This window comes from Hyaena hyaena, unplaced genomic scaffold, assembly GCF_003009895.1.
Source record: "Hyaena hyaena isolate Hyena2069 unplaced genomic scaffold, ASM300989v1 scaffold_192, whole genome shotgun sequence".
NCBI classification, from domain to species: Eukaryota; Metazoa; Chordata; class Mammalia; order Carnivora; family Hyaenidae; genus Hyaena; species Hyaena hyaena.
In genome coordinates, this window is record NW_024080825.1 from 2,414,214 (window position 1) to 2,484,433 (window position 70,220).

General features: G+C 49.9%; 2 protein-coding genes across 3 annotated transcripts in view; both read left to right on the plus strand.

The window, feature by feature from the left end:
* Positions 1–23,261: 23,261 nt before the first annotated feature.
* ACVR1B (activin A receptor type 1B) lies at positions 23,262–55,560 on the plus strand. Of its 2 annotated transcripts, none has more exons than XM_039241467.1 (9): positions 23,262–23,386; positions 39,402–39,682; positions 40,547–40,667; positions 43,822–44,052; positions 46,750–46,917; positions 47,946–48,102; positions 49,290–49,414; positions 52,650–52,780; positions 54,276–55,560. In XM_039241467.1, exons 1-9 carry the CDS (start codon positions 23,296–23,298, stop codon positions 54,399–54,401), a joined length of 1,431 nt encoding a protein of 476 aa, XP_039097398.1. In that variant the 5' UTR covers positions 23,262–23,295; the 3' UTR covers positions 54,402–55,560. The 2 variants fall into 2 exon arrangements, with proteins under 2 accessions (XP_039097398.1, XP_039097397.1); XM_039241466.1 differs by having other exon boundaries at positions 39,402–39,641; positions 40,419–40,667.
* Positions 55,561–65,794: 10,234 nt separating this feature from the next.
* Positions 65,795–70,220, plus strand: part of TAMALIN (trafficking regulator and scaffold protein tamalin) — a 6,946-nt gene continuing 2,520 nt past the window's right edge. Inside the window, exons 1-4 of the mRNA XM_039241404.1 lie at positions 65,795–66,119; positions 68,247–68,296; positions 69,863–69,917; positions 70,023–70,125. Coding sequence (XP_039097335.1) covers positions 65,868–66,119; positions 68,247–68,296; positions 69,863–69,917; positions 70,023–70,125 — 460 coding nt within the window. The 5' untranslated portion in view covers positions 65,795–65,867. The remainder of the gene's footprint in view (positions 66,120–68,246; positions 68,297–69,862; positions 69,918–70,022; positions 70,126–70,220) is intronic.

Consider the following 70,220-nt stretch of genomic DNA (forward strand, 5'->3'; position numbering starts at 1 on the left):
ACTCTTGCTGTCTCTGTCTCTCTCTAAATAAATAAAGTTTAAAAAAGAAAAAAAAAAACGGTGACTCAGTCGGTTAAGTACCCAATTCTTGATCTCAGCCCAGGTCATGATCTCATGGTTTGTGAGTTCAAGTCCCGTGTCAGACTCTGCACTATCGCTCGGAGTCTGCTTGGGACTCTCTCTCTCCCTCTCTCTCTCTGCCCTTCCCCTGGTCACACTCTCTCTGTCTCTGTCTCTCTCAAAATAAATAAATAAACTTAAAAATTAAAAAAAAGAAAACAGTAGCTACACCAACGGAATATTATTCACCCATTAATTAATGTTAATATTAACATTTAAAAAGGAGGGAATCCACGGGGTGCCTGGGTGGCTTAGTCAGTTAAGCGGCCAACTTCAGCTCAGGTCATGATCTCACAGTTCATGGGTTCAAGCCCCATGTTGGGCTCTGTGCTGATAGCTCGAGGCCTGGAGCCTGCTTCAGATTCTGTGTCTCCCTCTCTCTCTGCCCCTCCCCTGCTCATGCTCTGTCTCTCTCTCTCAAAAATGAATAAATGTTTTTTTTAAAAAAAGGAGGGAATCCTAGGAATCCTACCATCTGCAACAACATAGATGGATCTGGAGGACATTATGCTAAGTGAAATAAACCAGATATGGAAGGACAAATACTACAAGGTATCAATTCTTGAGACATCTAAAACAGTCAAACTCACAGAAGCAGAGTAGAATGGTGGTTATCAGGGCTGGGGGGAGGTGGAAATAGGCTGTGAGCAGTCAAAGGTACAGAGTTTCATTTCTACAAGATGAAGAAGTTCTAGAGCTCTGCACAGTATACAGCCTATTGTTAACAATACTGTGTTGTATACTTAAAAATATGCTGAGAGGGTAGACCTTATGTCAAGTGTTTCTATCCCCCCACACAATAATAATAGAAGGCATGCATATTCAAAGCAACGCTACATCCTTCACAAGGATGGGCATGTATTTAAGGACACGAGCAAGTTCACCAGAATGACTGTGGGGTGAAGTGAGTAGGTGGATGGAGACTGGAAAGGGGATTGGAGAAAGAGATAGGAAATAAAATCCGAGAGGTGCCTTGTGGCCTTGCCCAGGCCAGAGATGGTATCATGTGACTTCGTGACCAACCTGAAGCCCATTGTTGGGGTGGGGGGGCTGCGGGGGTGGTAAGAACAGAAAACCCACAACCACGGAGTTTTGGGGTCCTCACAGCCATTCACACGCCGGCGAGCCCGGACACAGATCAGCACAGAATACTCAGCTTCCCCGTCTTGAACTGGGAATAATACATAAGGTGGTTGTGAGCAGGACGGGCCAAGGGCCGGGACAAAATTGTTGTTTACCCAATAATACTACCGATATCGACAATAGTACACTCTCCTCCCGGATAGTGTTTACGGCTTCCGTTCCATGGAGCTACAGGCTGGCTTGGTGTCAATTCTACTAGCTTTGTTCCTCTCTCAAGTGAGAGGAGAGAAAGGCAGTCCCTTTCCCAGCCCCTGATGCTCTAATCTCCCCGGCTTCCTTTTCTGGGCAGCAGCTAAACAGGAAAGATTTGCAGGACAAGGTGAAAGCTCTACGATTGCATATGTACATATAGATGCTACGTCTGTAGGTGTGTTGATTGCAATTAGAAACAGGCTCCTTATCCTGTACTCCTCTGGCTGACCTCTTTGGATCAATACTTTCGTTAGGTCTTTTGTAAAATGAAATTTATACTCGCACTCCACTGTTCCCTTAGTAACAATCTCCGGCAATCAGATCTGCTCTCTGGTGGAAATGGCCTTTGGAAAGCGCCTGTGTGGTACACACTCGCACAATCTTACCTTTGCCAGAAACAGTTTTCTGATGTAGCCGGTATCTTTTCCAGAAAAAAAAAAATTAACTACATTTAAGCAGACTTAACAAGGTCTTAAAATAGATATAAAGTGGTTTCACCCCACAAGGGGAATTCTTAAAATACTAAAGTACTGTTTTTAAGCAGAGTCAAGTACTTCAGAAAAACTAATTTACATTCCAAACAATTTCTATGCTAATTACAAATGATTCTTTCCCAATCACTAGGTAATATTTTGTGTTACTGTAAGTACCTGAAATGAATAAAATGACCTCTTCCTTCTTTCTTTTTTCATTTTTTTAATGTTTTATTTATTTCTGAGAAGGAGAGAGAGAGACAGCTCGAGCAGCAGAGGGTCAGAGAGAGAGAGATACAGACTCTGAAACAGGCTCCAGGCTCTGAGCTAGCTTCCAGCACAGAGCCCGACGCGGGGCTCGAACCCACGAACCGCGAGATCATGACCCGAGCCAAAGTTGGATGCTTAACCGACTGAGCCACCCAGGTGCCCCTTCCTTCCTTTTTAAAAAAAAAAAAAAACCCCAATATTCACTCATTAAAACTGGCCTTTCTACAGTTCTTCCAGATTTGCATTTTTATTGTATTTCAGGTGTGAATTTGAGAATTCGATCGCATAGTACTGAGGTAAAACCACAAAAACAGATGTATCACAGTTGTGTAAATGAGATGGTTGTGAATCTCAGATTTCCCTGATTTTGCCTTTTCATAGAAAACGAAAGCTCAGGAGGTTCTCACTGCTGACACCAAACCTATAAACTCAGCTGCATCCATAGCCGGTCCCCCCCTTTCAGTTTCCTCTCTCTCTCTTATGTTTGAATAAAACTTTATTTATAAGAACAGGCAGCTGGCTTGGGGTCTCAGTTTCCTCTCTCTCAATGACCCTTCAGTCTTCGGGGTGAATCGTCAGTTTGCCCTTCTCTGGGAGTCCTTTCCACCAAGGTGGAAGCTTGCTGCAAACAAAACACTCTCACCCTCACCTTCCAACCACCCCAGTGTCTCTCAGCCACCCTTCCCCTTCGTGGTCACATTTATTGGAAACGTCTCATGCTTCCTCACTTCCCACTCGCGGCCCACTACTTTCCAGCTCTGCCATGGAAACTGATCTCTGGTGGAGACCATGGAAACCACTGGCCTCCTTGTTTCGAAACCCCGTGGCCCCTTATCAGTCCTTCCTTATTTAACTCGTCCTCTGGGCAACATTTGACTGCTAACTACTCCCACTTCTTGGCTTTCCTGCCTCATATCGGTCTCCCTCTTGCCAGACGTGGGAGTGGGGGTTCCTTCTCAGACTTCTCTGTGGATTTCTCCTTTGCCTCGCCCATAAATGCTGGTGTCTCTAGCGTTCTGTCCGAGCCTCTCCTCCAACTACATACGCCTCCTGGGGGAGCTCATCACACCTTGGTTTAACTGTTCACTGATGGCATTCAAATCCGTGTCTCCCGGCCACACCTCCCTCCTGAGCTTTAGACCCCGAGACCCAACCGCTTCTAGATGGCTTCTTACAGGTCCCCTAGGCTTCTCAAATTCATCATGTCCCAAACGGAACTCGTTATGTGTCACCCCAAAACTATTCTGTCCCTAAGGGTCAGAGAATGGTATTACTCCGCATGAGATTTGTTCATGACCTCCTTCTACCTATCATTCCCACCTTCGGTCGAGAAATCAAGCCCAAACCCTTGTCCATTCCACCTCCCGATTCTCTCTCCAATTCCACCTGGCTTTCTTCATCCCCGCCTTGGTCGCAGCCACCGACATCTCTTCCCTAGGCTAGCAGAAACTCCTCTTTCTGTCCTGCACCCATCTAGTCCATCCGGTTCATCCTTTATACTGAAGCTGGAGAAGTTCCTCTAAAATGCAAACGGATATTCCACAATGTTCCCACAATGTTCAACGTCACTGCCCTCAGGTTGAAGTCCAAACTCCTTATCTAAAGGCCCTTATTGCTTGATCTGAACCAGCCTGCAACTTTGGCCACATCTCTTTCGTCAGCCCTCTTCTCTCTTCATGATCCAGTCATGATGGACTTCTTCTCTTCAGCTCCTTAGGCCCGCGGTTTCTTTTTTTGCCTCCGGGCCTTTGCACATCCTGTCTCCTCCGTCTAGGACACTCTTAGGTCTGACTGACTTACTATCAATAAATGTGTGTGGTGATGTGAGGCAGTGGACTTCTGAGAGAGGCAGACCCGGGTCTGAATTCCAGCTCCATAGGTATGGCCTTAAGCCTGTCCACTAACCTCTCTGAGCCTCGGGGTCCTCGTCTGTAGAAAGAGAAAGAATAATGTTTGCTATGTCTGGCATACACTGGCTTTTCTTTTCATCTACCCGACCCTCCTCTACCTAGCCGCTCTCAACTACTTTTTCTAGGAATTCCTCCCTCTTTCCTATTTGTGTAGGAACGGTGGTGGTTCCTGGCAGCCATGTTCATATAACATGGCCCACAGATGATGGGGCCTGAAGCTGGCACCTGACCCAAGCTGGACCATCAGTCCCTACCTCCTGAAGGAGGAGTTGAGACCCAGAGTCATGCTGGAGACTTTTCCGTGCAGCTGGACTAAGCATAGACCCAAAGGCTATGAGGAGCCATGTGTTCCTACGTGGACAGGAAGCAGCGAAAGCTGGTCTGCACCAAAGAAACTGCGACCAGGTGCGCAGAAGCAAAGGCCCAGAGAAGAAGAAAGGGTGAAGAGGAAGACTCTTGTGTATGTGACGTCCTCCTTCCAGTGTCTGACTGAGATGCACTGCACCGAGCCTGGGAGAAACTCCTGCATCCCTAAACTGAAAAAGAAAAAAGAAAGTTTTTTTCTTAAGTAACCAGACTGGATTTCTATTACCAACAAAATCCTAAGTAATTTACCGATCTTACAGAGTTAATTGTGGAAGGCGGAAATGAGGTAAGTATATGTGTGGTAGGTAATCAATGAATTATGACAGTAATATTAATATGAATGAGGGGAGGATGGAAGAAGAGATGTCAGAACTCTTTGTACCTGTTTCTCTAGAGTAGTTTTATTTATTTATTTAAAAAAAAATTTTTTTATTTATTTCTAGGAGAGAGAGAGAGAGAGACAGCGTGAGCAGGGGAGGGTCAGAGAGAGAGGGAGTCACAGACTGAAACAGGCTCCAGGCTCTGAGCTGGCAGTCAGCACAGAGCCCGACGCGGGGCCCGAACCCACGAACCGCGAGATCATGACCTAAGCGAAAGTCGGACGCCCAACCGACTAAGCCACCCAGGCACCCCATACAGTAGTTTTAGAAATAGGGCCTGGTGCTTAGCGCTGTATCATCCCATGAGTAATTTTTTAAAATTAAAATTAATTAATTTCATTTAATTAATTACCAAAATTATCATAGTTTGGTAATTTTGAAAGAAAGAGAAAAATTACACATAATCTGTCACCCAGCAAATTGAGACAAATATTTCCATCGCATACATACATTACATTCTTTTTTTTTTTTTTTTTAAATGTTTTATTTATTTCTAGGAGAGGGAGAGAGACAGCGTGAGCAGGGGAGGGTCAGAGAGAGAGGGAGTCACAGACTGAAACAGGCTCCAGGCTCTGAGCTGGCAGTCAGCACAGAGCCCGACGCGGGGCTCGAACCCACGAACCGTGAGATCATGACCTGAGCGAAAGTCGGACGCTTAACCGACTAAGCCACCCAGGCGCCCCATATACATTACATTCTTATAATCATGGTGCACATTCAGTTTGTGTCTGGTATTTTTCACTTAGTATATGATTTTTCACTTAGTATATCAGTAACATTTTCATATATCTACACAGGCTTTATAATACTTTAATGATTACATAATATTTAATATGGTGTATTAGATCATTTAATAAGCCATCCTTTCTCTTTCTCTACATATATATTGTATATATATATGCTATTCCATACATATATATATTTGTTTTGTTTTTGCTTTTTTCTACCTTAAATCATGCTTCAATGTATATTTTTGTGGATGGGCTATTTTAAATTAGCTTACATTGATTCTTTTAGCTACAAAAGTAATATATAGTCATCTTTGAAAATTTTGATGGTAAAATCAAGAGGGAAATATTTATAATTTCACCACCCAGAGAGGACTCTCATAAACATTTTGCTAAATCTTTTTCCAGCTCTTTTTTATGCATAATTTAAAAATAAATATTAGGGGAACCTGGGTGGCTTAGTCGGTTAAGCGTCCGGCTTTCGCTTGGGTCATGATCTCGCGGTTCGTGGGTTCGAGCCCCGCGTCGGGCTCTGTGCTGACTGCCAGCTCAGAGCCTGGAGCCTGTTTCAGTCTGTGACTCCCTCTCTCTCTGATCCTCCCCTGCTCGCGCTGTCTCTCTCTCTCTCCTAGAAATAAAGAAAACATTAAAGAAAACATTATAAAAATAAATATTAGATTATACTGTACATAATTTATAACCTGCTTTTCCCCACTTTAACTGTATATCAGCAACATCTTTTTGTGTCATTAGACACTTTTCTACAACCTTTTGTACCTCACATGAACAATTCTCTATTTTTGAATACGCATTTGTACCAATATTTTACTATTTCGGCTGAAACCGTGATGGCATTCCCCAGTCAAGTCTTTAGGCAGGTGTCTGATTCCAGTATTTCTTTAGGGGAAACTCCCACAACTGGAATTGTGGGGTCAGGAAATATGGATATGCCTGGGATAATTTCTAGGAGTGAAATTATGAGGTTCAAGTTTAGAAGTTCTTTAAGGCTCTTGACGTGTTGCTATTTTGCTCTTAAAAAAAAGCTTGCCTTAATTTTCAAACGTGGAATTTTAGTTGGGGAGGAGGGAAGAGTGCTTGTTGATCCTCCCAGAATCACTGGGTTATGGGGACCAGCCCTTGTCCATCCTCCCTTCCTCCTCTGCTCCCAGGCATTTCAGGATAATGGCAAAGATCAAAAGACTTGGATTCCAGCGGCTGTTTCCACGTTACTAAGTGACTCGGGCAAGTCACTTAGAGGTTTCTGAGGCCTCAGTTTCCCCATCTGTTAAGTGAGGTTAATTAGACCTACTCCGGCGTGTAGCATAGTTTTCTCAAAGGTGAAGAGGGATAGTAAATCAACTATGAGTCCCTGTTCTAAGCCGTGCATCTGTTCAGCCTCACAAGGAAACAATGGCGTTCAGTGCCCGGGTGATGGAGATATGGTGGCAGATCGTTATGAATCATTGGACGTCACCTCCCCGGCCATCACCAGCGGCAGGACGGGCAGGACTGCGCTCCCACTCCCTCTGGCCCCCACTGCCTGCCCCTCTAGGGCAAGGATGGTGGCCGGCCTACTGCTGTAGTAGCTCCAACAGCAGTGGTGGGATTCTTTAATCCACAACCCCTTCCTCCTGCAAACTCAGGCAGCCCCTGTGGGTTCCCATGACAACAGCACGCCTGGGAAAGACCAGCTTGGGGGGGTAGAAAACCCAGATTTTACTGTAAGAAAAAGTAGCCAGAAGCCACAGGCAGGGCAAGCTGAGACAGGGCTAGTGGCGCTGGGTCCTGAGGACACAGACCGCGCGGGTGTGAGCGCAGTCTCCGTGTAGGGCTATAGCTGACACGTTTGGCGCCCTTGCCATGGCCAGACCCCATCAAATGTGCTGTGTGTGTATACTGACTTGTTTGATCCTCCCGACTAACCTGTGAGGGGGGACCATTATTGTCCCTGTTTTACAGGTGACAAGGGCAGTAAAGTGAGGTTAAAAGCCGCCAGTGTGAACTGAGCGATTGTATGACGGACATCTAGGAAGTCATAACTCTCCTGTCTACAGCCTCTGGCGATCGTTAAAGGACAGCTTCCCTCTCTCCTCACAAAAGGGTTGCACGATAAAAATTATTATTCCTGTATCACCGACGAGGAACCCAAAGGTCAGGGAGGTTGAGGGCTGGGTCCCAAATCACACAGCTAGTAAGTAACAGAGCTGGGATTTGAACTCAGATCTGTCCGAACACAAAACCCATGGTGTTTCTTCTACAAAGGTGCCTAGAAGTAAATCTGCAACTTCCTATCTGCACATAGGTATTTGCCTGTGAGCCTGAAGAGGCAAGTCGTGGCTGTTTAATGTAGCGTTAGGGGTGTGTGGGGGGAGTGTTTCTGTGCCTTTAGCACTGTGCCAACGCTTTCCCAAGACACACACACACACGCACACACACACACGCACACGCACGCACACACACATGCATGTGCACACAAGCCCTGGCAGCCTGACGCCATCTTCCTCCCAGGCAGGAATGGGCCCGCCTACTCACAACGCACTTCCCAGGCAGGTGAGCCTGCCCACACCTGCTTGCCTCACCTGGGGGAGGCTGCCAGAAGGCACATCTCCCCACCCCAGCTCACTCTGTGTAACCAGGCCGGGGCTTCCCAAGGGAGGGAGAAACTTCCGGAGGTCTGGGAGGCCACTGGGACTTTGGGGGATGCTTCTTTCTAAATAGAACGAACGGGGAGCCTAAACTTCAGTGCTTGGAGCTTCAGTTGCTCCAAAGTTAGGGTAGGGAAGGTTCTGTCGTTCCAAAAGGAAGACTGTCCCTATTCTTCCAGTGTCCATTTTTTGCTTGATATATTCAACTACCTGTGCCCTGATTTAACTCTTTACTGGATGTGGCCTTTGATTTTTAAAACCTTTTAAATGTGTATTTATTTTTGACAGAGAAAGAGAGAGAGAGTTGAGGGAGGGGGGAAAGAGAGAGGGAGACACAGAATCCTAAGCAGGCTCCGGGGTCTGAGCTGTCAGCACAGAGCCTGACGCAGGGCTCAAACTCATGAACTGTGAGATCATGACCTGAATCCATGTTGGACACTTAACTGAGCCACCCAGGCGCCCCTGGCGCCTTTGTTTTTTTTTTTAATTTTTAAAGTTTATTTATTTATTTTCAGAGAGAATGGAAGCCTGGGAGGGTCAGAGAGAGAAAGTGAGGGAGTGTGGAGCCCAATGTGGGGCTCGAACCCATGAACCGTGAGATCATGACCTAAGGTGAAATCAAGAGTCAGATGCTTAACTGACTGAGGCACCCAGGTGCCCCTGATTTTTAAAAGTCCTGCAACAATCTCTGTGGTAAGTGCAGTGGCCTTCTTTCTGTCATTATATATCTTTAAGTTTTTTTTTTTTTTTTTAAGTTTATTTTGAGAGAGCGAGAGAGCATACGCAAGTGGAAGGGACAGAGAGAGATGGAGAGAGAGAGAGGGAGAATTCCAAGCAGGCTCCGCACTGCCAGTACAGAGCCCAACGCAGGGCTCAAACTCACAAACCATGAGACCATGACCTGAGCTGGTCAGCCGCTTAACACTCTAAGTCACCCAAGTGCTTCTATATTTCTAAGTTTTAAAAATTTAATTCCAGTATAATTAACCTACAGTGTTATTATCAATTTCAGGTGTACAATATAGTGATCCAGTGATTCTATACATTACTCAGTGCTCATCATGATAAGTGCACTTTTAATCCCCTTCATCTGGTTCACCTATCCCCCCACCTACCTCCCCTCTGGGAACTATCGGTTTATTTTCTATAGTTAAGAGCCTGGTTCTTGGTTTGTCTTTCTCTTTCTCTCTTTCTTTGTTTGTTTTGTTTCTTAACTTCCACATATGAATGAAATCATATGGTATTTGTCTCTCTCTGACTTATTTTGCTTAGCATTATACTCACTAGCTCCCTCCATGTTGTTGCAAATGGCAAGATTTCATTCTTTTTTTTAATCATGTCTTTTTTTTTTTTTTTAATTCTCAAGTTAGCTAACATACAGTGTAATCTTGGCTTCAGAAGTAGAATCTAGTGATTCATCACTTACATATAACACCCAGTGCTCATCCCTGCAAGTGCCCTCCTTAATGCCCATCACCCATTTTCCCCACCCTCCCCCCAGGATTTCACTCTTTTTTATGGCTTTTTAAATATTCCTTTATCCATTCATCTATCGATGAACACTTAGGTTGCTTCCATAATTTGGCAATTGCAAACAAGGCTGCAATAAGCATAGGGGTGCATGTATCCCTTTCAATTAGTATTTTTGTATTCTTTGGGTAAATACATAGTAATATAATTACTGGAACATGGGGTAGTTCTATTTTAAATTTTTTTGAGAAACCACCATACTATCTTTCACCGCGGCTGTACCAGCTTACATTCTCACCATCAGTGCACAAGGATTCCTTTTTCTCTGAATCCTCACCAACACTTGTTGTGTCTTATGTTTTATTTTTTTAAGGTTTATTTGTTTTGAGCGAGATAGAGAGCACGAGTGGTGGAGGGGAAGAGAGAGAGGGAGAGAGATCGAATCCCAAGCAGGATGTGCACTTCAGCGCGGAGCCCGCTGAGAGGCTCAAACACGTGAATCGTGAGATCGTGACCCGAGCTGAAGTTAAGAGTTGGATGCTTAACCGACTGAGCCACTCACGCACTCCTATATCCTGTGTTTTTGGTTTTAGCCTTTTTGACAGGTGTGAGGTGATATCTCATTGTGGTTTTGATTTGCACTTCCCTGATGATGGGAGATGTTGAGCATCTTTTCATGTATCTGCTAGCCATCTATATGTCTTCTTTGGAAAAAATGTCTGTTCCTGTTTTTTGCCCATTTTTAATTGGATCATTATTGGTTTTTGGGTGTTGAGTTGTAGAAGTTCTTTACATATTTTGGATACTAAACCTTTAAACCTTTGGATACTAAACCTTTAAAATATTTTTATGCTTATTTATTTTTTTAATGTTTATTTTTGAGAGAGCAAGCACATGCAGAAAAGGGGCAGGGAGAGAGGGAGAGAGAGAGAATCCCAAGTAGATTCTGCACTATCGGCTCACAGCCTGACTTGGGGCTCAATCCCATGAACACATAAGATCATGACATGAGCCTAAATCAAAAGTCTGACGCTCAGTGGACTGACTCACCCAGGTGCCCTTATTTGGGATATTAACCCTTTATCAGATATGCCATTTACAAATATCTCCTCCCATCCCATATGTTGTCTTTTAGTTTTGTTGATTGTTTCCTTCTCTGTGCAAAAGCTTTTTATTTTGATGAACTCCCAATAGTTTGATTTACTTTTGCTTTTATTTCCCTTGCCTCTGGAGACATGTCTAGAAAAATGTTGCTAAGGCCAATGTCAGAGATTACTGCCTATGCTCTCTTCTAGGACTTTTATGGTTTCAGGTTTCACATTGAGGTCTTTATTTTTTTTTTTAATGTTTTATTTATTTCTGAGAGAGAGGGAAAGGCAGCATGAGCAGGGGAGGGTCAGAGAGAGAGGGAGACAAAGAATTTGAAGCAGGCTCCAGGCTCTGAACTAGCTGTCAGCACAGAGCCTGATGTGGGGCTTGAACCCCACGACTGTGAGAGCATGACCCGAGCCGAAGTTGGACACTTAACCAACTGGGCCACCCAGGTGCCCCTCACACTGGGGTCTTTAATTCTATCATCCTATCTTATCTCTGAAAGACAATTCCATATTTTCATCTGGGACCTTACCTCAAAGTTCTTGAAGTAAAATTACTACATTTGCATAAGATTATTCATTGCACAGATATTGATCCTATGCCTTCCCCTTGAAAGACAGGGTATATATATGGGAAACAAAAGACATTTAGTTTCACCCCTTCCCCCCCTCTACAGAATCAAGGGAGGCAACAGAAGCCTGTTCTGCCAAGTGTACTTTTAGATAGCAGGCTAGATAAGGGGCAGAGATCTGAAGGCTTGTTTTATAGCAAGAAGTGTCTACATACTTTTCCACTGGAAGCAGAGTTAAGGTTCTTTCCCTACCTCCATCAGCCTGACCATTTGCCTCTATGCAGTTCCCCTCTAAAGCACCCACAGGACAATATTGGGGACGACCTGGAAACCAGCCTAAGTGGCTTTAAAAATTTTTTTTAATGTTTAATTTATTTTTGAGAGAGAGAGAGAGAAAGAGACAGAGCACGAGTGGGAGAGGGATGGGGGGCACAGAATACACGAAACAGGCTCCAGGCTCTGAGAAGTCAGCACAGAACCTGATGCGGGACTCGAACTTGTGAACCAGCAGATCATGACCTGAGCTGAAGTGGGACCCTTAAGGGACTGAGCCACCCAGGCGCCCCCTAAGTGCTTTCCTGCACAGAGGGCAGACGCTGCCCTGCTTAGGCATGAACCCCATTTCTGTTCCATGCCAAACTGCCAAGGGTGGGAATAGAAGATTTAGCACACTACAGCCAGCTCCCAGTATCTTGCTTGTGTAGAAACTAGCCGTGAAGCCTTTTTTAGAGGACCTCCACATCCATTCACAGGACAGCATGGACTCCAAGGTGTAGTGGGCAAGGGGGAGAGAGCGGGGGACTATGGCCGAATTATGTCAGTATCGTGTGTGCTGTTTTCCTCTGGTGGAGTGGGGGGGGGGGGAGACAGTCTGTGCTGAGTACTGCGTGCCTGAGCATACCTCCTGCCTAACCACAGCCCCCTGCAGGCTGGCCCAGGCATGCGGTGGGCATTTAGTAAGTGCACACTAGAGCTGCTGGCGATGCTGATGGAATGGCGGCACAGCACTCAGTCTGCAAAGTCCAGACTTCTGTCTCTCCCGCCCCCTGGGAATTTCATAAATAAATCCCTGGACCTGTTCCAAGAAGAATTTCAAGGCTTCTGTGTGTGTGTGTGTTTCCAGAAACACAACAATTTTACATGCTGCATGGTGTGCAAACTCCTAAGCAATTCCTGGGGACGGATGGGGGCCCGGCTCGGCAACAAGGACGTGGAGCTGGAGTGGGGCCGGGTCAGCAGGTCCGCCCGGACGTCAGCAGTTCCCCAGCAGGCAGACGGGAGCGGAGTCTCTGCAGCTGGCTCCTCTAACCTGGCTCGCAGACGCCCGGTCGGCCCCAGGTTCAGGTTGCCCAGCCCCCTCCCCCACTCTTTGGCTTTGGCAGTATTCTCCACCAGGTTTTTGCAAAGTGCTGGGGTCTTAAAATAGCATAAAGACACACACACACACACACACACACACACACACACACACTCTAGACTATAGTGTCAATTCCCATACCACAGAATGAGTAGAAAGGAGACAGAGTGGAGGGTAGAGAACTCCAGGGCAGCTTCCTGAGCAGAGAGCAGTGTTAGTTGAGGTCAGGCAGGAGACGGGGTGGTCGTCTAGTGTGAGGAGTGGGCCGAAGGAACAGGGAGGAGAAGATAAGACAGAGCCCATGTCTCTGTCGGGGGGCCGGGGGGGAGCGGTGTGTGTGCAAGCGCCTCTGTGTGTGGTGGGGGGCGGTGTGTGTGTGCGTGCGCAAGCAAGTGTGCATGTCTGGGATCATGAAACCAGAGGCTGTATTGGTGTGACCAGTTTGGGGACGAGACTCTGGATTTCTCTCCTGAACTATCGACTTCTGTAGAGCAAGAACTAAGACCTTCATCCTAACCATTCCCAAGGCTTAGCCCAGTGCCTGGCACATAGGCACTCAACACGTGTTCCCAGGATAAATATATGATGGATAGATGAGTGAATTTGCTAGAACATAACATGATAGTAATAAAGATAGCCTAACTGCAGATGGCAAAATGGGTCCCCCAAAGTTAGAAGGTCCAATCAATCAGGGAATATATACTAAACATCGGGAGGGAAGGGGAGGGGGTGGGGTTAATGGTCTGTCTGGGGAAGGAGAGAGGAACACACCCAGGAAGGGAAAGGCTTCTGGAGGAGTCAGGCCCTGAGCTCATTCTGAAACATGGATACAATTCCTTGAGCTGGTGGTCTAGCTAAGGCTTGCAGGCTACAAGGACCAGCACACTCAAACCAATGGAAGTGAAAAGAGAATTTCCTGGAAAGACATGGGAATCTGAGAGAAACTGGGAGTGGAAAATACAGCCAGATCTCATGGGATCTGAGAAGACACCGGGCTGGGTATGTGTTTGAGTGGGTGAGTCTGGAGGGCGTGTATGCACATGCACACACCCACAGGCACATTTTAGTAATTCCCCTCTCTCTCTCTCTCTCCCTGCCTCTGCTCCACTCCACTCTCCTCTCCGGGCCTACCCTGATGCCTCATGGCCAAGGGTACTACTCTGTAGTTCCAGCCACCATATAAATAACTCAGTTACTCCTTAGTTCAAATGCCCACCAGAGAGAAATTAAGTAGCTCAACCAGCCTACTTAATCGCTTTTCCACGGTTCAGATGCCCAACCCTGGTGCAATCATCCGTGGACACAGGGCAGACCATGTATTCACCCAGGAGAAGGAAGCATTGATTCTCATAATCCAGATGGAAAAGAGGGATCAAGGGCTGTCTAGGCTGGGAGGGGGGGTGGTGGTGGTGAGGATATGAGTAGGATTTGGTGTGTGCGTGGGTGGTGGTGGTGGAGTGTGTGTACGTAAGATGGGGAAAGAGAGAGGGAGAGAGAAACCAGGACAATAGGAGAGCTGTCAGGGTGGGGATTAATTCGATGAGTGACCTTGGGCAGGTTATTTAACCCCTCTATGCCTCAGTTCCTCATCTCTACAATGGAGAGCTTGTGAAGACTGAATACTCCACATGAAGCTCTGGGGGCACCTGGCTGCCTCAGTTGGTGGAGCATGTGACTCTTGATCTTGGGACCGTGAGTTTGAGCCCCATGTTGGGTGTAGAGATTACTAAAATAAATAAATAAACTTAAAAAACAAATTATCCATATAAACCTCTTAGAAGAGTAAGTGGTCGCTTTCTAGTGCTCCACTTTTAAGTAAGTCTGGATGGATATTAAGTTCTCCTCCTGTAGAGGGCTTAACTGCCAGTTTGGGTTCCATCCTGGACAAGTCATTTTATCTTCTCTGAGCCTCAGCTTCTCCATCTGTAAAATGAGATCGGACTAAAATAATTTCTAAAATCTCCTCCAGATTTAGAATGTCATGGGTTTGGCTTCATGTTTTGGGCAAGAGGGAGTCTGTATGCTGTCAAGAAGGGAGATGACAAAGTGCAAGGGGCTCTCTTGGACACGGATGTGCAGCGGTGTGCCTGGTGACCACAGGTGGCCAGACGGCAGAGAGGTTGTAGCACTAGCAGTACCAGAGATGTGTGGTGTGAGGCTCTGGACTGGAGCCTCATTAAGGGAGTGGAGAAGAGGGGGCCAGACAGGCAAAAGCTCACAGGTTCACAACAAAAGGAGAGTGACCAGGAGAGCCATCCTGCTTGGCCATTGGGCATGCTCGCGTAGAAATTGAAGCATGAATCATCAAGGCTGAGGGCACCAGGCCTGTTTACCAAGGAGGCACTGGAGCGGAGCAAGGTCAGTGTGAGGGTTAAAGAAAAAATTCTAAAATCATGCAATGGCCTCTGGAGCAGCGAGTGAGAAAAGCTAGGGGAGGGATTCCCTCAAGTACACCAGAGGTCAGGATCATCCTATGGGACCACTACACATGGCTGATGGCATTGGGTCCCTGATGTTGTCTGGGGCTTTCAGGCTGGCCCCTCCGGCCAGCCTCTCATCATCACCCACTAGCCATATCACATTCAGGTACCTTCCATTCCTACACAGCCCTCCCTCTGCTTCTCTCAACTCTCTATCCCATCTGTTCACCTAATAGTACCTTTCATCCTACTCCTCACCCTTCATCCTCCAAATGTCCTCCCTTCTGCCCACCTAGGACTGCTAAGTATTTCCAGAGGAAACTACCAAAGCTCGTTATGACCACAGTTTTAGGTTCTGAAACCTTGGCTGGGCCCCAGTGGCACTCTGGTGATCTCTTTCTGCTTTTCCAAGTCCCTGCACGCCACTCTCATTCTCCACAGTGGCTTTTACAAATGCTCACCACCCTCTTCAAGCACAGCCACCATCATATGCCATCCTGCCTCCTGACCATATTATACCACAACAGAGGGCCATGACTGCAACCTGACTGAGAACACTCAGGTGGCCCTCTCATGCCTATAAACTCCCTTGGTTCACCTCCTTCCTCTAGCCTCTGGCCAAGGCTACTTCCTGTACTTCTGGGTCTTGATCCTGTGTTCCCCATCCACTGTGGGTTCTGGCTCCATCACTTACTCCTTCTTCTTCCTGTATCTTTGAACTCATCTTGGCTCCTTTACCACAGTCTAAGTTGTAATCTCTCCCTTCTTACTAAACCAACAAAACACAGCAAACACTCCTGTGACCTTGTGTATCCTTCTGGAAATCTCCTTTTCTCTCTCTTGTCCAGACTGGAAATCTGTGTCTTTACATTGGATTATTTAGCCCATTCACATTTATTGTAATCATGGATATATTTGAATTTATTCTCACCATTTTGTTTATGCTTTCTATTCATCCTACCTTAATATTAATTTTTTGCTTTCCTTTCTTGCATCCTTTTCAATTGATTATTTTTTCTCATTCTATTTTCTTCCTCTCTTAATCTGGAAGTTGTATAATCTGTTTCTCTTCTATTAGCAAATATCTGACAATTAATAAAGTACTCATGAATTCATATATAACTTCTACATTTTTTATTTAGCCTTCATTTTTTAAAGACATTTTCTATGAGTACAGTAGCCTCCCAATCCATGGTTTTGCTTTCCACAGTGTTAGCTACTTGTGGTCAGCCGTGGTTCAGAAGCAAGCAATCCTCCTGACATATTGTTAGGAAGTCAATAGTAGCCTAACACTGCATTACAATGCCTACACCTTGCACCTCATTCATCTCATCTTGGAGGCATTTTATTACCTCACATCATAAGGAGAAAGGTGAGTACAGTCCAAAAGGATATTTTGAGATACCACATTTACATAAATTTTATTACAGTATATTTTTATAATTGCTTTATTTTGTTGTTGGTTATTGTTGTTACTCCCTTATGGTGCTTAATTTATAAGTTAAACTTTATCATAGATATGTATGTACGTATAGGAAAAAACATAGTATATAAAGGGTTTGGTACTATCTACAGTTTCAGGTATCCTGTGGACAGGGGAACTATTATATACAATTCCAAGTTGACTGCTATTTTTCTCTTGGCCCTATTTAGTTGCTTTTGGATTTTTGACCTCAGAGCTTATATTTCTTGGAATTTTGTCTGTGAGAATTTGTTGTAGCTTGAGTTGAAGGTGAGTTCTTCTAGAGATGATCTGCTCTTCTTTCTTCCAGGCACTATCAGGAGGTACTACCAGCACAGGACTCCTTGAATCCAAATAGTGTGCAGTTTTTCACATCATCCAGGTAGGGAGAATTTGGAATGAAATGAAATTATGCAGGCCAGATTGTGGTTGTGAATTCTCACGGAAGATTTTCCCCATTCTCACTCAGAGCCAAAGTTAAAGACCAACAATTTTCCTTGCCTATCTCCTGGGGGAGTGAATTATTTCTAGTTCATCCTTCAGCCTAGTATATTATTACCCGTTGTGGGTCACATTTGTGCAGATAGTTGCTTATTAGTCTCCTTACCTTGGGCAGGCTTGGGCTTTGTTTTCTCTTTCCTATATCCTGCTTACCTTTGAAAACCAAAGTTCAAGTTCACCTGGTATGTAAATCCTCTCAAGATGAAAGCCAGCTTTGCTGCTCTGCTTTCCTCTTTTGTTCCTTCGTTCTTGACTTGAGTATTCTTAACTTTCTTGGTAGTTTACTAAGCATTTTGAGTTGCTTCTTTAGCAGAAGATTTGCTCAGGGAAACTGGCCCATCATTCTGAAGGAAATCCAAACCTCCCTCTCCCGTTATGAACAGATGACAGTCTTTCTAAGCCTTCACTTGTGCTTCACTTGTAGCCCCCTGAGGTTGGGCCTCTACCCCATCTGAGTCCCACTGAACCTGCTCAGGTAAGCATCACCACTGGGCTTCAAGTCAAATTTTAGACACTCTTTGTTCCTCATCCTACTTTACCTTTTCTCAACGTTGGAAACCACTGATCTAAGAGTGCCTGGGTGGCTAAGTTGGTTAAGCATCCAACTCTGGCTCAGGTCATGATCTCACAGTTCATAAGTTCAAGGCCCGCATCAGGCTCTGTGCTGACAGCTGAGAGCCTGGAGCCTGCTTCTGATTCTGTGTCTCCCTCTCTCTCTCTGCCCCTTCCCAGCTCATTCTCGCTCTCCCTCCCTCTCTCTCTCTCTCTCTTTCTCTCTCCCTCAAAGATAAATTAAAAAATTAAAGGAAACAAAAGAAACCACTAATCTCTTGAAGCCCTATCCTGCCTTGGTTTCCATGAGTCTATTCTTTCCAGGTTCTTTTCCTATTTCTCTGACTGTTCCTTCTCTGTCTCCTCTTTCCAACCAGAGTTGCTGTACTTCCAGCAATACCCCTGAACTATTTGAACAATTATGATATGCTTCCAAATCCATATCTCCATGGCTCCAGGTACCTACAGGTGGCCCTTCAAACTCAGTATGCCTCATGGGGCGCCCATCTTTCTCTCAGACCTGCTTTTACTAATCTGCTGAATGGAGCCACCAAATATCCAGTCGACCAAGCCAGATTATCCTGGAAGCACATAGGCCTTCCCCACTTCCTTTCTCTTCCTCACTTCCCACATCCAATCAATCTTATAGTTTCTGCCTCTTTTAAATTTCTTGAACCTGTATTTCTTTCTTCTTCTTCTTCTTTTTTTTTTTTAAGATTGTATTTTTAAGTGGATGCGGGTAGCCCAGTTAGTTAGACAGCTGACTCTTGATTTTGATTCAGGTCATGATTTCATGATTCATGAGATCCAGCCCTGTGTTGGGTTCTGTGCTGACAGCATGGAGCCTGCTTGGGATTCTCTCTCTCCCTCTCTCTCTGTCCCCTCTTCTGCTTGCGTGCTCTCTCTCTCTCTGTCTCTGTGTCTCTCACAATACATAAATAAACATTTTTAAAAAAGATTTTATTTTTTTTTTAATTTCTAGGAGAGAGAGAGACAGCGTGAGCAGGGGAGGGTCAGAGAGAGAGGGAGACACAGAATCAAAAACAGGCTCCAGGCTCTGAGCTGTCAGTCAGCACAGAGCCCGACGCGGGGCTCGAACCCACGAACCACGAGATCATGACCTAAGCGAAAGTAGGACGCTCAACCGACTAAGCCACCCAGGCACCCCAGAAAAGATTTTATTTTTAAGTAGGGCTTGAACTCACAACCCAAAGATCAAGAGTTGCATGTTCCACCAACTGACCCAACCAGGTGCCCCTACATTTATTTCCCATGCCCAGTGCTGCTGCCTAAAGACAGGTCCTCCTCCTATCTTGTCAGGACTACTGGAATTGCCTCCCCTTGGGTTTTCCTTACCACCAGCCTTGCCTTCCTCCAACCATCAGCACAAAGTTCAAGTTCATTTGGTTCAGCAAAGTGGTCTTTCTAAAGCACAAATATGATTTTAAAAACCCATCTACTTAGAACCCTGACAAGAAAACTGGAGAAAAGTATATTTCCAAGTGTACCTCCACACCTGTCCAGTTCGTCAACATTACCTTTCAGCTCCATCACCAGCTCCCTTCACCTTGCACCCTCTGGGTGTGCCGCCATGCTGCTCATGGTTCCCCTAAGTGCCAGGCAGTTTTACTTCAGTATCATGCTTACACTGCTCTCTCTGTGGGGAACAAGCTCCTGCTTTCCCTTGCCCCACACATGCCTGTCTATCTAGGGAACACTCACTCATCTTCCAAGAGTCAACTGTAGCATGGCCTCTCTGTGAAACCCTTCCCACCTATCTCCTCCCCTTGTTCCTGCAGAGTTGAATCATCGATACCCTCCCGAGTGCCTCCACTGCCCCTTTACTGGTGTGTGTTATAGCATATATAACATGTTGTTGCCTTTTTAAAAATGCTCATCCCTATTATTGTAAATTCCATGAAGGCAAGGACCACGACTTCTCTAAGTTTACATGTTGCACCTGGAAGACCATAGGTGCTCCATGCGTGCTTGTAGAATGGATGGATGAAGATGAGCTATTACCTTCTCAAGGTTAATGACCCTGCCGTCCACCAAGGCAAACTATGCCAAATCTCCTAAGACGGCAATGTCTTGGTGCGTTGTGACTAAGATGGTAGCTGTAACACTGTATGGTCTAATCAGGGGAAGCTGGTGAGCTACAGGGAACCCCATGACAAAGTGCAGAGCCAGGGCAGACAGGGAGTTTATAGACTGTAATGTGGGTCCAGTCCTAAGGTTAGGGACGTTTACTGAAATGGACACTTTGCTGAAGCTTTGAGGGACGGTCAGAGAGCTGATCTGTGGATGGGACACCTGCTCGGCTCAGGACTTAAAAGGGAAGGTAGGCGCATCATTTAGGAAAGCTCTGATTTGAGGAGGTGTGTCAAATTCTCAGGAATAGGGTGTGAATGATGTAACCCGTCCCACACCCCATCCAGTCTGATTTCCCCACCTTCAGCTGGCTCCTGGAGACCAGTCCCTGGGAAAGCATGAGATGCTACTGGTCCTGAAGGAACACAGGACAAATAGGCTGTGGCTTCAACGCTTAATTATACGTGAGCTTGGGCAAGGTGCTTACCTTCCCTAGCTCTCAGTTGCCTCGCCTGTAAATTGCACACACACTGACATGCCTCAACCACTTCACAGGATTGCAGTAAAGGTCAAATCATCATCATCACCATCGATATTCTTTTTATATCACTTCCTATGTGTCAGAGGCTAAGTGCTTCACATATAATGTCCTCACAACATCTCTGTGACATAGAACTAGAATCAGCTCCATTTGACCGATGAGAGAATCAAGGTTTGGGGAGATCAAATATCTTGCTCAAAGTCCAATGGCTCTCAAGTGAGATGGTGGAGCTGGCTTTTGGGCTGTTGCCCCAGCTTTCTGGTTCCCCGGGCTGTGTATTCAGGTATAAAGCTGACCCTGCTGTCTAGGAGGAAAGCCACAGGTCCCTCCTGGGTTTTGCAGCCACGGTGGCAGCACTTAGCAAGGTTTTGGGGAAGCACAGTTCCTTCTCCTCAGCCTCAGAAATGTGCTCCGGAGGGGTTAGTTTTCTCTCCTCAGCTGCAGGGTTTGGGGAGCGTAACTGTATTGAATAGTGTCCGCCCCCAGATTCATGTCCACCCAGAACCTGTGATCGTATTTGGAAGTAGGATCTTTGCAGATGTAATCAAGTTAAAATTACTTGAACTCATCCTGGATTGGGGCTGGCCCAGATCCAATGACTGGTGTCTTTATAGGAAGAGAGAAATTTGGACACAGACATACAGACACGAAGAGAAGATGGCCATGTGAAGGGGGAGGCAGAGAATGAAATTATGCGTCCACAAGCCAAGGAACATCAAGGATTCTGGGAGCCACCAGAAGCCAGAAGAGACATGGAAGGATTCTTCCCTAGAGGCTTGAGAGAGAGAGAGAGAGAGAGAGAGAGAGAGAGAGAGAATGGGCCTGCTGACACCTGGTTTCAGATTTCTAGCCTTCCAGAACTGAGAGAGAATAAATTTTCTGTTATTTTAAGCCACCCAGTTTGTGGTACTTTGTTAAGGCAGGCTTAGGAGATGAACACAGTCACCCAGGGCTGTGCACATCACAGCTGGGGCCCCTAAGCATGGGTGGAGCAGGGTTTGAGAGACCAGTTAGATGGACTGGGGTGTGTGTGCCCATTTTGGGGTGATGAGGGAGAGCGGTGTAAAAATAAGGTGTTTACTCATCTAGCCGCTGACCCACTTGTAGACAGTGTCTCTGCGTAACTTTGCACGTGTGTGTTTGCATGTGAGCTGTGTCTGGGGGTGTGGCGGCTGTCTTGGTTTTTCTCTGGATGTGAGGAGGGGCATTCTTCAGACTGGTGACAGCTTAAAAGATACGGATTCCATTTGGGAAACTCTGTCCCTACCTCCAGTCATTCTCTTCACCCCTAGGTCTCAGATGGCGACAAACTGCACTAGAGACATTAAGAAATTTGCCCAAGCTTTCATGCCAGTTAGCTAGAAGAGGAGAATTCAGATCCAGAACTCTGGTTCCAAAGACCCTGCCTTCTTCGTGAGTTCAAACTCTTTCTCAAGCTAAAGAAAGCTCTTTCCACAAAGATATGGGTGATTCAGTTTGCCTTCTGTAAGCACTTCTTTCTAAATTTGAAATTAACACCTGTTTTTTTTTAAATTTTTAATGTTTATTTATTTTTTAGAGAGAGAGAGACGACAGAGTGCGAGTAGGGGAAGGGGGAGAGAGAGAGAGAGAGAGAGAGAATCCCAAGCAGGCTCCAGGCTCTGGGCTGTCAGCACAGAGCCCACCAAGAGGCTCGAACTCACAAACCACGAGATCACGGCCTGAGCCAAAGTCAGATGCTCAACCAACTGAGCCACCCAGGCGCCCCAACACTTGTTTGTTTTTTTGTTTTATTTTCTTTATTTTTTTAATAGTTTATTGTCAAGTTGATTTCCATACAACCCCCAGTGCTCATCCCCACAGTGCCCTCCTCCATGCCCATCTCTCCCCTCCCCTCCCCCCAACACTTGTTTATTTGTAAAATACTTAGAAAATATTGAAATGTTTCCAGAAAAAGGGAAAAAAATATTCTGGCAATACCTACTGATACCAGGTAATTCCTTTCCAGTCCTTTTTCTGTATAGTATATACTACCAACAAGCCCAGAATAATGCTGTAAATAGTTTGGTATTTTGTTTGCTCGTTTAACATTATCTCACAAGCATCTCACCTTATTTTTCTAATTTTCTAATTACTAAATAATGCTCCATCATATCGATGGGCCACCATTTGTCTTCTATTATTGCCTACTTAAGTTTCCAGCTTTTTACAATGATAAACATGCAACTGTTAACATTTTTCATACATATTTGTCCTCATCTCTATCACTGCTTGAGGACAGATAAGGAATAACAGCAGTCCATTGGTATGGATATTTTAGGGCGTTTGATACATAATGTCAAACCCAAAAGGGTTCTATCAAGTGAGGGTTCTACCTCCGGGCAGCATGGGAGTGCCTCCCGAAGTACCCTCACCCGGACTGAGCGCTGGCATTAAGAACCTGGCTCTGTTCCACCAAGGGGCACCCCAGGCTGCGATCACACAGGTTGCCTGCGTCCGGCGGTTGGCAGGCGGCCGCGCAGGACAGGGAGCCCAGCCAGAGGCAGGTTGCGAGGACCCCGGCAGGACGTGGGACGTGATGGGTGCTCGAGGCTAGGCAGTGGGGATGGAGGGTGCCGGAACACGCACGCGACTCGTAGAACATTCGATGCGGGGGAGGGGGCCGGTGCTGATTACTGCACGTTGGGCGGGGCGCAGACCCGGGTGGAGGCCGCGTGTCAGGCGCGGGCCTCTCCGCGGAGCGCTCCGCACCCACCCGTGAGGTGGCCGAGGCGCGAGCCCCTCCCACCCCTTTAACAGGGACACTCCCCTTTAAGGCGGGCGCCCGCGCGCACCCGGCCCCGCCCTTCGGGGGCGCGCGCGGCGGCCGCGGCGCCGGCTCGGCCGGGAGCGCACGTGCCGGCGCCGGGCGGAGGAGAGGGAGGCGGGAGCGGGGCCGAGGGAGGAGGGGAGGCGCCGGGGGCGCGCGCGCGCGCGCTGGGCGCTGCTGGGCTGCGGCGGCGGCGGCGGCGGCGGCGGCGGCGGTTACTATGGCGGAGTCGGCCGGAGCCTCCTCCTTTTTCCCCCTTGTCGTCCTCCTGCTCGCCGGCAGCGGCGGGTCCGGGCCCCGGGGGATCCAGGGTGAGTCCCGGGCCGGGGGGCGGGGGCCGGGATGGAGAAGGCCGGGCGAGGGCGAGGCCTCGCGCGGCGGCCCCTGGCTACAGCGCGCCCCCTCCCCATGCGCACAATATGGCCGGGTGGGGGGCGCGGAGGAGTCGGGGTGACCCTCGGTCGGCGTCCCCAGACCCCCGAGGCGCGGCTGCCCTGCCGGGACCGAGCTCACGCGGGGCCCCTGGGGACCCGAGCCCTCTTCCAGGCGGAACTAGATTCGGGGAGCTCTCGGGGTCGCGCTCCCAGCACCCCCTTGTTCCATAGAGGGGAGTGCGGGAACCCTTCCCTAAGATTTGGAGATCCGCTCTTCTGCCTCTTTGCATGTCCAGGGGCGGGGGTCTTCATTCCCTCCCTCCAGATGCTCTTGGGGGGCGTCTTTTCTCCCGCCAAGATTGAGGGGCTCGGGCGATGGATCTTTGCTTCCCCGAGGTACCCTGATGGTGCGAGCCCTCGCGCACCTCAGATGACAGGGGAAGGGGTCTCTAACCGTTCCTTCAGGACCTGCACTTGGGGTGTCTCTTCCCCTCCCTCGTCTCCCTCCCTAATGTGCTGGGAAAGGGAGTCACATTTCCCCTACGCGCAGCCCCTTTGAGTTCAGTGGGGCCAAACCCCCCACATACACATGCCCTGTGGAAGCCGTTTGGAGGAAGAGACACCAACAGGCCCCTAAACGTTTTTGTAGCTTGGCTTTGGAATCTCTCTAACCCTAGGAAACCTAGTTCCCGAACGGTTAATCTGCATCTCGGTGTATTTGCTTTCCACCTCGCCTCCCCCACCCCACCCCAGGGGGCCCATTCAGTTAATCACTTTGTGGATGCCTTTCAGGTGAAATCCTAGAACCTACCTCCAACCCCCAAGATTATTTAAAGATCCCACCCCTGGACCGACTCTGGCCCTTGGTCAGTACTTATTTACCTTCCCACACAATCCCTTTTCCCAGCCCTGCCCCCCACGCACTCCCCTACCCTCACACACCCCTTACCTTCCAACCCCCACAGCCTTCTGCTCCTTGATACCACCCCCACCCTTCCCACTCTAGAGGTGGGTACCTTTTCTCTGGGACACTGAGCTGGGTGTGTTGTTTATGAGGCTTTGGGGGCTGAGAAGAGCAGATGACACCCTAGAAGATTTCATCTAAGAGACTCGTCTTAAATGTGTTTTGGCCTTGGGGTCGCAGTCGAAGGTTATATTTGGCAGTTATATCAAAGTGATTATTGACCCACAGATGGATCTGGGAGAGACGATCAGGATTGTATTCGCTCCCGATATACAAAGCCTGTGCTTTGACTTCTCAGCAGCCCCTAACCTTCCAGCTATGGGAGATCAAGTGTGTGTACCGGGGCTCTCCTCTCTACTAAAAATAATGATTCTCAGGTGGGTTCAGGCATCTTTAATAAACCAGACGAACAAGAAAAGACATCATCCTACTTTGGAGTCTCAAAAACAAGTTCATTATCTCCAGCTTTGATATTTGTTCCCAGTGGTGTAGCCTGTGCAGTGAGGTCTTTTGTTCACTGGCTAATGCTTCTGTTGAGCACCTCGTGTGTGTTCCTGGGTCTTGCTGCTCTGTGCATGGGTAGTATGCTGTGGGGTCTGATAAACATGGTGAAGGTGCGTGAACACAGGCCGTCGGTTGTGGTAGGATCGTGGTGTTCGTGAGCGATGTTTGCTGGGCCTCATTACGGGCCATGTTTTGGGACTGTCTAGCATAATGCCACTTCTCTAGTAGGGTAGTAAATAAGGACACCTGGCCTTCAGGTTTGTCGGTTTGTATGTGTCTGAGTACATCTTTTCAGTGCTTGCCACAGAAGTTTTTATCCCGTCCCTAATACATTTTAAGATTTTTAACAGCCATTTCCCTGTTGATTCAGTGGAGTGTCTGTGGAGTTTTTCTTGTGAGCCTGGTTAAGAATGTTTAATTGGTAACCCAACTGGTTCTGAGTAGGACAGAGTTCATTTTTTGTAACCTTCCTAAAACAGATGTTTGTTGGGGGTGAGGATGGGTGGGCAGAATAGGGAGTTCGTTTCTTTTTTTGGTAAATTGGAAATCGGGTTGTGTGTCCAGCAAACATTCTCGAAGGCCTTTAAACTTCTTGGCCAGACACTACAGTTTTTTCCGGGACACGTCTAGTTGCCAGTAGTGCGTGCTACAGAGACCACTGTTGCAAAAGGCTTAGAGTCAAACGTCAGTTCTGGGAAGATAGAGGCTGTGGGATAACAAGAAGTTGATTGCATTCCTCCCCTGCACTTCGCCTGGGTGACCCCCTAGGTGGGCTGGAGGGGCCGTAGAGCCGGGCAGCCTTGATGCCTGGTACTTGGACGTGACACAAGGGCAGCAAGGGGTAGGTGTTCCTGATGGTGCGTGAACTGCAACTTCGTAAAAGGCCAGGGACGAGGAGAATGAGTTCCAGGTTGCAAACGGCATCCTCTTGATAGGTGTAGCAGGTTTTAAGGCCTCCTTTGGGAATTTTCACATCAGTATTAAAAAATGTCAAAGTGCGTGTGTTAGTGGTGGGAGACACGACATTCGTCCCTTAGGACACAAGCAACAGAGGAGACATTTGAGGTTCTGATAGGACTATTTTGAATTTCTGTGAGCAGACTTCATCTAATTGCAGGCCAAGGCTTAGAATTCTGTTGAGTGGACGTGGATTTGAAGCACAGCGAGAGCGAACTCTTCTAGAGAAAAAGAGAATCTCTGGTTAATTTTGTTAAAAGAGCTCCTGGAGCAGATGTGGTTAAAACACAGTAAAATGGCCACTCTGGTTAAAGGTTGGAGCCAGATGGAGGGAGGAGGCCGGGTCTCGGCCCTCGAACTTTGCTCCCTTACAGGTTGTCCTTGAACAAGTCACTTGCTTAACCTCTCTGTGACTGCCTCGGTGTTCCCCCTGTAAAGTAAGGAAATAGTCTGTGTAGTTCTTATTGGGACATTCGTGAGACTAACTTACTGATAGCCAGTTGGCTGGAGGTATTTTTAGACACAGTCTCTGACTTCAGGGAAGGAGCAATGTTGGGTTACTTTTTATCTTATGGGGCAGAATAACATACTCTTGGGATTGATAGGAGCACCGCATGCCACAGTGTGGTTTATTTCTTCTGCTTCCTGCATAGAGTGTGTGTGTGTGTGTGTGTGTGTGTGTATGTGTGTGTGTGTGTGTGTGTGTGTGTGTGTGGACTGCTTCAGATTTCCTCAAGTTGATTTCTGTCTCTTGACAGGCTCTTACATCGTAGACCGGGCAGCGTACCTGTGCTAATCAAAGACAGTCTGGAGGGAGTGACCTGCTTTAGGTTTTATTGGTTTGGCAACGTTTTAATTCTTACGCAACTCTGGGTATGTTTATGGCACTATGTAAATGTTACATAAGAACATGGAGGCTGAGAGGTGGCTGGAATGGTGCCTGTGAACACAGGAAGGTTAGACTGAGGACTTCATCCGAAAGGACCTTGGGAATCTGCAATCAGTACAGGAAGAAGCTGCACTTCGTTTTCCTCTAAAAACCTTTTTAGATGATTGTGTCTTTCAGGTGGACTGCTGTGTTATAAATAGGTTTATTCTCCACCGGTGAGCTAATTGTAACCTTGCTACCAAAATATGAATCCGTAAACGAGGAGACATGCTGCTGCTTTCGGCATGTCCTGTTGAAGCTGCTCGTTGCATTTTGGAACATGAGTTGAATTGCGTTGCAGTCTGTTCTCATAATAACTCAGCAGTGCAGGGTGTTGAGGTGGAATGGCATTCTCAGTTCATGGTGCTTCAGATCTTCTTTCTCGTTGGAGGTTAAATTAGAATACTGAAGGGGCTCTTTTGTTTTAATTTTGAAATCCTTATTGTTTACTGTTCAGTTTTTGCGCCGAGCAGTAGTGAACATTAATTCTGGAATCCCGCCTCTTTGTCTTGAATTCTTGTGTTGTTTGTCTATTACAGGAAGAGTTGATGTGAGGGGGTCTTATCTCGTGTTCCTCTCTGTAGCTATAAAAGGCAAATCCTGGAGTCCCCTTTCCCGTCCATCCCTCTGACGCTGGCAGTGCTGCTGGCGCTGGTGGCCCCTCAGTTCCTCAGGCCTGGGGTTGCCTTTGACAGCATGAACTCCTCGGACCCGCAGTCTGATCCACACCTCTCCCGCTCTGTAGGCACTGCCTCATGGCCACGTCCAAATACCTGCCTGCCTACCCGCTGCAGGGTTTTGCTCTTCTCCATTTCCCTCGCGCACTTGGTTTGCCCTGAGCCTGGGCTTCCCGAGGCACCGTCCCTGCTCCCGCCTGTTCTGTCTGCCTGCCGGCTTCTCTGTCAAGGATAAACGTAACCCCAAGCAAAAATGCTATTTCAGAGTGTGTCTCTCTTTCCCTTAACTCGGTGGAGCTGCCGGCATTTGGTGGAGCTGTGAAGTTTTCATCCCAGACAATCTTACCTGCCCTCTGGGTTTCAGAGACAGGGCCTCCCTGGGCAGCTCTGGTGTTCTTTTCAGGTTTCTTCTCTCTCCACTTCGTCCTGAGCCTGCGCTTGTCTTGCTAGGTGTTTTGAATTTAACATAATGAAAGTAACTGCTTTTCCCTTTAAAGTATCAGTCACCCCTGAAATGTACACAATTGCATATGGGAAATTTCATTATCCATCAGGTTGGGTAGGTGCGTGGAATGGCCCTCGGCTTGGGGAATGAACCCGAGAGAACACAATAGATAAAACCCCCGAATCCCTGACTCTCCTGGAACTTACAGTAGCAGTGGCTGAGGCTGGAAATAAATAAGTAAACACAGTTCTCAGTCCTGAGTGCTCTGGAGAAAATAAAACCGAATGATGTACGAGAGTGTGCTGTGAGCTACCGTTTCACATCTCTCTCAACTTCATGGTTTCATCTGTAGAACGAGGCTCATGTAGCTCAGCGTCATTATTCATGGTATTTGTGTTCTGTAAAGCTGACCAGAACACGGGATTAGTGAATACGGAACCACTGCTCCTAGGAGGGAGAAGGCGTTAGGTTCCTGTGAGCCACCGGTCACCACATTTTCATCAGCCGGCCAGTGCATGGCCTTGCTCTGTGTGCGTGTCTGTTTAAAGACACCTTATCCAATATATAGTTGGTTCATTAGCCTTGAACTCGAGGCCATCCGTACTGTAACACAAGCCTGAGCAGTGCTTCTCTGATAGACATATTTTCTCTGTAAGGCACATCACTGTCGTCATGAGCTTAGGAACACTGGACAGCGTCTTAGCACTACCCTTGGGGGCCGTTTTAAACAATGAAATCACCCACAGAAAAAAATGCAGAAAGATGAAAAGCATGGCCCAGCATGTACTGTGACAAGGACACATACTTACAGTGTAAAAGCTGGAACAAGAAGGCAGGGCGTTGTCACCGTGTTCACCATCAGCCGGGAACGTGTGCGTCGGAGGACTCACATTTTTTACCACCTTGGCACATGTGTGTGAATGACCGTGAAAGCACTGAGAGTATTGATTGTGAAGTTACAAATAATTTTAATGAATATGGAACCTGTGGAAAATGAGGATGACCTGTATTTTGTTAAAGCCATACAGATAATTGTGGCAGAGATAAAATTATATCGTGTGGGGTTCCAAGAATTCCTAAATGGTTTCACTGAACCAGAATTTGAATATAGACCGAAGTCCCATTGCCAGCCTGTAAATAAGCTAAATAAATATAGAGAGAGTACTACTGTAGTGATCTGAAGATTCCCTTAACATGTATTTATTGAGCCCCTACCATATGCCAGGCACTATCGTAGGTGCTAGAGATATGACCGTAGACGAAGGAAATAGAAATGCGTTCCTTCATGAAGCTTGCCTTCTGGCAGGTGACATAGACAATAAATAAAATACTGTGTAAGGTGATTCTGCCTACCATGCTCCAACCTCTGCCTCTTTCCCCCAAGATTTCCTGCCTTTGGAATATACCACCTTCCAGTTATTAAATACGAATCTAGGTACTGCCTTGAAGGGATTTTGTAGATGTAATTAAGGTCCCAAATCAGTTGATCTTCAGGTAAGGGGACTGTCCTGGTAGAAGACCTGATCTAACCACACCACCTAGCTCTTTGAAAGCACTTTTCTCAGCGGAAGAGGAAGTTGGAGGTGCCCTGGCTGGTTTGGAAGAAAGTAAACATCCGTGTGTGAACTGCCCATGGGGGCCACGTGGCCGGGAACTGCGGGCCAGTTCCCAGAACTGAGAGTGGTCCCTGGCTGTCAGCGAGGAGGGAAACAGGGACTTCAGGCTTCCATCCACAGCGCAGTAGAGTCTGCCAGCAACCCGCGAGCCTGAAAGAGGTCCCAGCCCTGGATGAGAAGGCAGCCCTGGCCAACACCCGTCATGCTGTGCCTGGGCTGCCGACCTACAGAATCTTGTGAGATAAGTGCTGTTCCCAGACATGCGTGCGTGCGGTGGCTTAGACAGATACGGGAGGAGCAGCGCGGGCAGGGAACTAGCTAGCCAGGACTCGAGGGGACTTGAAGCCTGGTGCCCAGCCATACCCTGGATGGACCTCGCATGTGAAAAGTCCTTTGACTGCCTGTGGCTTTCGTCTACTGCCAGTTACCTTTCCCTCAATGTTTGTGAGTGGAGGAGAGAGGAGATTATGGGTGCTTCGGAGATAAGTTTTTAAGGTGGTCGCAGTGTTTGAGTTGAGGAATCTGAACTGAAGCCTATCTTTTTTTATTAAGTAGTTGTGAACCTGCCTTGTCCCAGATCTCCATGTGTCGTCTGGGTGTACATTTGTATATCACATTTTGTATTTGTGGCCGCTAAAATTGAATTGTAATCAGCATTCGTTTCTAACATCCAGGACAAAGCTGAATGGTGAGAGGGGTACTGAAGAAAGAGTCTGTCCTTGCCCCTTAGACGTTTACACATAAATTGACTTTTCTTCTTCTCGTTGGAACAACCACAAAACTAGGAAGCGCTTAGACCCTTGTCATGCACTGGGATAACAGTAGCATTAAAGGCATCTGGGTTACCGAACACTTACTGTATACTCAGCTGTTATGCCAAGGGCTTGTCCAGTTACTGTGTCCAGCTGCTCTCTGAGCGCTCTTACCCCTGTTCTGCAGATGAAGGAAGTGGGGCATGGAGAGGTTCAGTGGGGGGCTTGAGGCCTGTCGGACTCTAGAGCATGTGCTCCGCATCCTGTACTCTAGCATGTGCTACGAGGACTATGACAGTGATTTGCTGACCTGTCTCCCACGTGTCCTCCATACTGTTGCTGGCTTTAACTTTGGAGAGCATGCCCTCTGTATCTCATGGTTCTGCTGCTTTCACGTGGCCTCCAGGGTAACCCCCCAGACCCCTTAGCCCGGCATCACCGTACATCTGATCTGGCCTGGGCTCCCTTACCGTCCTTGTCTCTGGCTGGAAGCTTGCCTCTGTCCAGTCACTGTAAACCTAACATGCCTTGTGCTTTTCTTGGCCTTGGCCTTCTCTTCTTAGGCACATCGCCCCGTCCTCCAGTGTGGGATCTTTGTCCTCTTGCCCTCCCCTGGTCGATGAGGCCGTCCTCTCTGCTTTTCTCTTTTGTCTGTCTGTTCCTCCCGCTCTCCCAGACTCTGCCCCCTAAAAATTGATGCTAGGAACTGGCTTATTCTTTATGTGGCTCGCCCTGTTACAGAGTCTTGCACAATTTAAGTATTCAGTAAGTATGTTTAATTGAATTCATTCGGTTCTTTTCCATCCTCTCAGCAATATCCTAGGCAAAGAATTCCAATTCTTTCCCGCTGTACTTCTAGTGTCTCCTATAGATGCAGTTTTTATCCTGGTCACTTAAAAATGCTACAGACATTTGTGAGTTACTTGGAACATGATAAGCACTCTTCTTACCTCACCTCTTTCATCTTTGTTTTATTCTACCACCTACCCATTTTATTCCAGCCAAGTGCACTTGATCTCAGCCTCATTAGTTTTACTCTCCGCCCTGGCTGATTTTTTTCTCCTTCATCGTCCCAGTTGCCTGAAACCATTCCTATCCCTCTTCTCGCTCAAAACTGTGACGTACACTGTCTCCTCTCCACTCATCCATAGTATAGTAAATAGGTCAGGAAGCAAATAGAAAATACCACTCGTAAATATCCTCCCCTGCCCTGATGAGCCACGGATACGTCTGTTTCAGTACAACAAAGAAAAGAAAACAGAATGGTGTTATATGCTCAGTATAAACTGTAAGTAAAGGAGAAGTACCAAATTAGTCTGAACAGGACAGCTGAGCCCATAGGCTTCGCTCCTAGGAGCACCGGGCACGCTCTGTAGAAACGATGCCACTCGTTCCAGTTTTACCTTGACATTCTCCTGGGCAGCAGGTGGGCCCTTGTAGATATTCAGGTATTTACAGTCAGCCATAAATTAAGTTGCAATGACAGGTCTCCTTAGCATAAACATCAAACGTCTCTTTTGAGTGAGAACAAAGCTTTCATTCTCTAGACCTGAGGCTTAGGGGTGAACTTGTTTAAACAGCTCTCCAGGGTTGGGTTTGTCTCCAAGTAGAATGTCAGAAAGGCAGTTGGTAGAATAGATATAGTGTGGAGCTGGCTTTTCAAACACCTTTCTCTTATGCAAACCCCATTCCGAGACCTTTTCCCAGATTGGAATTAAATACCAAACTTATCAAGTGTCTTATTGTTAAATCTCTGGGTTTTTCCCCTCCTCATACAAATAGCTTCCTTTATTAAGTCAGTTATATTTTTTTCATAAGTGCTTTTTACCAGTACACTTAAAATTTTCTTAGGTACTACCCAACTACACATGTAAAACTTGGCTTTATTTTGCCTCTTGGATACTTGAGAGTTTTGGTTTTGTTTGGTTTTAATGTATTTTTTAAATCTAATTTTGATGATGGTGAAGGGTAAACATGTAACTTGGGTCTTTTTTTGACCAATCAGTAGCATCTGATTGCTTTTATTTCAACACTGCAAGGTTTTTCTGCTCAGGTTAGAGTTGTGGCTGCTGGTACGTTGTCACTTCGCAGTGTTGTCCCCCATCGCCCCTGCCAGGAGAACCAAACGTTACCTCGATTTTGTGACAGTTTAGTGCCAGACACCTCCATTTTTTAACCTGATTAAAGATTTTCCTAAACATTTTGGCAGTTGACTAGATCAGAAGTTACTGAACACCGGTTTTCTTTCTTCTTTGTCTTTTTAAAGCAGTGGAGCCCTTTGAAGAATACAAATGTAGAAGTGTGTGTAGAGTGGATAAAAGCCACTGTGGCAGAGCCCCCCGTCCCTCTCAGATTATCAGGCTGAGATTTATTACGCCCAGTGCTATATGCTAGACACCGTGCCAGACACCAGTGAGGAAAGGTGAGGCAAAGCAGGATGGTGGCTCCTCTCTTGTGGAGCCCACAGGTTGCTGGTACATCTTGGAGAGCCCATGGCTTCAGGAAGAATAGAATATAGTCTGAAGAACACTGTACCTCCAGGGTTGGTTTTTTTTTTTCCTTTTTCTTTCTTTTTTTAAAAATTGGTTTATTTAAGTAATCTTTGCACCAAATGCGGGGCTCAAACCCATGACCCCAAGATCGGCCGTTGCGTGCTCTACTGACTGAGCCGGCTGGGCGCCCAGAGAAGAAATGCAACCTGTTTATTTTTTTCTATGCGTGTGTTAGGTTTTTGATATTTTTGATTCATAATGGAGACTGCATTATAACAGTATGCTGTTTGTCAAAGACTTAATGGTATTTTTAAGATTCTGGTAAAATACAGATGACGGAAAGTTTACCACTTTTTTTGATATTTAAAATTATTTTTTTAATAGTTTATTGGAAAGTTTACTACTTTTAACCATTTGAAAGTTCAGTGCTGTTAAGTAACCTCTTAACGTTATGCAGGCCATCACCATTGTCTGGTTCTGGAAATTTTTCTTTACCTCAAAGGAAACCTGGGAAGCTGGAAAGTAGGAGCTGCCCATCCTCCCTCCCATACTACCCCAGCCCCACTTGGGTGACTGAGTCAGGTAAGCATCCAAGCTCAGGTCACCATCTCACTGTTCCTGAGTTTGGGCCCGCATCAGGCGCTGGGGTAACACTGTGGAGCCTGCTTGGCATTCCCTTTCCCTCGTTCTCTGCCCCTCACCCGCTCGAACGTGCACATGTGCACACTCCCTCAAAAATAAATAAACTTAAAAAAATAAAGTTCATATTGTAGTGTATATCAATAGTTTATTCAGTTTTATGGCTGAATAATACACCACGTTTTGTTTTTTCACTCACTGACAGACATTTGGGTTGTTTCCACCTTTTGACTATACGCATAGTGCCGTTATGAACATTCATGTATAAGTTTTTGTTGAACGGTTGTTTTCAGTCTTTTGAATATATACCTAGGATTGGAATCGCTGGGTTATTTGGTAATTGAACGTTTAATTGATGGAGGAACCATCAAACTTTTCCGCAGTGGCTACACCATTTTATGATCCTATCAGCAACGTGTGGTATGCGGTTCCCCTTTCCTCGGAGTCTTCGCCAACCCTTGTTATTTTTCTTTTTCTTATGGCCTTCCTAGTGGGCATGAAGTCGTGTCTCATTGTGGGTTTATTTTCATTTGCATCTAAAATCCATTTGCATCTGAGATGATGATGAACATCTTTTCCTATGCTTATTGGCCATTCGTGTGTCTTTTTTGGAGAACTGTCTGTTCAAGTCCTTTGCCCCTTTTCTAATTGTTTTGTGTTAAGTTATAAGAGTTCTTTTTGTGTTCATTCTGAATACTAGACCATGATTAGATGTGTGATTTACAAATAATTTTCCCATTCCATAGCTGTCTTTATATTCTTTTGATACGTCCTTTGATTCACAGTTTTTAATTTTGATGAAGACCGGTTTATCTCTTTTTCTTTTGTCGCTTGTGCTATTGTTGTTATATCTAAGGTACCATTGCTAAGTCCAAAGTCATGAAGTTTACCCCTGTTTTATAAAGTTTTAGAATACAAGGTATAGCTTGTATGATTCCATTGTTGATCGCTTTGGAATTAATTTTTGTGTACAGTGTGAAGGAAGGGCCGACTTTGTTCTTCTGCATGTGGATATCCAGTAATCCAGCACCAGGTGTTGAAGACTAGTCTTACCTCTTAAATGTTCTAGACAGTCTTGTCAAAGATCAGCTGATCATGGAGTATAGGTTTTTCTGGACTCTAGTTCTATTTCATTGATTTGTTTCTATACTTTTTTTTTTTTTAAGTTTAATTATTTTGAGAGAGAGCATGGGTGCTTGTGCATGGCAGCGGGGGAGGGGCAGAGAGACAGAATCCCAACAGGTTCTGCGCCGTCACTGTGGAGCCAGACCTGCGGCTCCATCCCATGAACCACGAGATCATGATCTGAGCTGAAATCAAGAGTCAGGCGCTTAGCCGACTGAGCCCCCCAGGGGCCCCTTGCGTGTCCGTTCTCCATGACAGTACCACACTGTTTTCATTGCTGTAGCTTTGTAATCAGGAAGTGTGAGTCCTCTAACTTTGTTCTTTTTCTTCCCCCCAAGATCATTTTGGCTATTAAGGATCACAGAGTTGTAGTCTTTGTTCTGTCCTAAGGAAGCTGTAGGGGGTTTGGATAAGGTCCAGAGAAGACTAATTAAAATAATCATGGGTTGGAATAGGCTATTCTTATCAGTTTGGTCTGTCTCATGGGTGCTGTCATCTGGAAGGAGGAGGGCCCAGCAGCAGTTTATGATCAGGTTGCAAGATGGTGAAGAGCAAGGGCTACACAAGTTGATTTCGGCACCACATTGGCCACCATACAAGCAGAAGGTGAGCCCCGTGAGGTTGGAAGGGGCGAGCCTAGGGTACCTGATCGGGGCAGTGCTCCATCCTTGTACAAAACTGATGAAGCTTATTATCCCCAAGGAGCAGGTAACAGAAGCTAAAAATCATAAATCCTGTATGTAGCTTTAAAGCATTTTAGAACATCTGTGGACCTTCATCTACCAGGACAAACTTGCTGTTTGGCGGCTCGCCTCCTACCTTTTGAGGTCAGTGCCACCACCCTGCATTCTCCCCCACCCCGTCCCCTGGAGATGCGGTCTAGGGCAGAATAACGGGCTGAGTGGCCGTGAGTCCGTGCCTGTATGGTGGCGCTTGGGGATTCCCATGAGCCCCACGCTTGCTGAGCGTCCTCCCAGTGTAGGCCAGGGGGTCAGAGCGGACCCAACCCCAGCGCCCTGCCTGCAGTGGGATCATCTTTGCCGAGACCTGGCCGTGTCCATGTCCCCGTAGCACGCGTCTCGACAGAGGCCGCCCAAGTTGGGACTCGTTGGTCTTCCTCAGAACGCAGCCTCTCTCGTGAATCAGATTTGCATCTCTGTCCTCCCACATACCACCTACTCCTCATATTTTAGAGCCACGTTCAAATCCTGCTTCCGTGGTTTTGTCTTCCATTCAGGTTTGACCGACTTGTTAATAACAAAATGCTGTGCTAGTGAGAATGTTGTTCTGACCACTTTTTAACTTGGTTGTGTCTGGAGTGATTTGGTACTCCTCTATGATTGGCTTTCCAAACGGTGTCATTTCTACTACATAGCTCCTTGGTTGTGGAATACGAAGAGTTTTAGGTATGTATTGTTTATATGTGCGTGTGTAGACTGATTTAACCTGATGAGTCACTGTGAAGTAGATTATAAAGGGCTATTAGCATTCATTAGTCCAGATTTAGCTTTTCAAAGAAATCACGATTAGGTTTGTGATTTAGTATACTAGTACGTTTACAGTAAATTCAGGTATTTTTATAATTTTATTATCACTTATTTTGAGAAATGAACATTAACAGCAGACTCACCCAAATGTCTGTCTTTAAAGTTCAAGAAAAAGTATATAAAATTCAAAGCACCACTGCCCATCATTGGATCAGTGATTCAGACAGTGTGAATTTAAAAACAAACTGGATTCTAATTTCAGCTGGAGGATGTGGAGGTCATCTAGTTCAGGCCCTTCTTTCTGGTTAGTCATGGGGAAAGTGAGGTTCAGGGAGGTTAAATGACTTGCCCAATGCCACACGACTAGTTACTGGCAGAGCTGAGGCCAGAACAGCACTTTCTTGCTGTGCCTGCCGTGGTCTTCCTGTAACTCGCCACTTCCTAATTAGTGGTTAAAGAGACACAGTCGTGCGTGCCTGTGTGCGCGCGCACGCGCGTGTGTGTTTATGTTTGAGTTTTACATTGAGAGGAGAGCTTAAATTTACCAAGCACCTATTTGCTAAGCACTTTTAAAACGTATTATTTCATATAGTTCTTACATGGTCCTGGACAATAATTATTAACAGCCCCACTTTACAGATTAGGAAAGCAGGCTGCTCAAAGGTCATGTGATTAATGTTAGCGCTGGTATTTGAGCCGTGGGTCTTTCTGACCTGTCCCTGCCGTGGTACCAGTGATACCCTGCCGTGGCTCTAGCGATAGTAACTGAAACCTTTGCAGAGGTGTGGGCAGTAGCGATGGTTATCTTAAAATCTATCTTTCTCGGACTTCTCCCTCACCCTGTAAAATATATTGATGTCCACAGATGTGTACAGGGAGAGTCTTTCTCAGAATACTCCCAGCACTTAGCGGATGTTTGGCTAATCTTCATACCATCTCTGTAAGATAAATGGTATTTTCTGGTTAGGCGTCTGAGGCTTAGATAGATTCAGGGACTTGCCTAATTCCTTATCACGAACCCGCATGGCCCTGCTCCCAGTTCCGTTCTTCGTCCCGTCTCACATAGATTTCACCACTTTTGTTCTTTCCTGTCTTACACCAAGATTGTTTAAGTACTTCCCAAAAATAATGAGCCACGTGTGGGTGTGTTCGTTCTCCAGAATGAATCACTGTGAAAGAGGCCGTGAACCGACGCAGGGAGAATAAATATCTGGAATCAGAGACTCTTGGCTCTCCTGTCTGCTAATTGACAGACTCAGAAGTGAGCTTTTTTCCCAGAGGCGGCCACGGGTCTGGCCTGTGTGTCCCACTGTGCTCAGAATAGCCCTCTTGGAGTTGCTCGTTTTCCCTTCTTGCTTCCCAAAATAGCCCGGTGCTGTTCTCCGTGCTGGGTGTCACGGCACGTGCGGTGGGAGGCGTGCGCCCCACGGGGAGCCCCGTCGCGCCTGAGTGTCCGCAGCGAGGGCAGGGGCAGCGGCGCTCTTGGATTACCGTCCAGGACTCCAATGGGAGTAGCAGAGGTTTGGCTCGAGTATTCTGAAAGTCGCAGAAGTAGATTTAAGCTAGCAAGAAGAATAAAAGAGGGAGCAAATAAAGGCATTTGGGGGGAAATGAGGAGAGTTCTTCGTCTTTCCTGTGTCTAAAAAGGGTTGGAATCGAAGTATAGGAAGAACTTACTTTTAAAATTCCTTTTATGATTTGGATCCTAGTCTAAAGGGTACCTGCTTTAAACGCCCTGCCCTTAAAATAGGACACTACGCTTACCCTTCAGCAGGTAGCTGCGTGTTTTGGAATTTCTCCCAGAAGAAAGGGCTTTGATCAAAGGCCTCACGGTGAAGATCCGCAGCGGCCAGTTACCTGTCCACGGCGCTGTCCTTTGTTTCCTTGGGTGGGAATGGCGAGGGAGGGATTGCGTCATTTATAGGAAGCCTGGGGAAGGGGGCTTGGACACTGAGATGTTTAGAATCCGTCTTCGGAACCGAAAAGCCGAGAGATGCCTTCCAGTGGATTCAGGAAGAGACAAAGATAGACTGTTTACAGCCTGGAGGGGTGAGTTCCAACAGGCTAGTTTTTCATGGGTTTGGTCGTAAATGTCTCTCCTCTAGGGGCTTCGGTTTGAGTATATTCCTACCTGGGGGCCGGATATTATTCACTGAGTGTCCGGTCCGAGACTTGGGGGGGCCCTGCCGCCTCCGTACCCTGATGAGTGAGCGCTTTGCTGGGCGCGGAGTCCCGCCGTCAGTGTGCTGGTGGCCACGGCCGCACTCCTGCCGGTTCCGAGAGGTCAGGGCTAGGTTAGGCTCATGGGAGACAGCGGTGGGGAGAAGCAACTGCTGCTGTCTGTGCTATTCTTGTTAGATGGATAAATAAAGGATTTCGGATTCCAGGGCCGCTGAACTGGCTTTCAGAGGCGCCAAATTCATTTACAGTAATTTCCTGTCAACAGGGCACACTTCGGTATAAAACACACGCAGCAGAACTCATTAGTTCCAGAGATGATTGCATACACTGCCTATTTGAAAGACGGCTGGATGGATGGATAGATAGATAGGTGGATAGATAGACAGAGAGATACTGTATTTTAAAAGTGATATACAGGGGCCTTCCAGAGTAGGTTGAATTTATTGAGCACTTCTTATATATTAGCTCATTTCATCCTCACAGTGACTTCATGAGGAGGGTAGTAATATTTTCCTCTTGGGAGGTTACTCTTTTTGCCCCTCATGAGAGGTGCACCTGCCAGGGACTAAAGGGAGGGGGAGGGTGTTGGACTCGTGGGCGGGAAGCGTTTCAAAGGAAGTGATGGTTAAGCTGAGTTTTAAAGCATTTGTGAGAAGTAGCCAGGAAAGCATTGCAGCAGAAGGATGTGTGAGAGCATGCATACTGCGTTGGGAAGGCGGTGGGCATGCCCGGCGCTGGGGAGAGGAGATGGGGTCGGTGAGGCGCGGTCAAGCGAGGAAGCCTGGCTGGTTTGGGATGGAGGATGCAGGGGTGAGCAGGAGGTGGTGGCCTCTATTGTCCCCCAAGGGGAAAGACTTCCTCTAGTCCCCAGGCATCTATGTAAAGGAAGGCTTCTTTCCCAGCCACAAACAACGTGTGATAGGTCTAAGGCAGACTTTAAAAGGTCCTTTCTGTGTTTGTCACAGGCATAAGACAGGGCACTTAGAAGAAGATGGTAGGCTTGCAAGCCTGGTTTCTGAGCTGAATAAACAGGTGGGAAGTCTGCGCTCCCGTTGACGGCGTCCTCTTTCCGGCCCCGCCTCCATAAAAGCTCCTTATTTGGGAGCGTCCAGTGTTCTGAGTCTGGAAAAGGACCTAGGGTAGGGTCTCGCCGTTAATGTCAGCGTCCTCCCCAATGTCCCGCAGCTCTGCAGTGTGCGTGCACCAGCTGCCTGCAGGCCAACTACACGTGTGAGACAGATGGGGCCTGCATGGTTTCCATTTTCAACCTGGATGGGATGGAGCACCACGTGCGCACCTGCATCCCCAAGGTGGAGCTGGTCCCCGCCGGGAAGCCCTTCTACTGCCTGAGCTCCGAGGATCTCCGCAACACCCACTGCTGCTACACCGACTTCTGCAACAGGATCGACCTCAGGGTGCCCAGCGGTGAGTGGACACCCTTGTTGGACTATTGGCTCATCCTGGAGGTAGGGCACCCCCGTCATTTCATCCTTCTCTACTCTTCCCCAATCCCTTTGCTTGGTGATAGGTGAAGGTTCCCTTTTGATGTTTCCCTACGGCGACAAGGGGATGGGCTTCTTCCCAGGCCAGACTTGTAGACAAGAGGGTGAGGGAGGCAGACTGTCAGGGTTGTCCCAGAGGGGGAAGCCACGTTTTGGTGACTGGCCGAGCAGCCACGGGCGGCTGGTGAGGAGCAGGAGAGCCAGGCAGGGGTCCCCACGGAAAGGTACGTGCAGGCAGCTGCGGGGAGAGCAGCGGAGGCTGATGGCAGGACAGGAAGAGAGGCTGGGAAGTATCAGCTGGCACCCATTTGCACATGTGCCGCTTAGAAGGCATTACTGGGGAGATCAGAGGAGGGGGCGCTTGAAGCTGCGGAGCTTAGCAAGGCTGTTACGAGTGGAGAAGCAGAACCTGGCGTCTGTCTGGGACACTGAGGCGGGAGGGGCCCGCGAAAGGCAGGCTGTGACACGGTGGCTTGTGAGCGTGACTGTTGAAAAGGGCTCCTTCACTAGAGAGGTTTGCATTTGAGAACGCAGGGCAGACACATAGCCCAGTGAGTAAGACTGGGAGATCAAGGGCACCTTGAACCCAGGGAGAGGGAAAGGCTATTCTCACATGCAGGGAGGGGTTGGGGACAAATAAGGCCAGAGCTTTCCCATGTTTTTACTGTGTTCTTTCCCTCTCCTCTCTCGCTTGCCCCAGGTCACCTCAAGGAGTCTGAGCACCCTTCCATGTGGGGCCCCGTGGAGCTGGTAGGCATTATTGCTGGCCCAGTGTTCCTCCTGTTTCTCATCATCATCATTGTTTTCCTTGTCATTAACTATCATCAGCGTGTCTATCACAACCGCCAGAGACTGGATATGGAAGACCCCTCGTGTGAGATGTGTCTCTCCAAAGACAAGACGCTCCAGGACCTTGTGTACGACCTCTCCACGTCGGGGTCCGGCTCAGGTACGGGTTCCTCGGCGACCGCGTCGATCGTTGGTCCTCGGTGCTGTTTTCCCAGCAGGACAGAGCGTTTCTGAAGCCTGGGCCTTGCACTGGTTTCTGCCAGCACTGAGGCGTCTGGTTTCCCAATACCCCCTCTTGTAGTGTCTGATCTGTAATAAGATAAGGGGTTCACAGAAAGTCTTTCAGTTCCTGGGATTCCAAAGGTCAAGTGCAAAACTCTCCATTCCAGAAACCCTGCCTCTTTTCAAGTCTTGTAACTGCACATCTATTAAAATTCACCTGGTTCCACCTGAGCGGTGGAGTGCTCAATTTAAGGCCCCTTTGGAGAAGCAGGAGTGTGCCGGGTTTCTCTTGAGGTGGTGACAGCTAATCATTGATCTCCGAGCAACCACAAGGGGACTTTAAGGACATTGAGTGAAGCTGAGAGCTGGGCTGTGGTGAATCATTGACTTATACCAGTTGCCCAAGGATTTTTTTGGTGGAGGTTAAATAAAGGCAGCTTGGGCCCGCGGCACGCTATCGGTTCCATTTCCTGTACTCCCTGTTGGTAACCGAGTCTGTCTCAGATAAGAGAATTGAACCAAACCCTGGACCTTGACGTGAGCCCAGAATTCAGGATAAAGGGACTGGGGTTACTCAGGTCTCAGGGTATAGCTCAGCTGGCTGTTAGATGTGAAATGACTACAAAAGAGTCTTTTTATGAAGATAAACAATTATTTAGTGATGGTGGGATTCTGTTCTTGTAAAAAAAAAAAAAATCATCTGCAAAGGTCACTCTCGCCATTCTAGCTAAACACACAGAATCATATTGTGAGAATTTTGTACGTGTTTATGTAGGTGCCCCATGTGACAAGACTGTTGTTCTGTAGAGAAATTATGCCATCAGTCCTGGGCAGACATTCCTCCTTGAACACAAGGAATACTTTGAGCTATGACATCTCCTGAATTTCAGTGGTTTTGCCTTTATTAAGCTCTGCAGTAGAGAGTGCCAGAATGATGGATATATTTAAAAGCTGCATATTTTTAGGAAGAGAGAAAATATATGTCTTGTTCTTTGCTGAAAGAGGTAGGGCAGTGGTTAGAACTGCCTGGCTGGCTCTGTGACTTGATTTGCTGTCATGGGAGGGGAGCTCAGGTTTTCGGGAGTCTTGTTTAAGATCAGAACTAGCTGAAGCTCGCGAAGGTCCGCAGTGGTGACTTAGTCATCGGAGTAAAATGATGAATAACTGTTTCGCCCTGGATGGTCTAGTCCATTCTTAATCCCAGATATGCAGAGCTTCTAAGGTGCTGGAGTTTTAATACTGTGGTTTGTAAAGTCATCAGTCCTTGCTGCTTGTGCAACTTTCAAGTCTCTCCAGGTGATGCAGGGTAAACAAAGATGAAAAAAGCTGGCCTCAGATTGGATAGAGGAATGGGGGTTGCTGGGAAGGGCTTCATGGGGGAGGATGGGTTTAAAGGGGTCTTGAAGACTGACTTGGTGGTTTAAAGAAGTAAGAGGACGGGGAACGTTCCAGCCCAAGGAAAACTCCTTGAACCAAAGGACAGAAAGGCACGGAAGTTCACCCTGTGTTTAGGCGCGGCCTGTCCAACTGGAGGACGGGGACCGGCACGCCAGACCCGGTGGCCCGGGAAGGACCTCGGGTGCTGTGCTTTATCCAGCAAGGTGAGAGGCAGCCACTGCAAGTTTTCATGCGGCAAAGTAAATGTTTGTATTTTCCCGTGGAAGGAATTCCGGCAATGGTGTGGAGGGTGAGTTCACTCACTTACCAGTCACCTCCTGTTAGGGAGGGCAGGGTGAGGCAGGGCTGTGTGTGGGTGTGCAGGGCAGGAGCAGGGTGACGAGGGAGGTGGAAAGACCAGTTGAGAGTCTTTTAAAGAAGGGCCAGAACTCAGACGAGCACAGAGGGCCTGGAGAGGAGGGGACTGATGTGAGACATTTTGGTGATTCTACTTGGTGTTGTAGTTGAAAGCATTAACTTTGGAGTCAGAGAGTTCTACAGTTCTAGATTTTAGTCCTTTCTTTGCCACTTGCTGCCTGTGTGAGTTCAAATGAGTTACTTAACTTTCCCGTTTTTTAAATGTTTATTTTTGAGGGAGAGAGAAAGTAGGGGAGGGGTAGACAGAGAAGGGGACAGAGGATCCGAAGCAGGCTCCAGGCTCTGAGCTGTCAGCACAGAGCCTGATGCGGGGCTCGAACTCACGAACCGTGAGATCGTGACCTGAGCCGAAATCAGACGCTCAACCGACTGGGCCACCCAGGCACCCCTTAACTTTCCCTTTCGAGCCTTAGTTTTCTCATCTGTAAAATGGAGATAAGAACACCATCTACCTTATATAGGTGGTGTGAGGAAATGAGATAATTTATCTAAAGCTTTGATCATAGTGCCTAGTGTCTAATAAGCGTCCACATCCACAGGACTTAGGGATTAATAACATGTTTATTTGGTCTGGGGGAGGAAGTGAGAGTTCAGAGTCAGTCATGATAGTGTGATTGGATAGATAGGGAGACTGCTGAATGAGGCAAATGAAGCAATAATGAGCCCTACAAAGACAGTAAAATTAATCTTAGGATAAGCATGGCTGGTACCGAATTCTGATTCTGGAGCTTGACCTGTGAGCAGAGCTTTGAGCTCTTTGGAGAGAGGTGGGAGCCTTGGAGGCCCACAGTTTGGCTCTCATGGGCCGCACAGCACCGCCCTCTAGCGGCCATGGAGCAGAACGGCCAGAGGCACCCCCTCAGACTCAAGCCCCGTCTCTCACCTTCTCTTGCCCTCTTTCCTCTTCAGTCAGCATAAAGCAGATGTGGGTAGACTGGCCCACAAGAGGCCAGCTGCAGAGTTGGTGAATCTGGTCAGACATTGTGTGCAAATCTGTCATCCCTACTAGCTAAAAGGAGAAATCGCTTAGATAAGGCACAGCTAGTTGCATGCGTTTCCCTTTCTGTATTCGCTCCCTCCCAGTCTCCGCCTGCCTTCACCCCTGCTGGCTCACCTGGACGTGGTACAGGGGCAGCCTCAGCTCTCCATGGTCAGTGGACCAGAGCAGAGTGGAGGCGCTGAGTGGTAATGGCCTTTCCAATGTGGCAGTTGGGGTGGGAGTTGCAGCGTGTAGCGAATTTACAGCGTCAGCTTTCTTTCCATTCTTTGGCCCACAGGGTTGCCCCTTTTTGTCCAGCGCACCGTGGCCCGAACCATCGTGTTACAGGAGATTATTGGCAAGGGCCGGTTTGGGGAAGTGTGGCGCGGCCGCTGGAGGGGTGGGGATGTGGCCGTGAAGATTTTCTCTTCTCGTGAAGAACGCTCTTGGTTCCGGGAAGCAGAGATCTACCAGACAGTCATGCTGCGCCATGAAAACATCCTTGGGTTCATTGCTGCTGACAACAAAGGTAAAGAGCTGGGTTTGGATATGAAGTGTCCCAAAGCCAGTGCTGGTCCTGCGTGGAGGGGTGACTGGGGAAGTGGAACCGCTGTGGGACTGTCCGACCCTGTTTGCCTTCATGGTTATTACCAGTAGAAAGAGAATCTGAATAAGCTGTTAGTTCTTCCAACTTTTCTTCTATGAAAAGCTTATACAGAACACCAGGCTATGAAGCAAGCAGTTACTAAGCAGGTAAACAAGATAAACCTCTTAGCCCACCTGCTCACTTCCCATCCCTAATACCCCCTCCCCTCACCCTAGTGGAGCCCCTGGAGGGGTTCTAGCTAATGTGCCCTGAAAACTGCCAGAATGAAGAACTGTGGCTCTGGACCCTGCCAGGGAAGGGTAGCCCAGAAAAGCACGTGGTCCACGGTCTGACATAACCGGCATCATCCACACTTCGCGTGGAGCAGGGGCAGGGATGGCCTGGCTACCCCCGGGGTGTTCCCCTGTGGTCTTTCAGGCCCGGTGTCTGGTCCACTGGCACCTGAGGCCCCTGAGTGCCCCCTTCTTCTTTCTTCTGATTTTTCCTTTACTTTTTGAGTCTCTTGTGCGGCCAGGCACATCCTTGTTTGGGAGGGCCTCACTGACTAGCAGAGCGAGAAGTAAATGAACAGTTGATCAGTTGATTATAGGAAGTAATCAAACAGCAAGCTGTTCTGCTGAGCACAGCTGGGGGGGGTGGTGAGAGGGGGGTCAGGGAGGTCGTGCCTGAGCTCAACCAAGGCCAAGGTGGCAGGAGTTGGTCAGGAAGCAGAATCAGTGGGAAGGGCACTCTAAGACACACATGTCGAGGGGAGGTACGTTTGGGACCCTGCAGGTAACGTGGTTTGGCTCTGGGGGTGGAGAGGTAGCAGGCCCCAGATCATGAAGGGCCTTTTTGGGAGGATTACAGTCTATTCTGAGATAGTGGGTAGTGATTGGAATTTCATTCTTCAATCCGCTAACATTTAGTGACTACCCCCAGCTGCTTCGATCACCACAGATGAGAACAAAACATAGTTCTCTTGCCCTCACAGCCTCCAGGTAGAGGGGACAGTAGACACATGGGCAAGTGGCACAGGTGGAGTCGGAAGAACCCTGAGATGTTTGCGTTTACATGTTAGAAGAGGCTCTCTGGCCGTTGTGACAGTCTGCTCCCGTGACATGGCAGTTTTTAGAAGTTAGTGTCTACAGAGCCTATGGAAGATGCTAAGTATTTATTTTTCTTCCTGAAAACAACGTCAGATTGCCGATTCCTCATATTGCTGGGCGGGGAAGGGGGGCGTGTATAATGGCCTCCACTGCCCCCAGGCTGAAGAGGCTCGGACTCAGACTCAAACACAGGAAGGGGACGAGAGAACTGTTTACTCCCTCTGAGTGCGCTGCGCTTTTCAAAAACAGGAGCACCTTTTGATAACATTTAAATTTTACATACAGCCTCAAGAATCAGAAGCCGTCTTCCCTATTAACTATAACTTACTGCCGGGGTCCTCACGACTTAGGGACTGATTGGAGTGCAGAGGTAGTGCGTTGGGTGGACCCCTTGTTTGTAATCAGAGAAGCCGCGGTTGGTGCTCTTCCAAGAGCCACTCCCTTTATTGATTCTGGCAGCTCATGTGAGTGGGGATCTGGCTGTAAAAACTCACATTAGGGCCAAGGGAGAAGGAAAATCGGACTCCTTCGTTTTTGCCTTTTTAGCATGATAAATATAGTAGGGTGTCCTGGAACTAGCACCAGCCTGGAATTTGGAGATCTTAATCCAATTTCCAATCTTCCTATTGACAACAGCATAACCTAATTAGATCGCCAGCTTCGGGTTTTTCGTTTTCTCCTTCCTCCTTCCCACTACTCACTGCCTCCTACCTCCCACCCCATGTAAGAGGCCGTGCTATCCACCTTCCATTGCTCTTACCCAATTCTGAGGGTAAGATGATCTCTCTGGAATACTTGGAAGTGTGCTCTTCATGCATTGGAAAGCATTCTGTGTGGGGCACCTGGGTGGCTCGGTCAGTTAAGCATCTGACTCTTGATTTCAGCTCAGGTCATGATCTCATGGTTTGTGAGATAGAACTCCATATTGGGCTCTGTGCTGACTGCTCAGAGCCTGCTTGGGATTCTCTCTCTCTCTCTCTCTCTCTGCCCCTCTCCTTCACATATGCACGTGCACACACTCTCTCTCGAAATCAATCAGAAAAAAAGGGGGGGGGCATTTTTTTGTTTTGAAATACAGTAATGCATTTCTCTTTGCTCTTCTCCCAGAGAGCCCATAGCCTACTGAAAGGAAACATTCTGGATGAGACAGCTGCTGGGCTAGGCTGTGCTCACAGGGTCTAGAGCCCAGAGGAGGGTCTGCGAAGCCTTCCTCCTTGGCAGCAGTGGGTGTGGCCAGTCCCGTTCTAACGCGTAGATGAGTAGGCCTTTTTCAGACTCCCGACAGCCACCCGCAAGAAATAAGGGAGCAGGTCTGAGAAAGAATGTTGCTCTTCTGTCCTTCCCGGAGCCTCAAGCTGGTGGACAAGTGTAGATGAAATGGGTGCAGAGGGGCCTCAGGAAGTGTGGAGGCAGAAAGCATGCATTCAGGAGTCCAGTTGGAGTTTGAGTTATTCACATAATCTCTCTTTCCTGGCTTAACCTTTTTCTGGTAGTTGTGCCTGTTCCAGAACTCCTCTGTGGTTCTCTGCAGATAATGGCACCTGGACACAGCTGTGGCTCGTCTCGGACTACCATGAGCACGGCTCTCTGTTTGATTACCTGAACCGGTACACGGTGACGATCGAGGGGATGATTAAGCTGGCCTTGTCTGCGGCCAGCGGGTTAGCACACCTGCACATGGAGATTGTGGGCACCCAAGGTGAGTGGGCCCCGGCGAGGGGCAGGGAGGTTGAGTACATTTAAAAGCCTGTACCATCCTGATTTAGTTCCTAGAACTCCTCTTTCACTGAGGAAGCTGGAGGTGGGCCTCAGGAACTGCGGCCTAATCCACAGGGGAGAGATTCAAGTTTTAGTTGAGAACAAGAGGTGTCTCCAGTGGGGTCTCTTCACCTCTGCCTTTAGAATTCCCTCCAGGGCTCTAGAACGTAAGGATCCTGTCATCTGTCATTCGACAGCCTGGCATGGGTGTTGGTCGGGGAGCTAGTGTCCCCAGCTGTCACCTCAGGAGCCCACTGTCCATGGGTAAAAGCAGGGAGCCCGGAAGAGAAAACAAGCTAGTGCAGAGGAGCACCAGTTCAGCAGTTTCCCACATCCGCCGTTGGGGACGCACTGGCCTCCGGACTGCGCGGTGGGTTAGGCCCTGGCAGGCTCTCCGGGAGGAAAAAGACTACAGGCTTCCTCGTTTGTTGACTATACTGTCAGTTCTCTGAGGGATCATGCTTCTCGTCAAGGTAGTGGCTGTGCTGTGCTCCCTGAGTCCTGATGGACCAGGGCAGCAGTGACAGAAAGCCGGCCATTGAGGTTTGGTCCTGTTCCTAGCCCCCGTGGATGTAGTAACGGTCCTTATCTTCACCCGTCTGACGGTGAGGCCCCAGCCAGTGCAGCGGCTTTCCTTGGAATTCCTTAACAATTCTTTCCTGGAGCACATGGTTCAGGGAGGGCGGGGGCGGGGGAGTGCCAGTGCTAACCGCTAATACGCACGCCCTGCTAAGCTCCTCACTTACCTATGCTAATACGTTCAGTCCTCAGCTTACCATGAAGGAAGGACTGGGGTAGCCTTACGGATGAGGAGGCAAGAGGCGCAGATGGGTTAAGTCGCTTTTTTAGGGTTACTGGTTTAATGGGAGGCAAACCCAGGACTCAAACCCACATAATCTGGATGCAGAGACTATGCTTTTAACACTGATACTGTTTCTCTGTAAAGACCCCTATGTTTTTCTCTGTCAGGGAAGCCTGGAATTGCACATCGAGACTTAAAATCAAAGAACATCCTGGTGAAGAAAAATGGCATGTGCGCGATCGCAGACCTGGGCCTGGCTGTCCGCCATGATGCGGTTACAGACACCATCGACATTGCCCCAAATCAGAGGGTGGGCACCAAACGGTAAGAAGGCCCCGGGCCTTTGCCATCATTCTTCCCCTGTACTGAGTAGCACCTGTGCACCCCTTCCCATCTGGGCAGGAGAAGGAAGCATAGAAAAGGGGGTTTGGCCCTTGTTGTCAGACAACTGAGCTGAACCTGGTGGCATCTAACAGATACAAGTGCTATGAGCACAGTTTCATAGAACTGTATCCACGTGGCTGTTCGTGGGCAGGGGAGGCAGAGAAAGAGAGTCTAGAAAAAGATTTGGAAGCGGGACAAGCACCAGGCTTGGCTAGCACAGGAGGAAGGATGTGCAGTCCAAAGGGGTACTTATGCAGAGACCCCGAGGAGGCAGGGAGTGTGTCTTGCTTGGGGTTAGAGAGCAAGTTTGCCAAGCTAGAGCAGAGGTGACATAAGCTGGAGATGGGGGGCGCCTGTAGGGTTATGGGCCCGCTTCCCACTTCATACAGAGGCGAAGTAAGAAGTAAGGAGTTATGACTGCAGACCGACTTCATGAGTTGCAAATGGAACTGTCTCGTGATGGGACAGCAGAGGAGATCTGTTGATCTGTCAGATCTCTGTGAACTTCACCAAATTGTGCTGCTGCTTTTCCCCTTTTGCCGTGAATGAGTACAGCTACCCAGGCCCCAAAATGTGAGGCCTGAGGTGATCCCCTGATCTGCCTGACTCTGTGGGGGCGCGGAGTGGGGGCGGGGAATGGCTTGAGTAGTACTAATGAACTGAGGGAGACTTTGATGATCAGCTAGAATTAATTTTCACATATGTATAATTACGTAAGATCACAAAAGAGGTTCAGAATGAAATTTAAACTCAGCTCATCACTGTGGACTTAATAAAGTCCAAGACCCCGGTGGCAGCCAGATATTATGGACTGTGACTGCCCTGTGACCCACAACACAAATTCCTCTGCCAAGTAATCAAAACACGCTTAAAATACATTTTGATGGTTCAAAACTAGAGGTTCAAAGAAGAGCAGCCTGGTAGCGCCTGACCACCGCTGAAGTGTTTAGATTCTAATCCCAAACGGAAGTTTGCAATACAGAGAATTGGTCACGTGCTCGTCCCCAAGGGGCATTTTTGAGGGGATGCAGTCCCACATTCAGAGGGCCCCGGAATCGGAATCACAACTTTGATTTCAATAAAGAAATCCTTTCCTATGCCTGATCTCGTTTCCTTTGCTGTTGCAGGTACATGGCCCCTGAAGTGCTTGACGAGACCATCAATATGAAGCACTTCGACTCCTTCAAGTGCGCAGATATCTACGCCCTTGGGCTCGTGTATTGGGAGATCGCGCGAAGATGCAATTCTGGAGGTACCTTTCTTTATGGCCTTCTCTGGCTCCTGCCCCCCAGCCTAGGCTGCCAGATCACCCGAGGGTGCTGATGCCTTCCTGCCTCCCTTCTTTTTACAACCTGTTGGCTGTCTGGTGCCAGAGTCCGTCACACTTGCGGGCCTCTTAAAGATGAGGGAACATTGGAGGAGGTTGTACAAGGGGGTGTGACTCTGTTGCGCAGTGTTTTAAATGGTGGTAACCGCTCCGGAGGCTTGGCTGGCTTTTTTTTTTTTTTTTTTTTTTTTTTTTTTTTTTTTTTTTTTTTTTTTTTTTTTTTTTTTTTTTTTTTTTTTTTTTTTTAACACATCATCCTTATTGATCCTTGGAGGTCGGGAAAGCCCTGGGCAGGAAGAGTTCCGGACTAACGCAGGGGCCCTCCTGTACATGAGAGGTACTAAGTGTGTTCTGACGCTGGCTCTCCAGCCACGGTGCTGGGAAATGTGGGGGTTCGTCGATAAAATACTAGTGGTGGTTTCTGAATTCAGAGCAGAAAGTTCATTGACATATAGCATTTTCTCAAAACGCGGTTTTTTTCTTCCTGTAATTTTTTTCTTATATCTTTGGCATTTGCACCTGTTCACCCAGGTCAGAGTCCAGTAAAAGGTAGTATCAGATCTCGCAGGAAACGTTTTTTTATCATTAACTCAGTACATTAGTATTTTACAATGACTTCCAAGTATTCTGCCACGTGAGCATGTTCAAGAACCACTAGAACCTCCCCCACAGTGATTTATCTTTGACATGAGAGATTCCAGGTCATTGGAAATGAAATAAGTTAAGTTTAAAGTAAATGAATTTAAAAAAACTTGCAAGTCTTCCAGCAGAACCTTCTTTTGTATTACTGACGTTTTTCATCTCTGATGTGTTTGGTAAGAGCCAAATTATGGAGTAGGCACACAGGTATTATTCATGGAATTGTACATCTAGAAATTTTTTAAATTTTTTTTAATGTTTTATTTATTTCTAGGAGAGAGAGAGACAGTGTGAGCAGGGGAGGGTCAGAGAGAGAGGGAGTCACAGACTGAAACAGGCTCCAGGCTCTGAGCTGGCAGTCAGCACAGAGCCCGACGCGGGGCTCGAACCCACGAACCGCGAGATCATGACCTAAGCGAAAGTCGGACGCTTAACCGACTAAGCCACCCAGGCGCCCCAGAAATTTTTTAAATTTATTTTCTTAAGTGAGCTTTACTCCAAACGTGGGGCTCGAACTCATGACTCTGATTTCAAGAGTCATATCTTCTACTGACTGAGCCAGGCCCCCCTAAAATTTTGATCATTATATACAGAGAAAACAGATTTAAAAATCTGGTCATACAGGTCTTAAACTGGGAATAAGTTAATTTTTTCCTTCTCACACCATCCAGAAATTGGGGCTAAGTATTATAATAATACTAACATTAAAAATTTTTTTAATATTTATTTTTGAGAGAGAGAGAGAGAGAGAGAGAGACCAAGCATGAGCAAGGGAGGGACAGAGAGAGGAAGACACAGAATCCGAAGCCGGCTCAAGGCTCTGAGCCATCAGCACAGAGCCTGACTCGGGGCTTGTACTCACAAACTGTGAGATCACGACCTGAGCTGAAGTCAGAGCCAGGCGCCCCTAAATTATGCTAACGTTTATTCACCACTCGCTGTATATAAACTCATTTAATCTGCACTACAAACCTAAGCAGTGGAAACTATTACTGCCATAATTTTTCAGATGAAGAAAATGAGTCACGGAGAGATCGGTAACTTGTCCAAGATCACATAGCTAATAAACTAGGATTCAAACGCTGGCAGACTGGGGTCAGAGCATAGGTTCTTAAGCATCCCTTAGATGTTTACCATGACTCTATTTAAAAATCTGCCCTTCTGCGGGGCAGCTGGGTGGCTCAATCAGTTAAGTATCTGACTCTTGGTTTTGGCTCAGGTCATGATCTCACAGTTCATGAGATTGAGCCCCCTGCTTGGGATTCTTTCTCCCTCTCTCTCTGCCCCTTCCCTGCTCGTCTCCATCTCTCTCAAAAATAAACAAACAATAAATAAGTAAACATTTTTTAAAAATCTGTCTTACTAGCTCAGAACAGCAGAATTTTTCCTGGACAAAATGCATGGGAAAGTTACATTGGATTTTTCAGATTAGCTTCTTATCATGGAACATATTTCAGTTTATAGCTCTAAAAGATACGGACTTAAATACAATACAGTTATCACACTTCAAAAAGTGAACATTAATATCATTTAACATCAGTTAGTGTTGGGACTTCCCCACTTGCCTCAATTTTTTTAAACAGTTTGTTCAAATCCGGGCTCAAATCCTGTCCATCCACTGCAGTTGACTGATACACATCTTAAGTCTCTCGTAATATATAGGGTCCCCCTCCATTGTTTTTCTTCTGCAGTTTACTTGAGAAGCCAGGTCATTCATCCTATAAAGTTTTCCTGTCTAGCTTTTGGCAATTACATTTTCATGGTGTCACATGTTCTCCTATTCCTGTGACTTTCCTATGATAGTTACATCTAATGACTAGAGTCATATATATTTTCCCCCCAAATTTCTGTTACAAGGCACGTGATGCCAATTGTCTCTCTTTTGTGATGTTAACAGCCATCGGTGATCATTGTTCATGTCCACATTTATTAGAGGTTGAAAGCTGTCAATATCCTGATACTGTCAACCCTCGTAGATCAGCTAGATTTTTTCTTCAAAGAGAAACTTCCTGTAATTATCCATTTGGTTACCAAGATACATAGTTTGAATAGAGAAGCCAAGAAAAATACTTGAGTCTTCCCATTTATTTACCTTTTTTCAAAACAATGAATTTGTTACCTTTCCTACAAAAGTGACTAAGGGTTTTGGTGTCCTTTTTTTTCTTTTTTTTAAGTATAATGCAGAGGTAGATTTAAAGTGATAAAAGTGATAAAAAATCACTTCCATTGAAGTGATTAGTCTTACTTTTGCCTGAGCCAGTCGGAGCTTTCCAAGTTGGTGCCTTGTAATGTGACCTCAGTAGTCTTTGATAGTTTGCCGGCTTTTTGGAATGACAGCGATGTTCCCTGCTAGTCTTGTGTATCTCTCATCCCATTCCTGAACTCACCAGTCCCTCCTGGAGCCCTAGCTCTTCTTAGTGGGGACTGGTATTTACAGATCTCAGTGTGAGCGTTGTCATGGAGTTTTGAGTAATGCCCTCCTTCTGTTGATAACTCAGGTGGATATTTTGTTTTCTCCCAGGAGTCCATGAAGAGTATCAGCTACCATATTATGACTTAGTGCCCTCTGACCCTTCCATTGAGGAAATGCGAAAGGTTGTATGCGACCAGAAGCTACGTCCCAACATCCCCAACTGGTGGCAGAGTTATGAGGTAGGAAGCTTCCCTGCCTCCCGTGGCTTCTCCATCTGCCTGATTTCTCTACTTCGGAAAAAGGGTTTCCCAGTTAAAAAAAGAAAAAGAGAGAGCTTGCCAACAATGAGGCTGTGCCCAGAGGTACCGTACCCCCATCACTCCCATACTGTTAGGTGCCGTCGTAGATGAAGCCCAGAGGGGCCACAGTGCCTTGTCCCGGGCACTGTAGGCTCCCCTGGGGAATGGACAGCCTGGCACAAGAAAAGGCTTGGTCCCCAAGACACCTATAAGAGGTGGTCAGCAAGAGACAGAAATAGAAACTGAGTGGGCACCGTTAGACCTGTCTAACTAGAAAGATGGCTCGGGAACCACAGGGATGAGCTGAGCTCTGTGGAGGAGTCGAATAGAGGTGTCCATAAAAGAAGCGAAGCTCAGACTGGGTGTAGAATGGGGGGACGGGACTTAGAAGGCATGTCTGTGAGCAGGTGGCCTTTCTGAAAACTCAGAAGGGAGGATTGGAATTCGGGAGAGATGGCAGATGAAGTGGGCAGGGACAGCATTTGGGGTAAATAATTGAAATGAGGACAAATTTGTGATGCAGGTTCCAAATAAACATGGCAATCTGGGTATTATAGTCTTCAGGGCCCTCCCGGCCGTGCTTTTAGCGCCTCTAACCACTAGAGGGCATTTCTGCACTTAAGAACGCAGTCCCTTAGCTCACAGTTGAGGTGATGTCTTCTCGTTGCATAATAGAGCAGCATTTTCCAAAATGTTCCTGGAGCCCTCTGGTCAGGGTCTCAGAGGATGAGGGTGAGGCTGAAAGAGCTGGTCTTCAGCTGCCCCCATCCCACAAGCTTTTCAGTCAGGTTTTGAAATTTTGACAACCACTGGCCTAGGACAGCAATCAGGGACCTTTGTGGCCCTCAGTAGCCAGTAGAGGTCCATAGGTGACCTTCCAAATCCATCTCGTGGCCTGACCGCAGGGGTCGCCTCTGTGGTCCAGGCAGTGGCAGTGTAGCTTTCCCCCTCTGACAGGATGGCTTCTCAGGGGCTCCCGTCCTGCTCCCTCCCCACCCCGCCCACCCGGGTCCGTGCACATGGGCGCCGGGCGGGACTCCCACCCACCGTATGCTGTGCTCGCAAACACCACGGCGCGGTCCTGGTGTGCCTGCTTCGTGTGCTCCTTAAGAGAACACAGTTAGTACAGAATCATACAAACGGATTCTCAAACCTGAGAGAAGTTTCAGAGCAGGGGCTACTCTGGGTACCGCTGTCCCGGGGACCCCGACGCGGGACTGGGCAGGCTGGCCGCACTCGGTGGGGCAGTCCTCCCCTTTTCCTTGTCCCCGAGGAAGGGAGGGCCGAGGGGAGAGGGAGGCTCGCAGAGTGCTCCCCTGGGCTCAGGGGAGGGGGATCACGCCAGGCTCTGCCGAGAGATGAGGAGTGTGGCCATGAGGAGGAGGGCCTCCCAGGGCAGGGGCAGGCTGACCTGGGTCTGCGGGTCTCCGCGCAGGCGCTGCGGGTGATGGGGAAGATGATGCGAGAGTGCTGGTACGCCAACGGAGCGGCCCGCCTGACCGCCCTGCGCATTAAGAAGACCCTCTCACAGCTCAGCGTGCAGGAGGATGTGAAGATCTAAGCCTCTTCCCCCACACGCAGCCCTGGGCAGCGGGAACTACACACCGAGCTGCCATGTTGAGCGTACGATGGAGGCCTACCTCTCGTTTCTGCCCAGCCCTCGGTGGCCAGGAGCCCTGGTCCGAAAGAGGGACAGAGCCCGGGAGACTCCCTCACTCCCATGTTGGGTTTGAGACACAGACACCTTTTATATTTACCTCCTAATGGCATGGAGACTCTGAGAGCGGATGGTGTGGAGAACTCGATGCCACGACTCGAACTGGTTGTAGTGGGAAGTCCCGCAAAACCCAGAGCAGCTGGCCGATAGCCAGGGTGGCGACAGGCCCTGGCGGGCCCGGGCGAGCCGAGTGCTGCCTTTGCCGAGCAGCACCGATGGTGTCCTCCGGGACCAACTCCGGCGGTGGAGGTGGCGCTCTGCGGTGGCCCAGAGGAGCCAAGTACAGCCCCTGCCACCGGCAGCTCTGGGCCCCGGGCTCCCCTCCCATCTCACATGGGCCTCCGGAGGGGGCCTGCCGCCTGTCTGTCCAGCCGTGTGTGCATGTGCCGAGGTGCGTCCCCCGTTGTGCCTGGTCCGTGCCACGCCCTTACGTGTGTGTGTGTGTATGTGTGTGTCTGTAGGTGCGCACTTACCTGCTTGAGCTTTCTGTGCATGTGCAGGTCGGGGGTGTGGTCGTCATGCCGTCTCTGCGTGCTGGTGCCTCTGTTTGGTAGTGAGCAGCATCTAGTCGCCCTGGTGCCCATCCCGGAGGTCTCTCTACCGGCCTCTTCCCCCCGGAACCCCCACGCCACGGCGGGGGCCCCTTCCCAGCAGGCTGCTCTGCCCGCCCATTTCAGATCGCCCATGTCAGCACCTCCGTTTCAGATCGTGAACCAAAGCTGGCCCAGTTGTTCATGGCGGGCAGGGGAGGATTTGGGGTCCAAATGTGAGGCAGGGACGGAGCGGGAAGTGGGGGGCGGGCAGGGCAAGAATCTTGGCGGAAGTCTTGGGTGTTGTGGTCAGCGGCAACCATGGGAAATGAGCCAGCCCAAGGGCATCGTCCTTAACAGCATCAAGGAAGGGCCAAGGGATTTGAGGCCCTGATCCTGGGACTCAGATTGGAATGTCACATCTGTCTTTCATATCCCAGATTCTGGAAACAGCAGTGTATATTTTTGGTGGTGATGGGTTTAGGGTGGGGAAGGGGAAGGGGGGCAGGCAGTGGGGAGGGAGTCGAGGGGTGGGGAGGGAGGCATCTGCATGGGTCTTTTACTGGATTATCTGATCGCGGTGGAGGGGAGACGGAAGACACGCACCCACTTCAGGGGCCCGTGAAAGGGCAAAGCCCGAGCCAAACCTGTTATTTTAACCTGAGGATAGTATTTAATGACGTCTAGAAGCACGGTTATGGGTGGTGGTTTGGTCAGCATATCTTAGGTATAGAATAATTTTGAAGCCATAACTTTTAACTGGAGTGGTTTGGTTTGTTTCTTTTCTTTCTTTTCTTTTTTTCCTTTTTTTAAAAATTTTATTGGAAGGGTCTGAACTTTAACTTTTTTTTTTTAATATTGTTAAGTTTTTATAAAAGGAAAACCATCTCTACGTGATGATTACCTCTTTGTTTTTAAAGAAATTGCTACAAAACAACCACAAAAAAAGAAAAAAAAAAGCTCCAATCAAGCGCACATAGCTCAGTCACACTGGAAGTGTTTGTCCTTGCACCTGAGCCTCTTCCCACCGAGCAGAGCAGCGAGAGTCCCCTCCCTCTGTGCCCTGGAGGTTAGTCTCTCTTGCACTGTGCCCCGCCCCCCCATTCTGTGAGTGGTTTTTGCTTCAGGACCCTGGCCTTTTGTGCATCTCCAGCTGGTTGTAGCGTCTCTCTTTCAGGCATTCACTCAGCAGGTGTTTGCCGCAGGCCTGGTGTGTGTGCCGGGCCCTGGGCCGGGCAATTGGAATTCGGACATGAGCAAGACAGGCTTGGGTCCTGCTCTTGGAACACTGAAGAAGTTGCTGACTCAAGTTAGCGGGCGCCTGGTTCAAGACCAGGACTTTGTAGAGTGGGTTCTGAGAGCCTTTTGAGCCTGGAACGATTGCTCTTAGAAAAGACCACCAAGGACCAGGATCCCTCCCTACCCCCAAAGAGCCCTGCGGTGGGCAGTGAGACCCTAAGTTACTGCATAGTTCTGAGCCCCCCGCCTGCCCCCAGGGGAGGCATAAGGTGTACGGTGTACGCAGCCTGAGAGCATGCCCGCCTCCAGCCCAGGGAGCCTCTGCCGAAGCTTGTGGAGGAGGGCAAGCCCTTCCCGCCTACGTGGGTCTCCCCGTGCTCCTGGCCTTCCTATTTCATTCTCCCGACGTGTGGCTTCTTTCCTTGCGTTAAAGGAGATCTTCGCCTCACCCTTTGGGCCAATTCACTGGCTACTGACTAATTTCCCTTGAATACCAATGGTGTCATTAGGGGGACCTTCTTTCCCCACCCCTGCTGCCCCCCCCCCTCACCTGCCTGCCCTGCAGCAGAACCAGGCAGAGTGTAGGCGGTAATGGGACTTGGACTCCTGCGCCCCAGCCACAGCCAGCCTCGGGTCTGCCAACACTCCTCCACCGGGGGACTCCCAAGCCACTAGCCTGCTCCCCGGGGGTGGGGGGGGCTCCTGGCCTCACCACACCTCGGGGAAGACTGGGCGGGTTTGGCGGAAGCTCCCACCCCCATCCCCACCACTCTTAACACCAAGAGTTAGGAGTCAGAGAGTTGGGGAGAAACTAAAGCCTAAAGCCGTGGCGTGTGGCCCCCGGGGCTCACCCTGATCCGTAGGGCTACCTGCACCTCTGGATTCTGGATTCACAGACCAAGTCAAAGCCCGTTCTTATGTCGCCATCAAGGCCCCCGAACGGCATTCTCGGTACTTCTGTTTGTTTTTGTACATTTTATTAGAAAGGACTGTAAAATAGCCACTTAGACACTTTACCTCTTCAGTATGCAAATGTAAATAAGTTGTAATATAGGAAATCTTTTGTTTTAATATAAGAATGAGCCTGTCCAATTTCTGCTGTACATTATTAAAGTTTTATTCACAGAGCTTTTCTGGTGCCCTCTGTCTGACGTGTGGGTAGACTGACCGCCCCGCCCTTGTCAGGGGAGTGGGGAAGGGAACAGGCGTTCCGAGGTGGCCTTGATACCCTGCTCGTCGGCAGGAATGATGACAGCGGGTAGTGGCATAAAAGAGCCTGTCTGAGCACAGGGGTCTTCCCTCCCTGAGACACAGGGAGTGGCCCAGCCTGGAGTGTGCGGGGCGGGGGGCCGGGGCACAAACCACACACCTCTTCTTGGGCTTCGTCTGTGTCTGCCTTTGCCTTTCAGCGTTTGTCTTCATATGGAAGACGATCTTGATCCCGGTGCATCACCAACCAGCGAGCCTTGAAGGCTGCCCGAGAACCCTGCTCCGTTTGTGCTTTCCCCCTTGTAGACTGGACAGTAAGTGTGATTTTGGGGGCACTCAGATGATTTGAGAGGGGAGTCTTCTGTGCTAACTCTTCTTTTCGGTGTGTGGCGGGCCGGGCAGGTCTTTCCTCCTCTAGGCTGCGGGAACCCAAGAGAGCAAGTTGAGCCGGGACCCTGGAGGTCACCTAGCCTATCAGTGCCGGGCACTGGACTCTCAGCCCTGTGCCAGCAGGCCCTCGCCTTCACCCGCAGGCCATCTGCTGGGTAGCAGGCCCCTCTGGGGCCAGGAAGCCTCCAGGTGCCCTCTCCACTCGTGGTTGAGAGCAGTCCCTTTCTTTTCCATATAAGGTCCCTTCGGGTAACCTTAGTTAGCATTCTTGAAAACTTACTGTGTGGCTAAGCAATGAATCCAGATTTGATCTGGGTATACTAACTGCTCCAGACCCCAACAGCATTAATATCTGCCCTTAACGGATTAGAGACAGAGGGTTAGAGAAGTCAATAAATTGTCAGTGTGGCTCACAGGGTGGAGAGACCTTGGGGCCAGGGTGTCTGGTCCCAAGCTGCACCTTCCCGCCTTCACGGTCCCCATTCCTTCCCCGGGGCCACCTGCTGTCTGCTGAACACAGCTAGAGCCTGGGGCCAGGAGGGCACGCGACATTCCATCCAGGCCTGAAAGCACAGACTGGGCCAAGAGTCCCAGACTATGCCTGACCCCTGCGGGTCATGTCCAAGGCCCCCAGGACTGCATCTCATGGGCTGAGGAAAGCCCAGTCGCTTTCTTCATCCCATGTGTGGGAAGCTGGAATCTTGAACTCAAGTGCAAGACCCTCTGTGTTTACCCCGTTAAATTTTGCCAGAGAGTGTGCTTGTCACTCCCAGCCTGTCAGTATTTGAAAATCCTGATTGTTGGAGCACCTGGCTGGCCCAGTTGGTAGAGCATGCGACTCTTGGGGTTACAAGTTCAAGCTCCACGCGGAGTGTAGAGATTACTTTAAAATGAAGTCTAGGAGCACCTGGGTGGCTCAGTTAAGCGTCCAACTCTTGATTTCGGCTCAGTTCATGATCTCACAGTTCGTGGATTCAGACCCTGCGTTGGGCTCCGTCTGCACTGACAGTGCGGAGCCTGCTTGGGATTCTCTCTTTCCCCCCTCTCCCTGCTCCTCCCCACCTCTCTCTCTTTCTCAATAAATAATCTAAAAAAAAAATTCTGTTATCCACAGTTTTCCATTGTTCTCTTCTCCGAGACTGTCGGGCTAGAAAAAAATCAAGTAACTCACCTCTAAGAAGTTGGCTTTGAGTTTGGCACACAGCCCAGTAGCCCAGATTAGCTGCTAATTAAATTGTCCTTGTGCCCTGGCCATCGTTCATGTATGGACAGAGATAGTCACCCAAGTATCCAGGTATCTCTCAAGTGACAAGGTATTATTGTGGCTGTCAAAGCTCTTTGTTGAAAACGGTGCAGTGGCTTGTAGTGAATCTCAACTCAATTCAAAAGCCGTCCTGTGACTAATCAGTCATCTTGCCTGGCGTGGACCGAAAATCCACTAGGCTGTGGATTGCAGCCTTACCATTCTGAACATCAGAAGGGGAGCTATTCTGGTACCCCCTTTGTGTGCCTTGAAGGTTACCAACCATGTTTCACCTTTGTAAGGCTGGTGATATGGGAGACCTGAAATCTTTTGAATCGCTTGGGGGTTTTTTCTGCCCCACACATATTAAATGTTGGGCCCCAGCAGATCGTGTCTTCTGATCTTTAGTCTGGAGAACATGCTCGCTAAATAGAACCAAAACAGAATGAAGAGTAAAGTCGTAGAACTCAGGAGGCCCTCAGGAACTTACGAGGGATGTGTAATGAAGGTGGCCTGAAGGGGGGAGGGTCTGGATCAGGCCCGGAATGGTGTACTGGGGTTCTCCCGAGGTGCAGAGCCAATAGGATGGAGGGAGGGAGGATATTTTAAGGAATTGACTCACTGGACTGTGGGGGTTGGCAAGTTTCAAATCAGGCCGGCAGCTAGAGATCCAGGGGAGAGTTGGTGTCACAGTGTTGAGTCCAAAGGCAGCCTGGAGGCAGAATTCCTTCTTCCTCAGGGAATTGCAGTTTTTTTAGGGCCTTCATCTGATTGGATGAGGCCCATCCATGTTATGGAAGGTAATCTGCTTTACTCACTATCTCCTGATTGAAATGTTAATCATATTTAAAACATGCCTTCGCAGCACCATCTAGACATGTTTAATCAAGCAGTCAGCACCATGCCCTGGAAATTGCCGAGCATCCCAGAGTCCAACAGGATGGGATTTAAGGAATATGGCAGAGAGCCTTGGGTTCATCTAGGAATATTCCTTGGGAACCAAGGAGGAGTGCTAATGGAGTAAGAAGGCTTAAGGAACAACTGGAGAGCCTAGGCTCTCTCTGATTGGTTGAGCAACCTAAATGTGTAAAGCGGGCAGAATAGTCTATGGGCCTTGCCCTTCAAGACAGAGGGAGGGTTTGCACAGAGAGAACAATAAAGCAGATCCTGGCAGGTCCCATTGTAGAATTACACGTAATGTGTCACGGGAGCACAGATGGGTGCCTAGGCAAAGAAAGGGTGCATCCCTGCCTTCCATGGGTCGCCTGACTGCCAGAATGGACTAGCATGGAGATAACCACAGTGAAGTGAGGTGCATGCTAGCATAGGGGCAGATACACAACATCCTGGGAGCACAGGACCGCCAGTAGGTTGGGGTCAAGGGAGGTGACATCTCTCTTGTTGGGGGCATTGGCCTGCTGGCAGAGGAGAGGAGAAGGTTTTAGTCAAAGTGTGTCACTGTTCAAGAACCACAGATGTCCTCAGCTAAGGCTAGAGGTATGGGAGCCAGAGCTACACGGAGGGAGTCTGTTGGGGCTGTCACCTGCTGAGGAAAAAAGACCTCCTGGGGGCCACCAGTGCCATCCTTTGTCCTGGGACCCCTGCCTCAGCCTGTGCAAATCAGCAGTGTTTCCTCGGGACTTGATCTCCACAGTGCTCTCAGTGAGCATGCTTACATGGAGTTACCCGTAAGTTAAAGCCTCTGTGAGCTTCTTGACTCCTGATGGAGGGAACAGGCCACTGGCGGGCTCTAGCAGCAGAGGGAAGCAACCCAGTCTGTGTTCGGGATGGTCACAGCTCAGCCTCCGGGAGGCAATCACCGGGAGCAGGGGCAGCCAGAGGACAGGGAGAGACGGGAGAACGCACAGGTTCCGGACATGGTCCGGTGTGAACAGGGAGAGAAGAGGGGAGCTGGCTTCCATTCCAAGTCCATGAAGAACCATAGCTGGGTGCACCAACACTGTCCCCTGGGGGAGGGACCTAGGGACGAGCCACCAGAGCAGCTGTGTTTGCCAAGAGGGTGGAACTCTGGGGTATCAGAGGCCCTAAGAACTGTCGTGGGTTTTTTTCTTTAAAAATTTTTTAATGTTTACTTTTGAGAGAGAAACTGGGGGGGGGGGGGACAGAGAGAGAGGGAGACACAGAATCGGAAGCAGGCTCCAGACCCTGAGCTCTCAGCACAGAGCCCAATGCGGGGCTCAAACCCACAAGCTGTGATATCATGACCTGAGCCAGCGTTGGACCCTTAACCGACCGAGCCGCCCAGGTGCCCCAAGAACAGGTGTTTTCTGTCCTCACTGTCTGCATGCACTCTGAGGCAGGTAAAGTAACATGTGCCCTGTGTCCTGGGAGCAGCACGTGAGAGCTAACCCTCCCTTCTGTCAATCTCACCTGTTTACAGAGCTGGGGACACCCTGGCATCCCCATCCAAGAGGCAGGTGGTCCCGGGCCCCTGGGCCAGACCAGACCCAGAGGCCACCCATCTCCACCACAAGTAAATGACTGTATCTGCTTCACCCTGACTCCCAGACGCCCTAGAATTGGCTGGCTGGGCTGTGTTAGATCCTCCCCACCGCCGGGCTCCCCGGGCCCCAGCACCACACACAGACACCATCCAGTGGAAACTGTTGGGCAATAAGAGCCATTAAGAAAAACAACCACTCCCTGCCCAGTCAGCTGCCCACCGGCTGTTGGTGCCTCCCTCTGTGTCATGCAACTGGGGGCCCAGCCCCTCATTCCTGACTGGAGCGCCAGCTGAGTTCCAGACCCTCTCTCTCCCAGTTCCCCAGCTTAGAAGCAGCGGCAGCACCCAGAGAGGAATCCCAGCGAGCTATTATTCATGCTCACCGTTCTGGAATCAAGTGACGATGCTGGAGCGGACCCTGATTTAGACTCCAGAGTGGCCGGAGCTGCTGGAGCTCTCGCCCTATGTGCCCCGGCTTCTAGAGCTCGAGCACCATGCAGCTCGCCCCACTTCCTCCAACTGGGACAGTTGACTGCTAGGCGAGGGGGCTTCCGCAGACCTTGTCCCTTAGGTGAGCCCCCGCCACACACAGCAAGCCCTACCCCGAGAGCTAAGAGCCAGGGCAACCGGAGCAAACGGAGGACAAGCTGGGAAGCTCATTCTCAAAGACAGACTGGCTCTGGGATGAGACACAGATTGAGTGCACATGTCTGAGGAGCCAAAGCCATGGGGCTTTTGCAAGGAGGCCTCCCGGAAGGAGGTGTCCCAGCAGGCAGTTGCAGGCTGTGTGTGCAGCGTGTGCACCCTCCCCTCCACTCCGGAGCTCTGAGGACCTGCAGAAGATAGGATTGGGGGGAGCAGATGCGAGGCAAGAGACTCTGGGCTTAGCAGGAAGTTGTGGAGGGTGGGAAAAGGCAAAGCCCTGCTGACCTCGCGTGTCTGGCGTATGGAGGCTACTGCACTGAGGAGGCCCCTCCAGCTGTCTGCCCTCTCCTTGGTGAATTTCACCTGCAGCCCTGCAGCCCTGGTGGAGATCAAGAACACAATGGCCTAACTGTGACAGCCGTGAGACTCCGAACTCCATGACCAGCAGGGAGCTTAGCGTCTCGGTGGGACACAGACCCTCTCGCACAGGAAAAGAGAGATGGGGGATCCCTAAACCCCACTCAGATTCCGAGTGGAGTGGCACTAGCCGGACAGCCCTTCACTCATTTGAAGATTTTCCACCAAGAGACCTGTGGCCACCAGAGGGCATCACCACCCCATAGTGTGGCATCCTGGGCTCCCTGCCCCCTCCCTGGAGAACCTGAGGAGACTGGGAGAAGGAAGCAGGCACACATCTCTGAGCTCCCAGGGGAGCACCTAGCAGCTGAATTAAATAGTCTCTGGAGTCCGGAGACCTTGGATCTGGTGCGTGCTAGTGCCTGGCCTGCCACCATTCTTCCTTCCCTGGCCTCAGTTTGCCTCCTGTGTTCAATGAATGCTTGGACCACATTGGATCATTACCAGGCCACAAAGCAGGCCCTTCCTTTCCAGCTCTCAGATTCCAGGACTTGAGGAAATCATGCAACGAGCCTCACAGAAGTTGAATTTTCTGGGCCCACACTTACTCTTGGGTTCTCTGGAGCTCTGCCAGGAAGAGGGGGAAACCTGAAGGAGGAATGTCTTTATTTATTTTGAGAGAGAGACCACGTCACAGCAGGTGGAGGGACAGAGAGAGAGGGAGAAAGAGAATCCCAAGCTGTGCTGTCAGCACAGAGCCTGACATGTGGCTCAATCCCATGAACCGTGAGATCATGACCTGAGCCGAAATCAAAAGTTGGACACTCAACCGACTGAGCCACCCAGGTGGCCCTGAAGGAGGAATGTCTGAACAGGGCTGTTAGACACAGGTGCTGTGACACCTGTGGTGTCCACTTCTCCAACTTTCAGACAAGGAGGTGTCCTTTAGGTCATCTGCCAGGATCAGTGGGGTGGTGGTCCTTCCCACAGGAGACTGGACAAGGTGCCCTTTTGCTGGTCTCTTCGGGGATAAGCTCAGGAGTGAAGAGGATAGAAACCACTGCCTCTCCTGCCTTTGCTCTCCTCCCCATCCCCACCCCCACCCCCAACACAGATGCCGTCTGTCAGGAGCAGGCAGCAGACGGTCCAGGGGTCCATCTGTGCTCATGCTTCACAATAGAGCCCCATGTTTCCCCACCAACACCCGCTCGGCCCCTCAGCTGATGGCCACTTGGTGGTGCCAAGGGGGAGGTGGGAGGAGGGAGAGGAAGGCACTGAGCTCTTGGCTCCCAGCAGCCCCTAACCCTCTGCCCCCCACCCAGCAAGCATCCTGCCATCTGGACTTGTCTAATGACAGAGGGGTGGCACAGACCCCTCCCACCCATGCCTCCTGTAGGACCTGGGGCCCCAGGGACCAGGGGCTGAGGGAACGAACGACAGAGTCAAGGAGACAAGGAAGCACAGAGACGGAGACAGACCAGGCACTGAGACCGGAGACAGCAATTCCTTCCTGGCCTCTCCCATTGGATGTGCTCATGCCACCCCATCTAACACAGCACATTTCATATAACCAGACCCATAGCCTCTGTAACCCCAGTGCCCAGCCAATACCTGGCATGGAACAGGGCATAAATGTAGGGTGAAGGAAGAACTGAAGAAGACAGCATCACATAGGGGTCAGGATGGCAGGCTCTGGCGCCAGGCTGCCTGGGTGTGAGCCTCAGTTCTGCCACTCAGTGGCCTAGAGCAAGGTACTTAACCTCTCTGGGCCTCAGTTTCCTCATCTGTGAGGTACCGATTTCCTAGGGTTGTTAGGAAGGCCAAATGAGTTAACACATGTATGTAACAGCACATGGAGAACAGTGTGCACGGCACATGCTAAATGCTCAATAAATGTCAGCTGTAAAGGCATAACACAGATTTGGGAAGACTGGAGGAGAAGGGGACAGCTGGGGACTGTACCTCCCCAGCCGCTGTTTGGTGGCCAATGGTGGGATGCGGAGGCCCCCAGCTTGTGATGCTGACGCCTTGTGGTGGCTAGCTGCTCTTTAGACGCCAAGACTGGCCTTCCACTTCCTCCTCTCACTTCTTATTTGGGCACCACTGACGACAGAGACTTCAGCTGGGCTGTCCCAGTCTCTCCCACTGCCTGGCAGCCACAGTAACACAGGGCGGGCGTGGGGGGGGAGAGAGTGGGGGGGATGGTCCCGAAGACAGGGTCAGAGAATGGTTAAGCACATCCCCCAGCCCTGAGCACCCACTCAGCTCAGGCGCATTCCCCTCTCCCTGAGTCAAGGGCACATCATTAAGATCTTTCTGCTTGGAAACGGAGTATCTGAGCTCCAACATCAGGAGCTGGGGGAAAGTTTATCCAGGAGGGACCACTCCAGACCCTCTGAGGGGACAGGCCAGAACTACGCCCACGGCTTCCTGGGTTTCCACCGCTTGCCTCTCCCCTTGACAGAAAAGGGGAGGCAGCCTCTGATCACCAATTCTGGGGCACTGGTGTAAAATTCCGGGGTCCTCACTCCCTGCGGGGTTCTGCACAGTCAGCTCAGGGGTATCTCTAACCTTCTTCATGGATCTCCCCCGTCCCCTCGTACACCCCCTTCCCCCTGCCTGGCACAGTCACCACTCTCCCCTTGCCTAAGGCCTCCTGCAGACCCCTGGATCTCCTAGACTCTTTCCCTGAGCCTCCCAACCTCCTTACAATGACCCCTTTCTGTACCCTCACCACCTGATTCTCCATGAATCTCCAAAGCAATCCATTTCTAAATTTTCAAATCTCGTGCACAAGCCCCTTCACAGATACCACACACACCCACACCCACACCCACACCCCCCCACACACACACACACCCTCTTCGGGTATCCGGGAGACCCCCTGGCCCCGCCCCAGGACGCCTGGCCCCACTCCTCCGAGGCTAGGTTTTCCCCCAGCGGGAGTTCGGGTCTTTAAGACTTTCCCCAGCCGTGCAGGGCGGCGGGCGCTGTGGGCGGGGCTCTGGGGACAGCGGCCCCCCCCTTGGGGGCGGGGCCTGCCGCTCTAGGGGCGAGGCCACCCGAGGCCGCTCCCCGCCCGCCCCCCAGCCCGCCCCCCAGCCCACCCTGCTCGCGGATCCTATAAAGGGAAGCGACCTGCCGCCCGCCCGGCCGGCCGGCAGCCCCAAGTCGCTGGCATTCCCGCTACACGGAGCGAGCGCCTCCTCCGAGGGTCTCCGGGCGCCAGAGCCATGACCCTCCGCCGACTCAGGAAGCTGCAGCAGAAGGAGGAAGCGGTGGCCCCCCCGGACCCCGCCGCCCGGGCTCCCGACTCGGAAGTCGCTCCCGCCGCTCCGGCTTCGACCCCGGCCTCTGGTCCCCGTGCTGCGGCCGCCAGCCCCGGGGCCCCCGGGGATGAACTGTACGCGGCGCTGGAGGACTATCACCCGGCCGAGCTGTATCGCGCGCTCGCGGTGTCCGGGGGCACCCTCCCCCGTCGAAAGGTGCGTCGCCATCCCCCAATCCCCATGCCCCCCTCCCAGCTCTAGGGTACCCTCCGGTGTCCCTACCCCGAGACCTGCTCAGCCCCGCAGCATCCCGCATCTGTTACCGCTGACCCCACAATATATTCCTTGGGGGCCACGGGGTCTCCCACCTTCTTCTCCAGCCCGCTCTTCCCCACCGACACGTTTCAGAACCTGCTGTCCTTCGGCGGGTCTCCCGGCCCTCTCCGAAGGCGCAAGCCTCCCGGCGCCGCGGCCCCCGCCTCCACGCCGCCCCCAATGTCGGCGGCTCCCCACTCCACTCTCCACGCGCCGCTGTCGCGTCTCGTTCCTCTCCTTCCCGACTCCTCCCGAGCACCCCCTTCTACTCGCTCCAGCTAGCCCTCAGCACCCCTGTGCCCCGCCCCCCTTCCCCCTCCCGCTCAGGTGTCTCTAGGCCCCCAGCCGCCCCCCCCACCCCCGGGCTTCTCCATTTGGAACGAGGAGGCCTAGCGCTGGGGTCCCGTCGGTCCCCCGGAGCAGCTGAGGGTCCGAGAGTCCTGGGGGGATAGAGAGGCCGGTGGACGAGAAAGTGTGTGGCGCCGCGGACTCCCGAGAGCTCACCCTTCCGAGGGAACGCCCGGATCGCTGGGCTCTGGGCCTGCCGCCTTGCCCAGAGTCCGAGGTGCGGGGCACGAGGCTACCGCGCCTGGGACTTCGCTGGGACCGGACGCGGTAGGAGGGGTCGCAGGGCGCCCGCGGGGCAGGAAGGATGCGAGCCGCGCCCGCCCTCTGAGTCTCCCCCTCCTCGAGGCCCTTCCTCTGGCCTGGGGGGACCTGAGCGTTCAGAAAGGGAGACACAAGACCCAGGTTAAGGGAGGGGGGCTGGTAGCCTTCCCTGCTCAGCACCCCACCCTGGCCCTCGGCTCCCCCCACCCCACACACAATGAACAGCTTGTTGAGAATTTGCATTTTATGAAAATCGGGTTGAAAGACAAAGGGGTCTCTCTATGCTGCCCAGTCCTTCCACCCCGGCCCATTTGGGAACTGCCCCCACCCCTGAGGCCCGTCTTTGGTTCTGGAGAAAGAGGGCTCACTTCACTTCCTAGCCTTGGAGCAGCCTGGGGGGAGGGTTAACTAGGGCACTGACCAGGAAGGCCCTGGGCTGTTGAGGGCACACGGACAAGGGCTGGCCTGGGATGGCTGCTCCCAAGGACCAATAATTTAGGGAGGGAGAGAGACTAGTTTCTCAAGGGCCCTAAGGAGGCAGGAACCCTCCGTTCTGACATTCCCTGCAACCGCACACCCCTCCCCACCCCCCCACCCCACCCCGGGGCAACCAAACAAAACCTTGCAATCTCCCTCCTTAGTGAGACTTAAGAACAAGTTTGAGATCTGTGTTTTTTGCTTTTGTCCCAGAGAGCAGCAAAATACATGGCAATGTCGAGAGACACAGGTGGAGGTGGGTGTAGCTGGCCACCTGCGGCTGGGATCTGCAGTTGCACCCCGAAACAGCCTGTACTTTGGGGGAGGAGGGTTGGCCCCACTGTCCCCTGCTTTCCCATGTTCAGGTTGGGATTGCCGGCCCCTCCACACTTGGGGCTCTGACCCCAGCTCCCCCAAGTCCCTGTCTGTGGCTGAGAAGTTCGGAGATGCCGGACTAGCAGGGGAATACCTTGAGCGGCAAGCCCAGGAGACCCCAGCGCTTCTTGGGGAACATCTGGAAAGAGCCCCTGCCTTGGCTTGCTGGGTTTGGGAGGCCTGAGCCCTGCAGACATATGCCCTAAGCGTAGAGACTATTCTTTCTAGATCAATGCATTCCCCTTGCCCCCCAGCCTGGGAGCTAGCGCCGGGCTTAGTGGTTCATGCGTCTGGAAACCGGTAGGACTGTGGTGTCCCCACAGTCTCCATTATGGGGCAGAGCCTTAGGGAGAACTGTGGAGTGATGCTAGAGTGGCACTGGGCAAACAGTTACCGCTGGCAGCAAAACCGGCGTGGAACTGGGACCGGCCAGGCCGGCATCAGGAAGTGAGGTGCACAGTCCAGGGCTGGAGTCCAGGGGAGGGACCTCCCAGAATAGGATTCTCAGTACCTGCTCAAGAACAGTCCCCCTCTCACCTGCTCCTTCCTCTCTGTCTTCCCACCCAGGGCTCAGGCTTCCGTTGGAAGAATCTCAGCCAGAGTCCCGAACAGCAGCGGTGAGTCACCAGCACCCTGGCCCAAGCCCTGGTCCTAAAGAGTGAGGTGCTGGGGGGCGGGGGGGGGGCAGCACGACACACTGCTGTCAGCCCAGGGGGCGTCACTCTCCCACCCCCCTTCAGCACGGCTCCCTTGCTAGGAGTGAGGGGCAGGTGGGGGTGTGGGCTGTGCTGAGGGGGTGGCAGAGAAAGGAGGTAGGGACTTTTGAGTCATCAGGTGTTCCTCATGCCACCCGCAGTCCCTGCCAGTTACCCCTCCCCGGGGAGATCTGGATCTGGGAGGTGGAGGAAGTAGAAGCCCTCTGACTCCTTTGACTCCCCTGAGGCCTAGCAAGCCCCGAGGGCCCAGACCAGCTGTGTCCAGCTGCTTGAGTCTGGCCGTGCTGGTCCCAGCCTGTGGCAGCCCCTTAGGAAGCATCTGAGGGGAGGGGAAGGAGCAGGCGCTGACCTCGGGCCTCGCGCTGGCCCTGGCCCTGGCCCTGGCCCTTGCAGATTTGGGCCTGGCTTCTAAAACAGATCAGCTGACTACAGCCTGCTCGCTCCATTGGCCTGTTTGGCCCTTGAGCTAAAAGTTGTTTTTACATTTCTAAAGGGTTGTAAAAATAAAAACAAAGAACAATGTACGACACAGGCCGAATGGAGCCCACAAAGGGAGCCTAAAATATTTACTATCTGGCCCTTTACAGAAAAAGTTTGCCAACACTCGCAGCAACCCAGAGAGCGCTGGGGTAACGCGGCACTACAGCCCCCCTCTTCCCCGCCCCAGCTCGCACAGAGGGGGAAAGGCCTGCATTTACAGTGGGGAGGAGTCAGGGCTGGGAGTTGCATTTGGGGAGCATCCGGGTCAGGCTGGGAGCTGTGGGCCTGGGTCTCCAGGGCTTTTCCGAGGCTGAGACTTGAAGGGGCCTTTGGAGACTGCTTTCACTCTGCCCCTGGCCGGGGCGGGAAGGAAGGGGGTGGGGGTGGGCAGAGGAAACTCTGGGCTCCCCCAGCAGGCGAGGATCTGGAGCGGCTCCAGACCATTGTGTCCAGTGGGCAGGCCTTCAGTGCGGGAAGGGGCGGCCTCGAGGCTCCCCTCCCCCCAGCCCCACATCTGGTGGGCTGGCCCCACCGCAGCTGGGAGGAGCGGCTGTGGTCCCGGCAGCCTCGTGACTGGCCTCTGGGGGTGGGGCCAGCCCTCTCCCCAAGGCTGTGGGGCCAGAGAGGCTGGGGTTGGGGCCCGAATTTGGGGCCTCAGCAGTCCAAGAGTGGTCCTGTAGAGCTCCCTGGAAAGCTGCAGGGGTGGCTGAAAAACTCTGGTAGCCCCTTCCGTCTGGGGGGCCCAGCCATTTCCAGTGCCTCCCTCCGGGGGAGGCTAGGTTGATTCTCTGTGGCTCTGTGGGGCTGGGGATCCGGCCGGGCGTTCCAACAACCTGTGGGGAGACTGCACTGTCGCTGGCGGCACTGAGCCCTGGCTGGGTGTTCTAGAGCAGACCCCAGCATCGGCAGAAGACCACGCTATGGGACCGCCAAGCTCCTTTTAAATCCTGACAGTCTTGATGAGATGGCCCCTGTGTCCCCTTGCAGGAAAGTGCTGACTTTGGAGAAGGAGGAGAACCAGACCTTCGGCTTTGAGATCCAGGTGGGAGCAGCTGGGCACAGAGGGGGTGCAGGAGCGGGAAGCCACTCTGACAGATGGCCGGACCCTGCCACGCCCCTGACTGCTGGGCCCCTTGTCTTGTTACAGACTTACGGCCTTCACCACCGGGAGGAGCAGCGTGTGGAGATGGTGACTTTTGTCTGCCGGGTTCATGAGTCCAGCCCTGCCCAGCTGGCTGGGCTCACACCAGGTGAGGCCCGGGCCCAGGACACAGGGCTCTGGGAAGGGGTAGGGCCTTACTCCCAAGCAGAGGGGGTGAGAACTCCCTTCCTCCTCCTGTTTTGA

Bases quoted from the DNA above. Each gene is read 5' to 3' on its own strand.
- ACVR1B (XM_039241466.1), top strand. From the start codon at position 23,296: ATGGCGGAGTCGGCCGGAGCCTCCTCCTTTTTCCCCCTTGTCGTCCTC. The intron at 39,642-40,418 runs GTGAGTGGACAC...CGCTTGCCCCAG, and splicing joins CGACCTCAGGGTGCCCAGCG to GTCACCTCAAGGAGTCTGAG. The intron at 44,053-46,749 runs GTAAAGAGCTGG...GGTTCTCTGCAG, and splicing joins CATTGCTGCTGACAACAAAG to ATAATGGCACCTGGACACAG.